Source organism: Coregonus clupeaformis, unplaced genomic scaffold (genome assembly GCF_020615455.1).
Source record: "Coregonus clupeaformis isolate EN_2021a unplaced genomic scaffold, ASM2061545v1 scaf0203, whole genome shotgun sequence".
NCBI classification, from domain to species: domain Eukaryota; kingdom Metazoa; phylum Chordata; class Actinopteri; order Salmoniformes; family Salmonidae; genus Coregonus; species Coregonus clupeaformis.
The window spans coordinates 36,642-108,730 of NW_025533658.1; the positions used below are offsets into that span (position 1 = coordinate 36,642).

The window sequence follows — 72,089 nt, forward strand, 5'->3', positions numbered from 1 at the left end:
CAGGTGGTAAGGGTAGGTAACAACACATCTGCCACGCTGATCCTCAACATGTGGGCCCCTCAGGGGCGCGTGCTTAGTCCCCTCCTGTACTCCCTGTTCACCCATGACTCCATGGCCAAGCACGACTCCAACACCATCATTAAGTTTGCCGATGACAAAACAGTGGTAGGCCTGATCACCGACAACGATGAGACAGCCTGTAGGGAGGAGGTCAGAGACCTGGCCATGTGGTGCCAGGATAACAACCTCTCCCTCACATTTTACATTTACATTTTAGTCATTTAGCAGACGCTCTTATCCAGAGCGACTTACAGGAGCAATTAGGGTTAAGTGCCTTGCTCAAGGGCACATTTACGTCATTTAGCAGACGCTCTTATCCAGAGCGACTCACAAATTGGTGCATTCACCCTATAGCCAGTGGGATAACCACTTTACAATTTTTTTTGGGGGGGGGGTATGTGATCAAGACATGTGATCAAGACAAAGGAGATGATTGTGGACTACAGGAAAAAGAGGACCGAGCACTCCCCCATTCTCATCGACGGGACTGTAGTGGAACAGGTTGAGAGCTTCAAGTTCCTTGGTGTCCACATCACCAACAAACTTTCATCGTCCAAACACACCAAGACAGCTGTGAAGAGGGCACGACAAAGCCTATTCCCCCTCAGGAGACTGAAAAGATTTAGCATGGGTCCTCAGATCCTCAAAAAGTTCTACAGCTGCACCGAGAGCATCCTGACTGGTTGCATCACCGCCTGGTATGGCAACTGCTCGGCCTCTGACCGCAAGGCACTAGAGAGGGTAGTGCGTACGGCCCAGTACATCACTGGGGCCAAGCTTCCTGCCATCCAGGACCTCTACAGCAGGCGGTGTCAGAGGAAGGCCCTAAAAATTGCCAAAGACTCCAGCCACCCTAGACTGTTCTCTCTGCTACCGCACGGCAAGCGGTACCGGAGCGCCAAGTCTAGGTCCAAAAGGCTTTTTAACAGCTTCTACCCCCAAGCCATAAGACTCCTGAACAGCTAATCAAATGGCTACCCGGACTATTTGCATTGTCCCCCCCACCTACATGTACATATTACCTCAATTACCTCAACTAACCTGTGCCCCCGCACATTGACTCTGTACCGGTACCCTTGTATATAGCCTCCCTACTGTTATTTTACTGCTGCTCTTTAATTATTTTTTATTTTTATTTTTATTTTTATTTTTCTTCTTTTTATTTTTATTTTTACTTAGCTCTTTTTTACTTAACACTTATTTTTCTTAAAACTGCATTGTTGGTTAAGGGCTTGTAAGTAAGTGGTTAAGGGCTTGTAAGTAAAAAAAAGTGGTTGTCCCACTGGCTATCATAAGTTGAATGCACCAATTTGTAAGTCGCTCTGGATAAGAGCATCTGTTAAATTATGTAAATGTAAATGTCGAATGTTAATTCAAATTATGCTAACTGATGTGGCTCATGGAAAGGAATGTAGGCCTATTTGTTGTAATGTCAGTTGCGTTAACTCAAAACATTACAGCACAGATTGAAGAGGACACTTCTAGATTCTATTTCTATGTGAAAACGTATATGAACTTTGGATTTTGTCGTGAACTGCCCCTTTAAGACGTGGGCATTGGGTGGGACCTCCAACGAACCAAATATTCGGACGCCTGACGCCCAGGAAGCCCGGACCAAACCTCCCAAATTCCCGCAGACCCGAGACAGCTGAGGTCCCCATGTTCTAAGCGTTGTTGTTTTTTTACTTTGTAACAATGTGTGTGATTTTATTAACGGGTATTTGAGTCGATAATGCTGGATGGTCGGTGTCATGCGGTTCACATGGGATATTTACAGGCTATTGGGGCTTGGGAGCGGTAAGAAATCTCCACTTTTTTCAACTATTTTCTAACTTTCCTCTCAACTCGTTAGTCGGCAAAAAAAAGTGTCCTTGGTCTTTGAACTAGGATTGCAACCGTTTTAAGGGAGTGTTTGTAACATTTGACCAGTTAAACTGGTAGAATAACTACTCTGTAATAACACACTACGGCGCTTTTGTTGCTTTTTGATGATTAAAGTTAAAATACATTCAAAGAAGGGGCTACGCTTAACACTCCCGCTACCCTTCTCGACGCTACATTGGTCTGTAGTGGTCGACCGAGTAAATATCAAATGTAATGATTGCTACACGCATTTACTTCGGAGTTCTCACGATGTGGATTGTTGAATGGACCACAAAAAGAGTTGTAACGTGTCAACTATATTTCAATAAAGTATGTCGGTCTATACTGAGAACAGCACAGGGTTTTTTACATTTCCATATCTTACTGAATGCAGGAATCTGAAAGCATATCCATAAAGGCTTTGTTATTACAGTGACACTCTAAAATCGCTGAGTCCAAACACAAAAACACTTTAATGAAGCGCTACTGATAAGAATTGCCCAATAGATAACATGGCATAGCTTTGCTCTCCAGAACCCACGCCATTAAAGCTGCAATGTGTAACTTTTTGGACAACCAGACCAAATTCACATAGAAAAGTGTGTTATAGACATGTCGTTCTCATTGAAAGCAAGTTTAAGAAGCGGTAGATGTGTTCTATTACATTTACATTTACGTCATTTAGCAGACGCTCTTATCCAGAGCGACTTACAAATTGGTGCATTCACCTTATAGCCAGTGGGATAACCACTTTACACATTTTTTTGGGGGGGGGGGGGTTAGAATGATTACTTTATCCTATCCCAGGTGTTCCTTAAAGAGGTGGGGTTTCAAATGTCTCCGGAAGGTGGTGAGTGACTCCGCTGTCCTGGCGTCGTGAGGGAGCTTGTTCCACCATTGGGGTGCCAGAGCAGCGAACAGTTTTGACTGGGCTGAGCGGGAACTGTGCTTCAGCAGAGGTAGGGGAGCCAGCAGGCCAGAGGTGGATGAACGCAATGCCCTCGTTTTGGGTGTAGGGACTGATCAGAGCCTGAAGGTACGGAGGTGCCGTTCCCCTCACAGCTCTGTAGGCAAGCACCATGGTCTTGTAGCAGATGCGAGCTTCAACTGGAAGCCAGTGTAGTGTGCGGAGGAGCGGGGTGACATGAGAGAACTTGGGAAGGTTGAACACCAGACGGGCTGCGGCATTCTGGATGAGTTGTAGGGGTTTAATGGCACAGGCAGGGAGCCCAGCCAACAGCGAGTTGCAGTAATCCAGATGGGAGATGACAAGTGCCTGGATTAGGACCTGTGCCGCGCCCTGTGTAAGGCAGGGTCGTACTCTCCGAATGTTGTAGAGAATGAACCTACAGGATCGGGTCACCGCCTTGATGTTAGTTGAACGACAGGGTGTTGTCCAGGGTCACGCCAAGGCTCTTCGCACTCTGGGAGGAGGACACAACGGAGTTGTCAACTGTGATGGCAAGATCATGGAATGGGCAGTCCTTCCCCGGGAGGAAGAGCAGCTTCGTCTTGCCAAGGTTCAGCTTGAGGTGGTGATCCGTCATCCATACTGATATGTCTGCCAGACATGCAGAGAAGCGATTCGCCACCTGGTTATCAGAAGGGGGAAAGGAGAAGATTAGTTGTGTGTCGTCTGCGTAGCAATGATAGGAGAGGCCATGTGAGGATATGACAGAGCCAAGTGACTTGGTGTATAGCGAGAATAGGAGAGGGCCTAGAACTGAGCCCTGGGGGACACCAGTGGTGAGAGCACGTGGTGCGGAGACAGCTTCTCGCCACGCCACTTGGTAGGAGCGACCGGTCAGGTAGGACGCAATCCAAGAGTGAGCCGCGCCGGAGATGCCCAGCTCGGAGAGGGTGGAGAGGAGGATCTGATGGTTCACAGTATCAAAGGCAGCAGACAGGTCTAGAAGGACAAGAGCAGAGGAGAGAGAGTTAGCTTTAGCAGTGCGGGAGAGCCTCCGTGACACAGAGAAGAGCAGTCTCAGTTGAATGACCAGTCTTGAAACCTGACTGGTTTGGATCAAGAAGGTCATTCTGAGAGAGATAGCAAGAGAGTTGGCTAAAGACGGCACGCTCAATAGTTTTGGAGAGAAAAGAAAGAAGGGATACTGGTCTGTAGTTGTTGACATCAGAGGGATTGAGTGTTGGTTTTTTGAGAAGGGGTGCAACTCTCGCACTACAAAGTAGTGATCGGAGACATGGAGGGGAGTTGCAGTGAGATTAGTAGAAGAACAGCATCTAGTAAAGATGAGGTCAAGCGTATTGCCTGCCTTGTGAGTAGGGGGGGATGGTGAGAGGGTGAGGTCAAAAGAGGAGAGGAGTGGCAAGGAGGCAGAGAGAAATGAGTCAAAGGTAGACGTAGGGAGGTTGAAGTCTGTGAGGGGTGAGCCATCCTCAGGAAAGGAACTTATCAAGGCGTCAAGCTCATTGATGAACTCTCCAAGGGAACCTGGAGGGCGATAGATGACAAGGATATTAAGCTTAAATGGGCTAGTGACTGTGACAGCATGGAATTCAAATGAGGAGATAGACAGATGGGTCAGGGGAAAAATAGAGAATGTCCATTTGGGAGAGATGAGAATTCCTGTGCCACCACCCCGCTGACCAGATGCTCTCGGGGTATGCGAGAACACATGGTCAGACGAGGAGAGAGCAGTAGGAGTAGCAGTGTTTTCAGTGGTAATCCATGTTTCCGTCAGCGCCAAGAAGTCGAGGGACTGGAGGGTAGCATAGGCTGAGATGAACTCTGCCTTGTTGGCAGCAGAACAGCAGTTCCAGAGGCTGCCTGAGACCTGGAACTCCACGTGGGTGGTGCGTGCAGGGACCACCATGTTAGAGAGGCAGCAGCCACGCGGTGTGAGGCATTTGTATAGCCTGTGCGGAGAGGAGAGAACAGGGATAGACAGAGGCATAGTTGACAGGCTGCAGAAAATGGCTACAATAATGCAAAGGAGATCGGAATGAAATGAACTAAACATCTGGGAAAGGAGAGAGCGGGGCCTCCCTCACCACAACACCCAAATATAACTCTCCCAACTTCCACCTCAGAAACTATAATTGTTATAAACTACAGCGGTTCAATGTTTTCTAGGAATAGACTAACTTAGTTTATTCAGCTAGCTAACTAGGTACAGTATTCTTCCGTGAAAATCGTCCAGGGCACCTAGTCATAAGACGCCACAGCCAGCTAGCATGCTGGACTCCAACAACACGGTTTAGCACCAATACTCGGCCACAACAAACCACCAGTGTGTCAACACGCCAAGCAGATCGTTCGTGTCCGTGTCTAACGTTGTGGGTTAGTCCCGACAGCTTGAGCGAGTCCGTCGTCAACTTATTCAGCCAGTTAGTTAGCTAGAATAGTTAGCATACTAGCTAGCCATTGCTTTCAGACAAAGAAGAAACCCCTCCTTTCACGGCACGAACACACAGAGAGAGCAAAACTAACGTTAACTAGTCACCCATGTCCCGAATTCCTTGAATGACTCTAGCTACCAATATGTAAAAATAAAACACAAATGTAGGTTATGACTTACCCCTAGTAGCTACTGTTAGCTAGCCAAGTGCAAAGCTAGCCACTGAATTGACTCAGCCAGTTCGCGTCTGTTCGCTAGGTCGTTCCAGCTATTGTTTACTAGTTGCTATCCAGGTAGCAACAAGCTAGCTAAATTTCAAGCACAGTAGCCACTTACTACCTAACGTTAACGGTTCAGACAATGAGGTTAGAAAACAGCTGAATGGTAGGCAATTATTGTATGTAATTATTGTAGGCAGCCAGCTGGCGTAATTACAGGCACTCTCAGGCGTGAAACAACTATACCGTTGCTAATAGTTGCCAGTAGCTACCCGCTAGCTAGTCCAGGTAGTGGGTTAGCCAGCTATCTTCGTGCTTCACCGAGCTCAGCCGAATACAATACTAACCTACAATAATTACATACAACAACCCACGATAACTACCTACAATACCTAACTACAATCTAAATACATAGTTTAAGCCTTACTCGACAAAGCCCAAACTATGTATAAAGCCAAGCTTACCCGACGTATGTGCACTATTTCTATGCTTCCCGTTCTGAAGTTTCATTTTTGCATCTTATTTTCAAGTTTGTAGACCAGCCTCAAACAACTGAAAATACAATATGTTTGGTTATGACAAATATATTTCACAGCGGTTTAGATGGTACAATGATTCTCTACACTATACTTGCTTGTTTTGTCACATAAACTGAAATTAGGCGAACTATTAGAATTTTAGCAGTGTGTGTGCATTTTGTGATTTCTGCATTTTGCATCTTTAAAGGGCTACTGCACTTAATGATTTGGCCTCGTTTTCATCAATGCTCATAAAAGAAAATGCTGGTGGCCATGGCTGAAGGCAAACAAGAGTTGCCTTGGGGATGTGGGTGTTTCTTGGGTGTGTCTTTGACTGATTTCATGTTAATTATAATATGGCTAAAATTCGCTAGCTAGCTAACCAACGACTCTAACAATGTATTTGAGAGACAGCAAGTGCTCATTGTGGACACATCACGACAAGAGCAACACCACAACACTACATAAAGAGAGACCTAAGACAACAACATAGGATGGCAACACCACATGACAACAACATGGTAGCAACACAACATGGCAGCAGCACAACATGGTAGCAGCACAAAACATGGTACACACATTATTGGGCACAGACAACAGCAAGAAGGTAGAGACACCAATACATCACGCGAAGCAGCCACAACTGTCAGTAAGAGTGTTGTATGTGGAGGATGAGGGCTGCAGTAGGTATCTCAGATAGGGGGAAGTGCGGCCTAAGAGGGTCTTTATAAATAAGCATCAACCAGTGGGTCTTGCGACAGGTTTATAAAGGAGTATAGAGTGCAGTGATGTGTCCTATAAGGAACATTGGTGACAAATCTGATGGCCAAATGGTAAAGAACATCTAGCCGCTCGAGAGCACCCCTTACCTGCCGATCTATAAATTACGTCTCCGTAATCTAGCATGGGTAGGATGGTCATCTGAATCAGGGTTAGTTTGGCAGCTGGGGTAAAAGAAGAGCGGTTACGATAGAGGAAACCAAGTCTAGATTTAACCTTAGCCAGCAGGTTTGATATGTGCTGAGAGAAGGACAGTGTACTGTCTAGCCATACTCCCAAGTACTTGTATGAGGTGACTACCTCAAGCTCTAAACCCTCAGAGGTAGTAATCACACCGGTGGGGAGAGGGGCATTCTTCTTACCAAACCACATTACCTTTGTTTTGGAGGTGTTCAGAACAAGGTTAAGGGCAGAGAAAGTTTGTTGGACACTAAGAAAGCTTTGTTGTAGAGCGTTTAACACAAAATCCGGGGAGCGGCCAGCTGAGTATGACTGTAACATCTGCATATAAATGGATGAGAGAGCTTCCTACTGCCTGAGCTATGTTGTTGATGTAAATTGAGATGAGCTTGGGGCCTAGGATCGAGCCTTGGGGTACTCCCTTGGTGACAGGCAGTGGCTGAGACAGCAGATGTTCTGACTTTATACTCTGCACTCTTTGAGAGAGGTAGTTAGCAAACCAGGCCAAAGAACCCTCAGAGACACCAATACTCCTTAGCCGGCCCCCAAGAATGGAATGGTCCACCGTATCAAAAGCTTTGGCCAAGTCAATAAAAATAGCAGCACAACATTGCTTAGAATCAAGGGCAATGGTGACATCATTTAGGACCTTGTTTCATAAGACACTCTTAATACAACACCTTGCTACAAAAGTAGCTTGCAACTTAGTTTAAACATTTTATTACATCATATAAATACATATTACCATGGAAACTATCAACTACTGCGAGTTGAATGCCCATGGTCTTCAGTCAGCTCAGCTACACAATATTCTATAACTGGCTAGTTTTGTCTCGTCTCTCCTTATGTCCGCTTTTAGATCTTTCCCAGGAGACAAATCCCAGAAATAATATCCCTACATGTGTAGGCTACATGTGGAAACATCACCCAACTTGAGTGTAGATGCATCAACAAAAAATCAAAGGATGTGTTCGACAAAGATAAAACATTTTCTGCTGTAAATATCATATTGATGTGCTTATAAAGACCAGAACTGGAATGGCATTTCTATGGTCTATTTGCCCAAATCTAAGGATTATTGAACTATCTAACACACTGACATGCATACCTTTCTGGGTGAGGTTCTGTCTTCAAGCTGCCAGTGGGTGATAAGTCCCATCTATGTAATGTATTACAGGTTACGGACATGTGCAGTCAGGTGGCAGAAGGGGTGGAGTGCATGACCCTCCATCCTGGATATGACAGAGTTTGCCTCATGTGTGTAGCAGGCAGAGTTCAATAACTCCAGGCAGATGTAAGATGTAGGAGGATGGCCCTCTTCTCATACTGAGTAACCTACAGCGTAATATGAGAATAATTAACTTATGTAGATATTCTAAAGTGTTTTGATAACAAAAATGAAAACACGAAGTAGACCGAACTCTTTGGTCCTTTAAAAACCTGCTCTATGTAAACTATTGTGTACCAATAGCTTGGAAAATAAATAAATGTGACTCTGGATGACAACATAATGATGTTTGTTTCCAACATTAGGGCTGTTTTCCTAAAGAAGTTAAATCCACTTTGTGTTTTGTTTCCTTGCCATGATACTCACGAGTATCGCAGTACTGGTATCGTCCCGGCCCTGGTGGTTATGTCCTCCATTACTCTAAAACAGACTGGTGTCGGGTCACTGCCTCCTTATCTGGTGATCTGTCATTCTTTTTTGCCCTAGAAAATACACAATGTTGTTGCTTGTTGGCATCTTTTTTGCAGGTAGCTGAAGCCCTCAAATGCTTGCTAACTAGTTTGCTTGATTATTCAGCAGGAATCTTACAGTAACTAGCCAGTTCTAGTTTAAACATTATTAAAAGCAAGCTGGCAACATGCATCAAACATGCCATCAGGTTTGCTTGCAAATCTTCCTCTCACGTTACACATTAGGGAGATGCTATGTCAAAAGTATGTGGACACCTGCTCGTCGAACATCTCATTCCAAAATCATGGGCATTAATATGGAGTTCTTCCTCCCTTTGCTGCTATAATAGCCTCCACTCTTCTGGGAAGGCTTTCCACTAGATGTTGGAACATCGCTTCGGGGACTTGCTTCCATTGAGCCACGAGCATTAGTGAGGTCGGGCACTGATGTTGGGCGATTAGGCCTGGCTTGCAGTTGGTGTTCCAATTCATCCCAAAGGTGTTCGATGGTGTTGAAGTCAGGGCTCTGTGCAGGCAAGTCATGTTCTTCCACACTGATCTCGACAAACCATTTCTGTATGGACCTCGCTTTGTGCATGGGGCATTGTCATGCTGAAACAGGAAAGGGCTTTCCTCAAACTGTTTCCACACAGTTGGAAGCACAGAATCGTCTAGAATGGGGCCTAGCCCGAACCATGAAAAACAGCCCCAGACCATTATTCCTCCTCCACCAAACTTTACAGTTGGTACTATGCATTGGGGCAGGTAGCATTCTCCTGGCATCCGCCAAACCCAGATTCATCCGTCGGACTGCCAGATGGTGAAGAGTGATTAATCACTCCAGAGAACGCGTTTCCCCTGCTCCAGAGTCCAATGGCGGTGATCTTTACACCACTCCAGCCAATGCTTGGCATTGCACATGGTGAATTTAGGCTTGTGTGCGGCTGCTCGGCCGTGGAAACCCATTTCATGAAGTTCCAGACGAACAGTTCTTGTGCTGACGTTGCTTCCAGAGGCAGTTTGGAACTCGGTAGTGAGTGTTGCAACTGAGGACAGGCGATTTTTATGTACTACACGCTTCAGCACTCGGCGGTCCCATTGCGGCTGAGCCGTTGTTGCTCCTAGACGTTTCCACTTCACAGCACTTAAAGTTGACCTAACGGACTTGTGCCACGTTGAAAGTCACTGAGCTCTTCAGTAAGGCCACTCTACTGCCAATGTTTGTCTATGGAGATTGCATGGCTGTGTGCTCGATTTTATACACCTGTCAGCAACGGGTGAGGCTGAAATGGCGGAATCCACTATTTCTAAGGGGTGTCCACATAGTGTATCACGGTATCATAGCCTAGGGCAGTGATTCCCAACCATGGGTACTAGGACCCCTGGGGGTACCTGCCCTATTCACACGGGGTACTTGAAGACTCATGAGACCATAAGCCTACTGATAAAATACACTTGAGGGGATACTTCAGGGGTACACCGGGTAGAGCAAAATTCAGTTTGTGGTATAGTAACAGAAACATTTTGGGAATCACTGGCCTAGTATCATAGCAGCATAGCCTATCAAATAATATGTAGCTAGCTATAAACAAAATGTAGCTACTTACCAACAACACACCAGTCTCAGGTTTGACGGTTGACAGCCCAAGTAGAAGCTAGTCAGATATCATTCATATACTGGCCATCTGCCCAAGATTGTTGAACTTTATGGAAGCCCATTTTAACTAGAGTAGCTATTTCCCGAGCAATGGCAAGTACTAACCACGTCTTGTCTGGCTAAAGCGAAAAACTCACCAGAATCAGATGTTCCAGTGGGTGAGTTCGTTTTGCGTGACCTGGTGGGCGGGGTTTGCTCATTTTCGACCATTCATATCAACGAGAGAGAATCGTTCAAATAAAAAAGTTACAGTTAGGGGGCTTTCACACCAAATTGGTTTGGTGCGGTTTTTCCGAACTTCGGTTCGTTTGGACTGCTGTGAACACTCTATCCGCACTTGTGCGCACACTAAACAACACACCGTGGTTCGCTCAAAAAGGGTGGTCTCTGTCCAATTCGTACCGTGGTGCGGTTCGCTGCAGGTGAGAACACAGTCCAGACCAAACACAGGAAAAGAACCAGAGTCACGCATTATTATTGGTTGTTTGACTGCGAGCATTTTAACATAGTCGAACTCTGATTCGAACTATAGCTCAAAACTATGTGTGAAAGACGTTACTGTAGCAGGTTTGTACAGATCCATATGGCCGTGTGCCTCCAGCCGACGAACTACACTTCCTCCCCAGTTACGTTTACACACAGGTGTTCGACCACAGTAGATAGCTAATTAGCACAGGTGGTCGCCTCTGTCTATCGTAAACAAGCGCTGTAACATGGCGATATGGCCGTGTGGGAACACTTGCCCTAACCCAATAAAATGCACTAGAGTCTCAAATAGCTGCTTGCCCTTTTAATAGCTGGGCAACGGCACACATTTCAGCAAATAAACGCCTGTTTCAAATAAATACCACTTCTAAATGAATTGTTTACGAGGTTACCATGAATTGTTTGCTAGGTTTGTTTGATTTGTTATATTAAGAAATTCAGTAATGACTCAATGATGTCAATCAGTTTTTATCGCCAGTAAGAAACTGCTAGCCATTGGCTGCTAACAGCTGAGATTTGCTATCTAACTGGCAAGCACAAACAGTCAACAACTTCCGGAGTACAGACCCCCAGGAGTTGGCCGATCGCACTCTAGTGGCGAAAGTAAGAACTGACAAATGCACAGTCAGAGGAGAATAATTATTCTGTCAATTAAGTAATTTTTTCCGAAATAGAGGCATACTAAGATAAAAGAAATGTGACACAAACCAGGTTTCCATCCCACCTTTTGATGTGAGTAAAGTACACGTTGGAGATGAAATAAGTTATTATGAACTTCACAGGGTGGGGAAAGTGCACGGTGATGAGCTTGATGCTCCTTTCCAATAAATATTGAGGGTTTTATTCTGGTGACATGATGGTCGACGCTTGGCTGCCGTTTTGACAAATCAAAAATGATCTCACTTTTATCCATAATAATCTAATAATGTAGGTAGCCTACCCGCACTCTATCTGTGAGCTGTTGGCTAAATCACACATGCCAAGACCAGAGTGGCTATATAACACAACATCTTTTGTGACAAAACCATCAGTAGAATTGAAATTGCGATGGATACCCATTTAACTATGTCATCACGCACAGCCTTTTATCCGCAACAAGTCAGTTTGATGGAAACGCATCTCTGGTGTGAGCATATAGTTTTTATGCAGATTTTAGAGTATTCGCATGAAAATCTGTCGACAATTGGATGGAAACTGTTTAAATAACGCATTTGTGCAGAAAATGAAGTAATTTATTTAAAATGCTGGAATAAACAATTTAACCATGCAAAAGGTTGTGTGAATTAAGGAAATAGATGCTAGATGCCTGGCTCAAATAGAAGCCTGTCTCTAATAAGTGCCTGTTGTGTTCAGCGATTTAAGCAAATAAACACCCAGGCTATTAATTGAAGTTTTACGGTATTCCGTTTGTGGCCCATGTGGGGAATCAAACCCACAACTGCCCCAACTAACCAACCAAGCTGCGGGAACCACATAAAATGTTCTAACAGTTTAAACATTCTACAAAGTTTCCCTAAAAAATTTGACAATTTTTCTTGCAAATATCAGAGATTAGTTATATAACATGATGCACAGGAGGTTGGTGGCACCTTAATTGGGGAGGACAAGCTCGTGGTAATGGCTGGAGCAGCGTAAGTGGAATGGTATCAAACACATGGTTTCCATGATGCCATTTCATTCACCCCTTTTGCAGCCATTATTATGAGCCGTCCTACCCTTAGCAGCCTCCACTGGCAGAGAGAGACTAAATACTTTTCCCCTTCTCATTTGTGGCAAATACTGACGTGCTGTACCTCTTTCTTTTTGATCACTGACTTTACTCTCTCTCTAAATTCGCCACGACATGTTGGGTAGCTGTGATTACAAGGTAGCTCTTTGAATCCCCTGGTTTCTGATCCCTTTGTCTAGGCCAGATTCCAGGCGCAGAAAGTGTAGCTTGCAGCCCTGTTCCCATTTTTTTGATGCGTAAACTTGATGACATGTGGTAATTATGTAGGTAGGTACAGTACATTGTTTTTTTAATTTGGTTTTATTAGGATCCCCATTAGCCGATGCCAATGGCGACAGCTAGTCGTTCTGGGGTCTGACACAAAACCGAAAAGACATTACAAAATACTTTACAATTTACATAGGATGAAGAAATAATACTCCAAGTGCTAGGCTGGAACGAAAGCCTGCACACACAGTAGGCATAGCTCTCCAGGACAGGGGAGAGTCGGAGAGCTCTGATTTGGGTAGTGAGTGAATAGCGATGACGAGGGAGGCTGAGTACCGTATTTAGCTAGACGATATAGCTAGCCTCCCACAGTTTGGGATGATATACTGTATATTTTACATTCTTGTGTCAGCAAAATCCCCTTTCAGCATCACTAATCCAGCCTGTTTCCTTCAAGATGTGAACACAGGCTCTTTTGTTGCTATTGGCATCAGATCTGGATCATTTGTTTAATAGAGAACATTCCTTTATGATGGGGATTGAAGGAACTGTATGATTTAGCAGGTAATGGATACTCAGACGGTGCATTAAGAACATGCGTGTCATGCCATTTAAGTAGCAGGCTGGACACTGACATGTTTGTTGGCTGGGTGGAGTTTTTGCCATATTGCCTAGTGTTTAGGCTACGTCTATCCTGTCCTCTCAGATCTCAGGGTTTCTGGATGGGACCAAATGCTGAGATTTACTCCATCCCTATATGGTCTGGTGGCGAGTCACAGACAGATGGTTAGTCACCGCTGGTGTTTGTGTGCGTGTGAACTACTGCAGGAAACGCCACAGATCTTCTACACTGAGGAGATGGACATTTCAACAGTGTACAGGTGTATGTATGGATGTCAATCCAGTGTTTATCTAAACTTCCCCTCTGCACTTGTTGACACTCCCTGTTCACTTTCCGTTTTGGAAAACATTTTGCTACATTGTGCCCTACTGAACATGCCACTGTATCTGTATCCCATTACATGTATATTTGTCCTGGTGTGTTCCATGGTGAATGAACTGACACGGTGGCCCTGACCTGACCCCCAGCAGCCCAATAGGAAATCAGCATACCCTCATGTGAGGGGAACTTATGACATCAACCACTCTAGTATTATATTAATCAATGGACTTGTACCCCACTGACATCATGGCCATTCAGATTAAAGGAGCAGCTTTCTGAAAAATATGTATATAACCTTTCAAAAGGTGTATTCATGTGACTACTTTTCACAGAGCTCCTTTCGAGGTAAGAACACTATAAAGGCCTTTAAATGTCTTCCCTTCTCCCCTAAGAAGTTTGCACTCAGACCAGGGAAGGGACTGTGGGCCCTAGTATGCGATGTGATGTGACAGGTCAACCAGCTCCCCAGACCTTCCCTGCCCTCCCAGAACATATTGTTGGTTGACTTTGTCCATGTTCAGCCATTTGAAGTCATAGAAAATAGATGGCTGTTCTGATAAAGCCATAGCCCAGGCAGGTATCATCGACTAGATTCAGCCCGCTGGTCATTTATTTATTTTTTCTTGAGCGGATGGTCAGGGGGCCAGAACATAATTACAAATAATTTGTAGACTGCAAATTGACCGCAAGAAGCACAAACAGATATAGCATTTGACTAAAACATAATCTTTTCAAACCTTGTTTACATTTGTATACGATCAAATATCTCTTATGCGTGGGAATACATTCTAACAGATTTCCTAAATTAAATAATAAATTGCTCAGAAATTGGGGATTACATAAAATCACCCACTGGCCAGCAGTTGGGGAAACCTGACCCAGAGGAAGGCTTCATGAAAGGACATGACGCAGTGGGGGAAAACAGCCCTGTTTTAGCCTCTAGGACAGAGACAGATACACATGGTTTTGATGTGTGTTGGTTTGATCTTAGCATATGTTCTATATATGGATACTAACCATCCCCACCTGCCCCCTTCTTCTCTCTGTGTCACACTCAGAGATCTCATGATCTGCATAGTCATTCAATTCATAGTCGCCCTGTCCCAGCCTTTACTAGGCTCACACAAACTCTGTTTGGGGTTTTAGGCCGGGTTTCTTTATAAGCACTTTGTGACATCTGCTGATGTAAAAAGGGCTTTATAAATACATTTGATTTGTTTTTACGGTACTCAAATCCGTTTATCTTCCCCCAAATCCTAGCCTTAACCATTTAGAAGGGAAAACGTATAACTGATCTTAGATCGGTTTAGGGGCAACATCCTCCTACTCAGTCATAGCCCCAACACGTACCTCCTTCGGAGCTCATTTCCTTCTGTTATTTTAGGTTCCCTATTCTCGCCCCTCAGACAAACTGTAGGCAAAGGTCACTAGACTAGACACATGACACATGATTCCAGAACAATCAGTTTCACTCCTTAACCACGGAACTTACTGTTTCACCACTGAACTCTCAGTTCTGTGTCAAGTGAATCACTGTCTGTTGTTGCCCAGTGAATTACCATGGTTTTTGTTGCCCAGTGAATTAACATGTTTTTTGTTGCCCAGTGAATTAACATGGTTTTTGTTGCCCAGTGAATTAACATGGTTTTTGTTGACCAGTGAATTACTTGGATTTTTCACTTAGAATGTATACCAAACAAAAACCATTGATTTCAAAGTTTAACAAACCATACAACTCTATGCACAAGGACTCCTTTTTAACAATTTACACTGACATTTTTACAAAAACATATTTACTGGAAGAACTGTTCAGATGCAAAGTTTGGTAACAGAATTTCTGTAAAATCTCCCTCAGTTTTCTGTGTCCACTTTTTACAAAACTATGTTAAATATCTGCTCCGAATTAAGATTCAGCAATGTCTGCAGAAAGAAGGGGGTGTCATCTATGACATAACACATTGACTTTGAAAACATATATTTTTTTTATTGAACTACTGTAAGTGAAGTGGATTTATACCCGGTAACGGAATTTCATCATGGGTCCCTCTGTACTGCATAGAAATGCATAATGATGGATATGAATGCCATTCTCTTCATGGTGATGTATCCTGAATAGATACACAAAGGTAGAAATATGCAATATCCTTCTTTGCATATTTGGGTATTATTCTACACACTGGCTATTATTCCAAACAAGACCAAATTTGGTTGGTCCGGACCAAATCTGAACCAATCATAGACGTCTATGTTTCACAAGTTTGGACATCAAAGTACAGCACTGTAGAGATCAGTACAGTTGAGCACAGAACAGTATAGTACAATACAGTACATTATAGTGTACTCTACTCTAATGTGTACTGTACTGTGCTGAACTCTACTGTACTGAACTCTACTCTACTCTGCTGTACTGTGCTGTCCAAACTTGTGAACCCAACTGTTGTTTTTTTAATTTCTATTATTTCCCGTTGTAGCCAATTCCATTGCATAAATTCCGTTACAGATTAATTTTTTCTTCTGAAATTCAGCTTGTGACAAATACAATTGTATTTTATTTGACTTAATAATTTAAATCAGTAAAAACTAACTATTTGATAGGTCTACCTTTACTTATTACTTCTGTTAACTTTAGTTATCCTCCCGCCTCATGAGGGAGAGAAATTAGAAAATATCTTAAAGATATGTGAGTTTTTGGTAACGGAATTTCTTAAACTTACGGAAGGCAGACATTTTTTTAAACGAAATATACAGTGCCTATAGAAGGTCTATATTCACCATGTGTTGCCTTTTATAGCCTGGAATTAAAATGCATAAAAAATGAAGTACCTTGGTTGCATATTGTAAGCATCCACCCACCTTGTAATAGCAATCCTAAATTAGCTCAGGTCTAACCAATCACCTTCAAAATCACACACCAAGTTAATTGAACTCCACCTGTGTTAAATTGTAGTTATTCACATGATTTCAGGATTCATTCAGCAGTTACTGTAGATTCCATCTGCTGGGTAGTGACTTGCAAAGGAAACACTCAACCATGAGGACCAAGGAGCATTCAAAAGAACTCCGGGACAAAGTTGTGGAAAGGCACAGGTTTGTGTCACAGCCAGGCTTTCACTGAAAACATAACTGCAAGCCCTGCAAGGTTTATCCCTGTGTAAGGACATACAGTGCATTCAGAAAGTATTCCCTTTTTCCACAGTTAGGGACGTTACAGCGTTATTGTAAAAATGTTCCTGATCAATCTACACACAGTACCCCATAATGACAAAGCGAAAACAGGTAACATAAGTATTCAGACTTTTTGCTATGAGGCTTGAAATTGTGCTCAGGTGCATCGTGTTTCCATTGATCATCCTTGAGATGTTTCTACAACTTCATTGGAGTCCACCTGTGGTAAACTCAATTGATTGGACATGATTTGGAAAGCCACACACCTGTCTATATAAAGTCCCACAGTTGACAGTGCATGTCAGAGCAAAAACCAAGCCATGAGGTCGAAGGAATTGTCCGTAGAGCTCAGAGACAGGATTGTGTCGAGGCACAGATCTGGGGAAGGGTACCAAAGAATGTCTGCAGCATTGAAGGTCCCCAAGAACACAGTGGCCTCCATCATTCTTAAATTGAAGAAGTTTGGAACCACCAAGACTCTTCCTAGAGCTGGCCACCCGGCCAAACTGAGCAGTCGGGGGACAATGGCCTTGGTCAGGGAGGTGACCAAAAACCTGATGGTCACTCTGACAGATCTCCAGAGTTCCTCTTTGGAGATGGGAGAACCTTCCAGAAGGACAACAATCTCTGCAGCGCTCCACCAATCAGGCCTTTATGGTAGAGTGGCCAGACGGAAACCACTCCTCAGTAAAAGGCACATGACCGCCTGCTTGGAGTTTGCCAAAAGGCACCTAAAGGACTCTCAGACCATGAGAAACAAGATTCTTTGGTCTGATGAAACCAAGATTTAACTATTTGGCCTGAATGGCTAGCGTCACATCTGGAGGAAACCTGGCACCATCCCTACGGTGAAGCATGGTGGTTGCAGAGTCATGCTGTTGGGATGTTTTTCAGCGGCAGGGACTGGGAGACTAGTCTGGATCGAGGGAAAGATGAACGGAGCAAAGGACAGAGAGATCCTTGATGAAAATCTGCTCCAGAACGCTCAGGACCTCAGACTGGGGCTAAGGTTCACCTTCCAACAGGACAAGGACCCTAAGCACACAGCCAAGACAACGCAGGAGTGGCTTCGGGACAAGTCTCTGAATGTCCTTGAGTGGCCCAGCCAGAACCTGGACTTAAACCCGATCTAACATCTCTGGAGACCTGACAATAGCTGTGCAGCAACGCTCCCCATCCAACCTGACCGAGCTTGAGGATCTGCAGAGAAGAATGGGAGAAACTCATGTGCCAAGCTTGTAGTGTCATACCCAAGAAGACTTGAGGCTATAATCGCTTCCAAAGGTCCTTCAACAAAGTACTGAGTAAATGGTTTGAATACTTATGTAAATGTCTTATTTCTGTTTTTTATTTGTAATACATTTTGCCAAGAAAAATGTGCTTTGTCATTATGGAGTATTGTGTGTAGATTGATGAGGGGGGAAAAAACAATTCAATCCATTTTAGAATAAGGCTGTAACGTAACAAAATGTGGGAAAAGTCGAGGTGTGAATACTTTCCGAATGCACTGTATTTCTAGAGAAGTCACATGTACACCTCTTGACCTCTTTCACTTCTTCATTTCTTCAGCCCTCGTTTTGGTCCATTGCTCTCCATCAGAATTCATTGAAATATAAAAACACAGAAGTCTGAGTCCTGTTTGTGTAAGCCATTCCATGGAGGGCCGAGTGTCTGCGGGTTTTCGCTCCTCCCTTGGACTTGATTTGATACATTTTAAGGTCACTGATTAGTAAGGAACTCCCCTCATCTGATTGTCTTGGTCTTAATTGAAAGGGAAAAACCAAAAAACAGCAGACACTAGGCCCTCCATGGAATGAGTTTGACACCCCTGGTTTAAGGCATGCTTTGACAGTAAACAATATAAAAATATATGTTCTCAGTTCTCCTTTTGCAGAAGGAACCGTTCAGTTGTTAGACTTCTGTGCGCGGCTGACTGTGACTTGAATCAGATGGCAGCGAAGCCGTGACCAGGTACAAGCCTGTATCTGACTGCACAGTTCTGTTGTTGTTAGCTAGGTTTCAACCCGTTCTCTATATCAGACAATGATTGGCTTATCTCTTTGAGTAACGTATGAATAGAACCCTGATGTACACAGAGTGTACAAAACATTAGGAACACTTGCTCTTTCCATGACATAGCTTTCACCTGGTCAGTCTATGATCTGTTATTGATGTTAAATCCACTTCAATCAGAGTAGATGAAGGGGGGAGGCAGGTTAAAGAAGGATTTTTAAGCCTTGAGACAATTGAGACATGGATTGTGTATGTGTGCCATTCAGAGGGTGAATGGGCAAGACAAAATATTTAAGTGCCTTTGAACAGGGTATGGTGGTAGGTGTCAGGCGCACCAGTTTGAGTGTGTCAAGAACTGCAACGCTGCTGAGTTTTTCACGCTCAACAGTTTCCCGTGTGTATCAAGAATGGTCCACCACCCAAAGGATATCCAGCCAATTTGAGACAACTGTGGGAAGCATTGGAGTCAACATGGGCCAGCATCCCTGTTGAACGATTTCGACACTTTGTAGTCCATGCCCCGATTAATTGAGGCTGTTCTGAGGGCAAATAGGGGTTCAACTCAATATTAGGAAGGTGTTCCTAATGTTTTGTACACTAGTGTATGTTATTTTTATTTTTTTTGCCCAGAAGCCCCCAATGCCCAGCGCCAGGAGGAGATGGAGTGTGGAGCAGCGACCCCTGACCCCACCAATGATGTCACACTGTCCCAGGTAAGGTAATCATCTTCAAATCATATTTTTTGCAGTCCGAGGTAAAGACATTACTCTGAAGGACAGTGTTCGGAGAATTGTGGTCTTAAAGTTTTTAAAGTCATGCTCCGGAACTTTGGTGACGATTGAGTATTTTTGAAACCTCCCGCTTTAGGCTAGATGTGTCAATCTGTAGTTCATATATGCATAATCTATGAGCAGAATTACTGTTTTACCTCAATTAGCCATGAAATCCCTCGTTTGAAAGCGACTGTTTTTCTGGGAGCTGTGCTGTGCAATTTTCCCTACATTTTCCCCCACGTGAGCCAGCAGCCTAGCAATACGACTTCTAGCCAATGAGCTTCAGCTCCTCGACATTTGAGTGACAGCTAGCAAGACGCGCGCACACACAGCAGATCGAGAGGGAGAGCATGACGTGGTGCACATATCTGCACATATGTGACGTAGTATGCAATCTTTGGAGACCACTTATGGTTTGTGAGCGCTACTTTCAGAACTACTGGCTAGAAAGTATACGGTAGTACCAGATAATGTCTTTAAGTGGGTGTGTGTGCGTGCTAGGAACAGGACATCAGTGGAGAGGACAGTCTGAGTGAGGAGGAGAAAGCCAAACGCAGAGCGGAGCGACGCAGAGCCAAGAGAAAGGTTAGCAACACACAGCCATACACACGCGTACTCCACCATAGCCATAGTGTTTCGTTAAAAATCATGAGACCAGTGAAGAACATAGTCAGCACATAATCTGTATTCCTGATGCGTGATGCTGTTCCTATGTTTTGCTCAGCGTCGACGGGAGCGCAAGAAGCTGGAGCAGGTGAAGAAGCCTGAGAGCACTGAGCAGGTAAACTACAAACCAGTATTACATGTCTTCAGAATTAATCTGAATCATGCGACACTTAGCAGCCTCATTTGCAGTAATCGAAAAAAGGAATGTTATGTATAAAAAGGAATGGACAGTTTGCATTCCAACTAGGTTATTATATGCCCTCTCTGTTTGTGTTTACCAGGACGCTGAAGATGATGATGATGATGATGATGGTGAATCGGAGGAGGAGGAAGCAGAGGAGAGCGATTCTGAGGAGGTAGAAGAAAAAGAGGATGGTGCAGCTCTTCCTCTTCCTCCCCCCATCCATCGCTCCAAGGAGCCCCCCGCCCCATCTCCAGCCCCCTCAGGGACTAAAGGACCCCAGAAGACCGCTGCACGACCCTCTGAAGAGGTAGGGGCAGACGGACTCCTTCATCTTGGCAAGGCAATGGCGTAAGAGCCTGGTCCCAGGTCTGTTTGTGCTGTCTGTGTGACAATGGCTATAGGAATTGGAAAGGCAGCACAAACTGATATGGAACCAGGCCGATGATGCAGTGTTGTTGAGTTCAGAAACCGTCTGGGAAACTACCCAGGCTAGTTTTTAGGTCTCTACTTGAGGAGTCTTAATACACACTGATGGCTACCTTTGTAAACCAGTCTCTCTTTTTTTCTTTCTTTCTTTCTTTCTTTCTTTCTTTCTTTCTTTCTTTCTTTCTTTCTTTCTTTCTTTCTTTCTTTCTTTCCTTCTCCCCTTCTCCTGTAGGAACCGGAGTGGGATGTGAGCAGTGCGTTCTTTGCCAACGCTGCTAGCCACATCAGGCCAAAAGGCTGGACCAAACCTGGGCGCAAGTCCAAAGAGAACAAGGAGAACGAGGGCAGAACCACAGAGGTAAGTGGACCCTGAGCTTTGGGATATCTACCTTGCTGGCTAGTTGCTGTGGTAAGAGTGTTGCTAGCCAGGATATCTAGCTAGATACAGTGAGGGAAAAACGTATTTGATCCCCTGCTGATTTTGTACGTTTGCCCACTGACAAAGACATGATCACCCAATTGCACAAGGTGGGGTTGAGACCCAGGGCCTCAAGCTTAATGATGAGCTTGCAGGGTACTATGATGTTGAATGCTGAGCTATAGTCAATGAACAGCATTCTTACATACAGTGAGGGAAAAAAGTATTTGATCCCCTGCTGATTTTGTACGTTTGCCCACTGACAAAGACATGATCAGTCTATAATTTTAATGGTAGGTTTATTTGAACAGTGCGATACAGAATAACAACAACAAAATCCAGAAAAACGCATGTCAAAAATGTTATGAATTGATTTGCATTGTAATGAGGGAAATAAGTATTTGACCCCTCTGCAAAACATGGCCACCAGGTTTGCACACATCTCAGGAGGGATTTTGTCCCACTCCTCTTTGCAGATCTTCTCCAAGTCATTAAGGTTTTGAGGCTGACGTTTGGCAACTCGAACCTTCAGCTCCCTCCACAGATTTTCTATGGGATTAAAGTCTGGAGACTGGCTAGGCCACTCCAGGACCTTAATGTGCTTCTTCTTGAGCCACTCATTTGTTGCCTTGGCCGTGTGTTTTGGGTCATTGTCATGCTGGAATACCCATCCACGACCCATTTTCAATGCCCTGGCTGAGGGAAGGAGGTTCTCACCTAAGATTTGACGGTACATGGCCCCATCCATCGTCCCTTTGATGCGGTGAAGTTGTCCTGTCCCCTTTGCAGAAAAACACCCCCAAAGCATAATGTTTCCACCTCCATGTTTGACAGTGGGGATGGTGTTCTTGGGGTCATAGGCAGCATTCCTCCTCCTCCAAACACGGCGAGTTGAGTTGATGCCAAAGAGCTCGATTTTGGTCTCATCTGACCACAACACTTTAATATATATAATATAATAATACTTTCACCCAGTTCTCCTCTGACTCATTCAGATGTTCATTGGCAAATTTCAGACGGGCCTGTATATGTGCTTTCTTGAGCAGGGGGACCTTGCGGGCGCTGCAGGATTTCAGTCCTTCACGGCATAGTGTGTTACCAATTGTTTTCTTGGTGACTATGGTCCCAGTTGCCTTGAGATCATTGACAAGATCCTCCCGTGTAGTTCTGGGCTGATTCCTCACCGTTCTCATGATCATTGCAACTCCACGAGGTGAGATCTTGCATGGAGCCCCAGGCCGAGGGAGATTGACAGGTCTTTTGTGTTTCTTCCATTTGCGAATAATCACACCAACTGTTGTCACCTTCTCACCAAGCTGCTTGGCGATGGTCTTGTAGCCCATTCCAGCCTTGTGTAGGTCTACAATCTTGTCCCTGACATCCTTGGAGAGCTCTTTGGACTTGGCCATGGTGGAGAGTTTGGAATCTGATTGATTGATTGCTTCTGTGGACAGGTGTCTTTTATACAGGTAACAAGCTGAGATTAGGAGCACTCCCTTTTAAGAGTGTGCTCCTAATCTCAGCTCGTTACCTGTATAAAAGACACCTGGGAGCCAGAAATCTTTCTGATTTGAGAGGGGGTCAAATACTTATTTCCCTCATTTAAAATGGAAATCAATTTATAACATTTTTGACATGCGTTTTTCTGGATTTTTTGTTGTTATTCTGTCTCTCACTGTTAAAATAAACCTACCATTAAATTATAGACTGATCATTTCTTTGTCAGTGGGCAAACGTACAAAATCAGCAGGGGATCAAATACTTTTATCCCTCACTGTAGTTGCTGTGGTGGGTGTTTTGTTGATGTCTGTCTGTAAGAGGTGTTGGGGCTAACGCTAGCTAGCTACTTAGAAGTTGTGGCGGTAGCAGTGTTGTTGGGGCTAATGATGCTAGCTAGTTTCTGTGGTAGGAGTGTTGATGATAGCTAGCTACCTGTCTGCTGTGAGGCATAGGATATCTTGCTAGCTAGAAGTCGCTGCGTTGTGGAAGTGTTATTGGGGCTAAGGATAGCGAGGTAGCTAGCTAGTTGGTGAAAGCTTGCTGTTTGATAGCTGTTATAGCAGTGTTGGTGATTACTTGCTGTCTGTACTGGGAGTGTTGATGGCTAACTGTCTGCTCTGGTAGTAGTGACGGGGATAAGGGTAGCTAGGTACAGTAGCTATTTACTGTGGTAGGAGTGTGGGGGCTAAAGATAGCTAACTGTCTACTGTAGTAGGGGAGACCAGGGGTAAAAGTAGGCACATCAAATGTTCAGCCTGCTGCACAGACCCTATGGATGCTCTAGTCTAGAGTGCCGGGTTAAATTGTGCTCAGGATAATCTTACATCTCTAAATGTTTAAAGTAGGAAGACATAGATGTGATTATTGAAATAATCTGAGTTTGCTTCATTTACTATAATCCTAAATTGCCACCTCTTTTTTTTATTTACCTGTGGAACATTCCCCATGTGTCTAATAATATATAGTTTTTCAGTAAGAAGATGTCTTTTTGATTGGTGTAGTTGATGAAAATATACTGAAACAAAAATATAAACGCAACAATTTCAACGATTTTACTGATTTACAGTTCATATAAGGAAATCAATCAATTGAACTAAATGCATTAGGCCCTAATCTATGGATTTCACATGACTGGGCAGGGGCATAGGCCCACCTGGGAGTGGCATAGGCCCTCCCACTTGGGTGCCAGGCCCAGCCAATCAGAATTAGTTTTTCCTCACAAAAGGGCTGTATTACAGACAGAAATACTCCTCAGTTTCATCAGCTGTCCAGGTGGCTGGTCTCAAACAATCCCGCAGGTGAAAAAGCAGGATGTGGAGGTCCTGGGCTAGCGTGGTTACACGTGGTCTGCGGTTGTGAGGCCGGTTGGATATACTGCCAAATTCTCTAAAACGACGTTGGAGGTGGCTTATGGTAGAGAAATGAACATTCAATTATCTGGCAACAGCTCTGGTGGACATTCCTGTAGTCAGCATGCCAATTGCACGCTCCCTCAACTTGACAGCTGTGGCATTGTGTTGTGTGACAAAACTGCACATTTTAAAGTGGCCTTTTATTGTCCCCAGTACAAGGTGCACCTGTGTAATGATCATGCTGTTTAATCAGCTTCTTGATATGACACAACTGTCAGGTAGATGGATTATCTTGGTAAAGGAGAAATGCTCACTAACAGGGATGTAAACAAATGTGTGCACAGAATTGGAGAGAAATAAGCTTTTTGTGCATATGGAACATTTCTGGGATCTTTTATTTCAGTTCATGAAACATGGGACCAACACACTTCACATGTTGTGTTTACATTTTTGTTCAGTATAATTGTTGTTGCCTCTCAAGACTCAGATTAGACTGAAATGTGTATTTGGGGGTCAAATGTAACGCATGTTACAATTTACCCCTTACCTAAAGTCTATGGTATTTTTTATGGTATTTAGACACATTCACATAATGATATGAAATGTCACTTCTTTACATCAAGTTTACCAGTAGAACTAAGATAATACCTTTTAGAAATATGCAAAAAGCCAAATTCATACTTTTGAACGCTATAAGTATCTTATATAAAATATGTACATTTTGGCTACTCCGTTTTTGGTCAATATGACATGCCTAAAAGATCAAATGGGAAATATTGTATAGATTTTGTTGATTTTCATACAAATATCATTTTCAATTACCCCTAATTTTTACAGTTGAAGACAGTGTGAAATTTAACCCTGCAGCAGCTATTTTAGATGTAGATTTCTTAGTTTTAATACTAAAATAACTGTTAGTAAATTGTCATTTCATCCTTCGTTAGGTTTAGTTATTATCAGTTGACTAAAACTCTGGACAATTTATCTAGTTTTAGTCAGTAATTTTAGTCACATAATAGTTTTTTCCCCCATTAAATAATACAAATGTACCTCTAACTTCCATAATGTGCACATTAACATAGCTTTCTCCAACTAGGTCTACTATCCCCTCATATACAGTGCATTCTGAAAATATTCAGACCCCTTGACTTATTCCACATTTTGTTACGTTACAGCCTTATTCTAAAATGGATTTTAATAAATATCCTCATCAATCTACACACAATACCCCATAATGACAAAGCGAAAACAAACAGGTTTTTAGAAATGTTTGCAAATTTAATAAAAATAAAAAACAGATACTTTATTTACATAAATATTCAGACACTTTGCTATGAGACTCGACATTGAGCTCAGGTGCATCCTGTTTCCGATGTTTCTACAACTTGATTGGAGTCCACCTGTGGTATATTCTATAATTGGACATGATTTGGAAAGGTGCACACCTGTCTATATAAGGTCCCACAGTTGACAGTGCATGTCAGAGCAAAAACCAAGCCATGAGGTCGAAGTAATTGTCCTTAGAGCTCCAAGACAGGATTATGTCGAGGCACAGATCTGGGGAAGGGTAGCAAAATATTTCTCCAGCTTTGAAGGTCCCCAAGAACACAGTGGCCTCCATCATTCTTAAATTGAAGAAGTTTGGAACCTCAAACTCTTCCTATAGCTGGCCGCCCGTCCAAACTGAGCAATCAGGGGAGAAGGGCCTTGGTCATGGAGGTGACCAAGTACCCGATGGTCACTCTGACAGATCTCCAGAGTTCCTCTGTGGAGATGGGAGAACCTTCCAGAGCGACAACCATCTCTCCAGTACCCCACCAATCAGGCCTTTTATGATAGTGGCCAGAAGTAAGCCACTCCTCAGTAAAAGGCACATGACAGCCCACTTGCAGTTTGCCAAAGGGCACCTAAAGGACTCTCAGACCATGAGAAACAAGATTCTCTGGTTTGATGAAACCAAGATTGAACTATTTGGCCTGAATGCCAAGTGTCACGTCTGGAGGAAACCTGGCACCATCCCTACGGTGAAGCATGGTGGTTGCAGAGTCATGCTGTTGGGATGTTTTTCAGCTGCAGGGACTGGGAGACTAGTCAGGATCGAGGGAAAGATGAACGGAGCAAAGTACAGAGAGATCATTGATGAAAACCTGCTCCAGAGCTCTCAGGACCTCAGACTGGGGCGAAGGTTCACCTTCATACAGGACAACGACCCTAAGCACACAGGCAAGACAACGCATGAGTGGCTTCGGGACAAGTCTCTGAATGTCCTTGAGTGGCCCAGCCAGAGCCCGGACTTGAACCCGATCTAATATCTTTGGAGAGACCTGAAAATAACTGTGCAGCGATGCTCCCCATCCAACCTAACAGAGCTTGAAAGGATCTGCAGAGAAGAATGGGAGAAACTCCCCAAATACAGGTGTGCCAAGCTTGTAGCGTCATACCCAAGAAGACTCGAGGCTGTAATCGCTGCCAAAGGCGCTTCAACAAAGTACTGAGTAAAGGGTCTGGATACTTATGTAAATGTCATATTTCAGTTTTTGTTTTGTTATACATACATTTGCAAAAATTTCTTAACCTGTTTTTGCTTTGTCATTATGGGGTATTGTGTGTAGATTGATTTAGGGGGGGGGGATTTTTGTTTAATCCATTTTAGAATAAGGCTGTTAAGTAATGTGGAAAAAGTCAATGGGTCTGAATAATTTCTGAATGCACTGTACCTTAGCTGGCAACATTGCTATTGTGGCAGATTGTAACCAATGCCAGCCATAATTAACCATATGGCTATAAAGCCTTGGCTACAGGTTAAACAATTTACAATTCAGATTTTCTCCCCATCATAACCGTTGAAGTCATTTCCTTCAAAAGGGGAGAATCTCAACTTTACAACAGTGCCAGAAATAATACTGTACTCCTAATAATACTGTACTCCTAATAATACTGTACTCCTAATAATGCTGTACTCCTAATATTCAGCAAATAGCATTTGTTTTTCCCTGCAGCGCAGCCTGTTACATTTAACCCCACATACGGGGCCAATTGTAACATTTCACTTCCGCCACTCTCGGTTAAATAGTAAACGACTGGTATGTCCTAGAAACGTAGTTATTGTGTAATGGTAGCTGAGACATACCGTACCAGTCAAAATTTTGGACACACCTACTCATTCAAGGGTCTTTCTTTATTTTTACTAATTTATACGTTGTAGAATAATAGTGAAGACATCAAAACTATAATATAACACATATGGAATCCTATATTAACCAGAAAAGTGTTAAACAAATCTAAATATGTTTTATATTTGAGATTCTTCAAAGTAGACACCCTTTGCCTTGATGACAGCTTTGCACACTCTTGGCATTTTCTCAACCAGCTTCACCTGGAATGCTTTCCCAACAGTCTTGAAGGAGTTCCCACATATGCGGAGCACTTGTTGGCTTCCTTTCCTTCACTCTGCGGTCCAACTCATCCCAAACCATCTCAATTGGGTTGAGTTTGGGTGATTGTGGAGGCCAGGTCATCTGATGCAGCACTCCATCACTCTCCTTCTTGGTCAATAGCCCTTACACTGCCTGGAGGTGTGTTGGGTCATTGTCCTGTTGAAAAATAAAGGATAGTCCCCCTAAGCGCAAACCAGGATGGCGTATCGCTGCAGAATGCTGTGGTAGCCATGCGCTTTGAATTCTAAATAAATCACCGACATTGTCACCGGCAAAGCACCATCACACCACCTCCTCCATGCTTCACAGTGGGAACCACACATGCAGAGATCATCCGTTCACCTACTCTGCGTCTCACAAAGACATGGCGGTTGGAACCAAAAATCTCTAATTTGGACTCATCAGACCAAAGGATAGATTTCCTCCGGTCTAATGTCCATTGCTCGTGTTTCTTGGCCCAAGCAAGTCTCTTCTTCTTATTGGTGTCCTTTTAGTAGTGGTTTCTTTGCAGCAATTCGACCATGAAGGCCTGATTCACGCAGTTTCCTCTGAACAGTTGATGTTGAGATGTGTTTGTTACTTGAACTCTGTGAAGCATTTATTTGGGCTGCAATTTCTGAGGCTGGTAACTCTAATGAACTTATCCTCTGCAGCAGATGTAACTCTGGGTCTTCCTTTACTTTGGCGGTCCTCATGAGAGCCAGTTTCATCATAGCGCTTGATGGTTTTTGCGACTGCACTTGAAGAAACTTTCAAAGTTCTTGAAATGTTCCGGATTGACTGACATTCATGTCTTAAAGTAACAATGGTAATTTCTCTTTGCTTATTTGAGCTGTTCTTGCCATAATATGGACTTGGTCTGTTACCAAATAGGGCTATCTTCTGTATACCAACCCTACCTTGTCATAACACAACTGATTGGCTCGATGCATTAAGAAGGAAAGAAATTCCACAAATTAACTTTTAACTTCATGAAGCTGGTTGAGAGAATGCCAAGAGTGTGCAAAGCTGTCATCAAGGCAAAGGGTGGCTACTTTGAAGAATCTCAAATATAAAATATATTTTGATTTGTTTAACACTTTTTTCTTACTACATGATTCCATATGTGTTATTTCATAGTGTTGATGTCTTCACCTATTATTCTACAATGTAGAAAATAGTTAAAATAAAGAAAAACCCTTGAATGAGTAGGTGTGTCCAAACTTTTGACTGGTACTGTATGTTTGTTTGAGTTAGATTGTATATAAATAGTATTAATCTTTTCATAAATAAGCAAAAGGCAAAAAGTGTTACATTTATATCGTCTCCCCTCGTGTTGATAGCTTTAGGCTGTGGCAGGTTCAATGTCCTCCCTAAGGCAAGGTGAACTCTGGATCTGGAAGTTCTTAAACCGTAAACAGTTCTTGGAATGTTTCTGTGTTTTGACCTTTCATAGTCTTAGACACACACACACACACACACACACACACTGCTGCCTCAGTGCACATGCTAGAGCACGGTCACTCGTGTCACTGGGTCGGAGGTGACCAACAATTTAATCTATATAAATTCATAGAAAGTGTCACATTTTACTGATATAGCCTAGGCCTAAGTGCTTTTTTAAAACACATTTCCACCAAGTCCTTATTAGCATAACAGCAACCTAGGCCTAAAGCTGTAGGTGACAGTGACAATAAACAGGTTCCTAGGTTGGAAAAACTCTAGGGAGTGAATATGCAAACAAATGAACGTTTTGCCCTACATTTTCGGAACATGTTCTGGTTTCTTCAGGTGAATGGAACAGATGCTGTGACTAAGAGAAGCGCCTCGTTGACAGGTGAGTGTGCACGTTTATCCATCCATCCAGGTGTGGCAGCGTTAGGCAGTGATCAATTACACACACTACTCTCTGTACACACCCTCACACGGGCACGCACACACGTGCGCACACATTGCTGTGCAAACATGCTCAGATGTTGTTTGTACATTTGAGCCTCTGGCTGTGTGTGTCCGTCCTGTAGAAAAAGGGATCAAGCTGGTGCAGGAGGGCCAGTATTCTCAGGCCATCATTATGTTTACAGAAGCCATCAGATACGACCCAAAGGATTACAGGTAATATCACACCATTACATGTTATATATCTGCATTATATGACTTACTACCGCATGACCTCTGACCTCAATACGCTAGTTACAGTGAGCTCCAAAAGTATTGGGACAGTGACACAATTTTTGTTGTAACAGGGGAGGTTAGCATTTTTGGGGGTGTATGATATTTATGCCTCTAACTTTCTCACTCACTTATTCACGATTCATTCAGGATTATCCGTAATCATGGTAGCATCCATATTAATGTAGAAGTGTTGAGAAACATTCTATTCTTATTTACAATAAAAGTGACTCCAAAATGACACTACATTGTTTATCATTCATTTATCTTGGGCACAAAATAATCTGAAACACAACCAAAACAAACAGCAAATGCATCCAGCAAGTTTGTAGTCACTAGCTTGATGTAATCATTGTGTTCTAGGAATATCGGACCAAATATTAAACTTTTTACTTCTTTAATACACATATAAGTGAATTTGTCCCAATACTTTTGGTCCCCTAAAATGGGGGCACTATGTACAAAAAGTGCTGTAATTCCTAAACGGTTCACCCGATATGGATGAATACTCTCAAATTAATGCTGACAGTCTACAATTTAATTTCAAAGCCAAAAAAAGTAATACATGTCACTGTCCCAATACTCTTGGAGCTCACTGTATCGAGCCGACATCAATACATTGATACAGTATGACATAGACTATAAACAACAATTTACCCTCTGTGTGTCTGTATGCATGTGTGTTTTTATATGTGCACGTCTCCATCTGTCCGTGTGTGTTTATCTGTCCGTCCTTCCAGGTTCTTTGGGAACCGGTCGTACTGCTATAGCTGTTTGGAGCAGTACCCCCAGGCGTTGTCTGATGCTGAGAGGTCCATCCAGCTTGCACCTGACTGGCCTAAAGGATACTTCCGCAAGGGCAGCGCACTCATTGGGATGAAGGTGGACCACAGACTGCATAACTGTCCTCTCCTGTTCTATTGTAATCTATTCTATAGGATGCAAATTCTCCATTTAGTGATTATTCATAAATTATGTAATATAGGTTTATGCAGGCATTTTGTGTCTTGACCTCTAAGCGTGTGTGTTTGTAGCGGTACAGTGAGGCGGAGAAAGCCATGGAACAGGTGCTGAAGCTGGATAAAGACTGTGAGGAGGCTGTCAACGATCTCTTCAACTGCAAAGTCTTACAGCTAATGGTAAACAAACACATCTCTGAATACACAAATGTGGCTATGTGCTACCAACGTGCTCACGATACGTATGGGAAATAGCAAAGTATAGCTATGTTACAGATCCCCTAAACTGTTTCCTTGTCTCCTTTCTTTGAGGAAAAGCAGTAGAGGACAGGAGGAGTTTAGGCTAGTGCTTTTCAAACCTCTACTTTGAGACCACCAACCGTTCCATGTACAGGGCTGTGTAAAAGTACTTGCCCCCTTTCTGATTTTCTCTATTTTTTCATATTTCTGATACTGAATGTTATCAGATCTTCAACCAAAACCTAATATTAGTTCAAGGGAACCTGAGTTTAAAAATAACAGAAAAAATGGATACTTATTTTATTTTTTTAATTAACGAAGTTATGCAACACCCAATTCCCCTGTGTGAAAAAGTAATTGCCCACTTACACTGAATAACTGGTTGTGCCACGTTTAGCTGCAATGACTGCAACCAAATGCTTCCTGTAGTTGTTGATCAGTCTCTCACATCTCTTTGGAGGAATTTGGGCCCACTCTTGCATGCAGAACTGCTTTAACTCAGCGACATTTGTGGGTTTCTAAGCATGAACTGCTCGTTTCAAGTCCTGCAACAACATTTCAATTGGGATTAGGTCTGGACTTTGACTAGGCCATTCCAAAACTTCAAATTTGTTGCTTTTTAACCATTTTCATGTAGACTTGATTTTGTGTTTTGGATCATTGTCTTGCTGCATGCCCAGCTGGCCTGACAGTCTCCTGTAGAATTATCTGATACAGAGCAGAATTCATGGTTCCTTCTATTAAGGAAAGTTGTCCATGACCTGAGGCAGCAAACCATCACACTACCACCACAATGCTTGACCGTTGGTATGAGGTTCTTACTGTGGAATGCAGTGTTTGGTTTTCGCCAGGCATAACGGGACCAATTATTAAAAAGCTCCAACAAAAAGGTGAAACGTCTAGGGGTCACTGAGGAGAGGTTTGAAAACCACTGAGCTAGTGTACACACAAGTAATCATGCACTGTTTGTCCTTTTGAATAGTCCTACATCTGAAAACCCAGGACAGGGAAATCATTGTGTTGACTCTCCAGAAGAGGAGAGGACACCACTCTATAGACTGTTGGGATGGATCCTTAGTCTTGCTTCCTAACAGTCTCTCTCTCTCGCTGTCGCTCGCTGTCTCGCTCTGTCTTTCTCTCTCGCTGTCTCTCGCTCTCTCGCTGTCGCGTTCTCTCGCTCTCTCAAATCAAATCAAACCCTTACCACCTGGGGGCGGCCCGTCAGGAAGTCCAGGATCCAGTTACAGAGGGAGGTGTTTAGTCCCAGGATCCTTAGCTTAGTGATGAGCTTTGAGGGCACTATGGTGTTGAATGCTGAGCTGTAGTCAATGAATAGCATTCTCACGTAGGTGTTCCTCTTGTCCAGGTGGGAAAGGGCAGTGTGGAGTGCAATAGAGATTGCATCATCTGTGGATCTGTTGGGGCGGTATGCAAATTGGAGTGGGTCTAGGGTTTCTAGGATAATGGTGTTGATGTGAGCCATGACCAGCCTTTCAAAGCACTTCATGGCTACAGACGTCAGTGGTACGGGTCGGTAGTCATTTAGGCAGGTTATCTTAGTGTCCTTGGGCACGGGGACTATGGTGGTCTGCTTGAAACATATTGGTATTACAGACTCAGTCATGGACATGTTGAAAATGTCAGTGAAGACACTTGCCAGTTGGTCAGCACATGCTCGGAGTACAAGTCCTGGTAATCCGTCTGGCCCTGCGGCCTTGTGAATGTTGACCTGCTTAAAAGTCTTACTCACATCGGCTACGGAGAGCGTGATCACATAGTCATCCGGAACAGCTGGTGCTCTCATGCATGCTTCAGTGTTGCTTGCCTCGACGCGAGCATAGAAGTGGTTTAGCTCGTCTGGAAATCTTGTGTCACTGGGCAGCTCGCGGCTGTGCTTCCCTTTGTAGTCTGTAATAGTTTTCAGGCTCTGCCACATCCGACGAGCGTCAGAGCCGGTGTAGTACGATTCAATCTTAGTCCTGTATTGACTCTTTGCCTGTTTGATGGTTCGTCGGAGGGCATAGCGGGATTTCTTATAAGCGTCCGGGTTAGAGTCCCGCTCCTTGAAAGCGGCAGCTCTACCCTTTAGCTCAGTGCGGATGTTTCCTGTAATCCATGGCTTCTGGTTGGGGTATGTACGTACGGTCACTGGTTGGGGTATGTACGCGCTCTCTCGCGCTCCCTCTCTCTTGCGCTCCCTCTCTCTCGCGCTCTCTGTGTTTCTCGCGCTCTTTGTGTGTCTCGCTCTCTCTGTGTGTCTCGCTCTCTCTGTGTGTCTCGCTCTCTCTGTGTGTCTCGCTCTCACGTTCTCTCGCTTGCTCTCACTCGCTCTCACGTGCTCTCGCTCTCTCTCACGTGCTCTCGCTCTCTCTCACGTGCTCTCGCTCACGCTCTCTCTCACGTTCTCTCTCACGCTCTCTCTCACGCTCTCTCTCACGCTCTCGCTCACGCTCTCGCTTTCTCTCGCATTCTCTCACGCTCGCGCTCTCTCTCGCGCTCTCTCGCGCGCTCTCTCTCGCGCTCTCTCTCGCGCTCTCTCTCGCGCTCTCTCTCGCGCTCTCTCTCGCGCTCTCTCTCGCTCTCTCTCGCGCTCTCTCTCGCGCTCTCTCTCGCGCTCTCTCTCGCGCTCTCTCTCGCGCTCTCTCTCGCGCTCTCTCTCGCGCTCTCTCTCGCGCTCTCTCTCGCGCTCTCTCTCGCGCTCTCTCTCGCGCTCTCTCGCGCTCTCTCGCGCTCGCTCTCATTCTCTCGCGTTCTCTCTCGCGCTCCCTCTCTCGCGCTCTCTGTTTCTCGCTCTCACGTTCTCTCGCTCGCTCTCACGTTATCTCGCTCGCTCTCACGTGCTCTCGCTTGCTCTCACGCTCTCGCGTTCTCTCTCACGCTCTCGCTCTCTCTCACGCTCTCGCTCTCTCTCACGCTCTCGCTCTCTCTCACGCTCTCGCTCTCTCTCACGCTCTCGCTCTCTCTCACGCTCTCGCTCTCTCTCACGCTCTCGCTCTCGCACTCTCTCACGCTCTCGCTCTCGCACTCTCTCACGCTCTCGCTCTCTCTCGCGCTCTCTCTCGCATTCTCTCGCGCGCTCTCTCTCGCGCTTTCTCGCGCGCTCTCACGCTCTCTTGCTCTCGCGCTCTCTCTCTCGCTCTCTCTTGCGCTCTCTCTCTCACTCTCTCGCGCTCCCTCTCTCTCGCGCTCCCTCTCTCTTGCTCCCTCTCTCTTGCTCCCTCTCTCTCGCCTCCCTCTCTCTCGCGCTCCCTCTCTCGCGCTCTCTGTGTTTCTTGCGCTCTCTGTGTTTCTCGCTCACTCTGTGTGTCTCGCTCTCACGTTCTCTCGCTCGCTCTCACGTTCTCTCGCTCGCTCTCACGTTCTCTCGCTCGCTCTCACGTTCTCTCGCTCGCTCTCACGTTCTCTCGCTCGCTCTCACGTGCTCTCGCTCTCGCTCTCTCTCGCGCTCTCACATTCTCTCTCGCGCGCTCTCTCTCTGTGTCTCTCTCTCTGTGTCTCTCGCTCTCTCTGTGTCTCTCGCTCTCTCTGTGTGTCTCTCTCTCTCTGTGTCTCTCTCGCTGTGTGTCTCTCTCTCTGTGTGTCGCTCTCTCTGTGTGTGTCTCGCACGCTCTCTCTCTCTCTCTGTGTGTCTCTCGCGCTGTGTGTCTCGCTCTGTGTGTCTCTCTCGCGCTGTGTGTCTCTCTCTCGCGCTGTGTGTCTCTCTCTCGCTTTGTGTGTGTCTCTCGCTGTGTGTCTCTCTCTCGCTCTGTGTGTGTCTCTCTCTCGCTCTGTGTGTCTCTCTCTCGCTCTGTGTGTCTCTCTCTCGCTCTGTGTGTCTCTCTCTCGCTCTGTGTGTCTCTCTCTCGCTCTGTGTGTCTCTCTCTCGCTCTGTGTGTCTCTCTCTCGCTCTGTGTGTCTCTCTCTCGCTCTGTGTGTCTCTCTCTCGCTCTGTGTCTCTTGCTCTGTCTCTGTCTCGCTCTCTCTCTCTGTGTCTATCTCTCTCTCTCTCTGTGTCTCTCTCTCGCTCTGTGTCTCTCTCTCGCTCTGTGTCTCTCTCTTGCTCTGTCTCTCTGTGTCGCTCTCTCTCTGTGTCTCTGTGTGTCTCTCTCTCTCTCTGTGTCTCTGTGTGTCTCTCTCTGTGTCTCTGTGTGTCTCTCTCTCTCTCTGTCTCTCGCTCTGTGTCGCTCTCTCTCGCTCTGTGTCTCTCTCTCGCTCTGTGTCTCTTGCTCTGTGTGTCTCTCTCTCTCGCTCTGTGTGTCTCTCTCTCTCGCTCTGTGTGTCTCTCTCTCGCTCTGTGTGTCTCTCTCTCGCTCTGTGTGTCTCGCTCTGTGTGTCTCGCTCTGTGTGTCTCGCTCTGTGTGTCTCTCTCTCTCGCTCTGTGTCTCTCTCTCTCGCTCTGTGTCTCTCTCTCTCGCTCTGTGTCTCTCTCTCTCGCTCTGTGTCTCTCTCTCGCTCTGTGTGTCTCTCTCTCGCTCTGTGTGTGTCTCTCTCGCTCTGTGTGTGTCTCTCTCGCTCAGTGTGTGTCTCTCTCGCTCTGTGTGTCTCTCTCGCTCTGTCTCTCTCTGTGTCGATCTCTCTCGCTCTGTGTGTCGCTCTCTCTCGCTCTGTGTGTCGCTCTCTCTCGCTTTGTGTGTCTCTCTCGCTCTGTGTGTCGCTCTCTCTCGCTCTGTGTGTGTGTCTCTCTCACTCTAACTCTCACTCTCTCTGTCTCTAGGATCTGGGTTTTGAGGAGGTGCAGAGTGTGTTGCTGCTGGAGCGATTCACCACTCTACAGGCTGTGCTGACCTCACCTGAGGCTTCTAGTGGTGAGGACACACACACACACACACACACACACACACACACACCATTGTGCATGCCGTGCCAGTGGTATGGAAATACATGCAATTCCTCTTCTTAAGCCAAGAGGGCAGCAATGTCAGGAATTAGTCTAATTTAAATGGAATGGGAAGGAAAGAGAAGACATTTCTGTGAGTTATTGCTGAATTGTAGAAGGTTACAAATAAAGTCAGTTGTTGCCTTCTCTCTCCTCAGTGGTGAGCCAGGATTCCTCATTGGGCTTGCCAGGGTAGGTGGATATTATCCTATCTCATTGACCCAATAAGGGTCAGGGGTCATGGCCCCCAATAGAAAAACATACATTTTTGATTTCCTTATTTGGTGTGGACAAGTGTGTGTGTAACTTGACATCTGTGTGGACGTAAGTGATGTCTCTTCCCTATTCGGCCTCTCTCTTCCTCCTTCAGGTCCCCTTGTGCGTCTCTCTGGGTGGGGAACGTGACCTCTGAGCTGACTGAGAAACACCTATTGGACCTCTTTAAAACCTACGGGGAGATAGACAGCATACGAGTTCTCCACGAGCGGTTCTGTGCCTTCGTCAACTTCAAGAACGCCAACATGGCATCGCGGGCCATGGAGAAACTCCACGTGAGTGGCCTTCTGTGAGGTCATAATGTGGCTCTTTTCAGTGTTTTTTTTTTTGAATGTCTTGTTTTATTAAATATATATTTGAATGTTTTATATTTATTACAGAAATGCACAGTGAAGTTTTCTATTCTATTGACCGTAATGTATTTGTATTTTGTGGGTGTATGTGTTCCCCCACAGGGCTACAGTATAGAGAACACAAGGTTGGTGGTTCGCTACCCAGACCATCGCACCCAGAGGGCTCTACCCATCCCCCTCAAGACCAGCCCCCTCGCATTGCAACAGGCAGCTGCTGGGTAAGAAAACACCTTTTAAAGCTGAGATACGTGAAAGGTGAAACGGCGCCACTGTGCCACCTTGTTGACTGTCTGCACCACTGTGAAAAAACTTTATGATATAAGGAACTTTTTTGCTCTAGATTACAGGAAATGGCAATTACAGGTGTTCAAAACCGCAAAATTCTTGGCACTGCCCCCCTCCGGGCCTCCCAACCAGCCGTACTCAGCAGCACCACCTTGTTAAAAAATCCATATGAAAATCCTTCATCTGACTCTGGGGAAGTAGATTAAGGGCTTCATTGCCAAAATCCTGAAGAATCCCTTTAAAATAAAGTGCTTCATTGCCAAAATCCTGAAGTATCCCTTTATGATAAAGCAAGAGCAAATCCGTTGAGGATGAGCCACGTGGCCCACTTTAATATTTGTATAATTTCATCCCAAAATCACATTTACGTAACTTTCTAACCTTCTTGCCCCTTTTCCAGTCCCAGACGTTGTGGCCCAGTGAACGGAGATGAGTGCTACTTCTGGAGGACCACCGGTTGCCATTTTGGGGACAAGTGTCGCTACAAACACATTCTTGAACAGAGAGGCAAAGACCGGAAGCCCTGGCAGCCCTGAGCACAGTTTCAAATCAAATCAAATTTTATTTGTCACATGCACCCAATACAACTGGTGAAGACTTTACCGTGACACTTTTCCTCCTCAATTCTGGCCTTTTATTGAAACTGGGACCCCATTATGGACACTGACTGAGCCGATGGACTCGATATTAAATGGACCGTGTTCTCCCCCCAAAGGACAACAGTAGGACTGTTGTTGTGATGGAGGACAATATTCAGACTAATAAAATGGAGGACACCATAATGAGTGCTTTAACATAAGAGAGCATTAGGACTGTAATAATGGACCAGAAGACATCAACAGTCCCCCTTGACCACAGCTGGGCCTTTAGCCTCTGCATGGGAACGAACCTCAACACCTTGAAGCCTTAAAACCTTACTAGCCCTATGGCTGGCATCAGTTAGCCCTATGGCTAGCATCAGTTAGCCCTACAGCTGGCATCAGTTAGCCCTACGGCTGGCATCAGTTAGCCCTATGGCTGGCATCAGTACTACTGCTGTCTGGGGTTTGTGGCCTAGGTAACTGGGCTCTCCTCTCATCTCCCATCCATGTCTCTCTCTTCCCATGCCAATACCACCAGACCAGAACGGACCAGGCCCTCCACACCAAAGGAGAACCAATAACCACAAAGACCACCACTCCAAAGACCCAGCAGCCATCCAGCCTGCAGCAGATTCACCCTGACGTTTCAGTTCCTCCCTAAGAAAGAGGTGCCTCCTTTCCACTCTCCCTTGGTGCCAAGCAACCTGCCTCCTAAAATGGTAATGTTAGTTAGGCACCAAATGGAATAAAACAGACTGAAACAGATCGGGACTACCTGGATTTCTCCAATAAGAAACATTCATTTTCCTTTGGCAAAAATGTTCAAATGTTTTCCTTGTCATGCCCTAAAGAACATGTTCCAGGGCTTGCGCTACACTGGGCTATTGGCCTTAGCTATGTGGGCCATTGCAATGTGCCTTCGCCCATAGTGAAGATCTCAGTTAAAAGAGAGTGAGTGGAGCAGAAAGGTGTACCACCAACTTAACAGAACCTTGTTTTTCAATGTATTAATCCATGTTTCATTTTACCACTACCAGATGGCCAACAGCTTAAATGCACACTCCACATCTGTTTGGGCGATTTTGACACAGAACTGACTCCAACTTTTTTCTATATGTTTGTTTCAAGTTTAGTTCGCCAGCCCTTAAGATATCTGGGAAATAAGCACCTTGTTTGTCAAATGAACCAAGTATGTTACTTGTTCTCTGTTTCCATCTACCCTCTCTAGACCCTGCACCCTCTCTGTGTGTCCTATTACGGGACACTCACTGAATGTCTGTAGGCAAGACCAAAGCTTGAGGGTCCATCTCAGCAGTTTAAAGTGGCTAGTTGAAGCTATGTAAGACAAAGCTAGCTGCATCTTTTGTTTAAATCTTTCTGATTTTACTAATGGTAGTTATTGGAGGTTGGTTTCCAGGAATGGGTTCAACACTTTGCAGTAAAGCCCTCTTCTCACACTATCGTCTGTCCCTACAGCGTTAGGCTGTCATTCTCTTTCCCCGTGACACCCAACACTGTAGAGGAGATGCTTTGGACACGGAAGTGCCCAAACTACACCGTATTTCCCTTTTTTGTGTTCCATCTTCAGATTCTCACCGTTCTGTAGACATGAGGCTTCCATGTCAGTATTTAGTCTGAACCAAAGAATGGTTGTAGCCAACCAAATGCTGTCTGCACTGGTAATACGTGGAAGCGGTTTCTTTATTCTGCCACTTAAGGCTTGAAACGCAATGGGACAGTTTACTGGACCCAGATTAAGCGTAGTGATTAACTAAAAAGCACTTTTTAATGGAGAGTTTCAATTGAGCTTTTTAGTTCAGGATTTGCCTTAATCTGGATATGGGAAACTGCTCCAAGATCCAGTGAATCACAACAAGCCTCTCATGGTGGGGTGAGGAACTGTAGCTGCCACTAAAAATGAGAATTCTTCACCACAAAGTCCTTTTTCTTAGTCCACACTACTCTATATCTCAAACTGTGTACAGACAGGTGCTGGCTATTTATTTCCGTATTTATATGTATATTTTCTTTACCTGTGAGACCATTGTGGTTGGTTGGTTTACGATTAAAATTCAAATGATTACTCACCAGACGCTAAAACATTCTGGGACGTTTTCTTTATTGTATTTTTTTGTAGAGATTCTCCATTGAAAGTGATTTTTTAGTCCAGGACTTAGGTTAGTCTGGGAAACAGCCCTGTTTGTTTAGTAACTGTCTGAGATAAATAATTGTTATTAAATGTGGTGGGGAGGTTCTGCTTTTCTGTGGTTGCTGGTTTCCGGCCTCGTAGAGATTGGTCAAAAAATTCATATTGGGATAAAGTCCCATGAGAAACCACTATAATATTATCTTTAAACGACTCACATAAGTGTATTTTCTTAGTTCAATGACCCCAAGTACACAGTATTCCCTAATTTGGGCCAATGCATGTTTTATAAGTTTGATAGAAAGGAATAATAAAGTATTTCTGTGTGAAGCCCACTTTTTTCGTTTGGCACGTGTGATTTTTAGTACGAATCCATTTATCTCGTGTCACAATTTCAGGAGAAAGTGTTTTTGGGTCGTACATAGTCATAAAAAATGTGTAACTCAAGCACTGTAATCTCTGTTCATTCTAAATCTACCAAATATTTTAAATGTGTGAAAGTATTCTGCACTGCCAGAGTCCTTTTGTACATAATATATTCATTCAAATAATTTCAGCCTCTGTGTCTTTTTATTTTTCTGTTTTCTTCCTGCCGTTATGACATACAGTACATTCGGAAAGTATTCAGACCCCTTGACTTTTTCCACATTTTGTTACGTTACAGCCTTATTCTAAAATGGATTAAATAAATACAAATCTCATTCTACACACAATACCCCATAATGACGAAGCAAAAAACAGATTTTTAGAAATGTTTGCAAATCTATTAAAAATAAAAAACTGATACCTTATTTACATAAGTATTTGCTATGAGACTCGAAATTGAGCTCAGGGGTATCCTGTTTCCATTGATCATCCTTGATGTTTCTACAACTTGATTGGACTCTACGTGTGGTAAATTCAATTGATTGGACATGATTTGGAGAAGGGCCTTGGTCAGGGAGGTGACCAAGAACCCGATGGTCACTGACACATCTCCAGAGTTCCTCTGTGCAGATGGAGAAACTTCAAGAAGGACAACAATCTCTGCAGCACTCCACCAATCAAAATCAAATCAATTTATTGGTCACATACACATGGTTAGCAAATGTCATTGCAAGTGTAGCGAAATGCTTGTGCTTCTAGTTCTGACAGTGCAGCAATATCTAGCAAGTAATATCTAACAGTTCCACAACAAAAACCTAATACACACAAATCTAAGTAAAGGAATGTAATAAGATTATATAAATATATGGATGAGCAATGTCATTATCAGTGGCATAGGCTAAGATGTAATAGATATAATACAGTATATACATATGAGAAGGGTAATGCAAGATATGTAAACATTTTTAAAGTGGCATTATTAAAGTGGCCAGTGATTTTCAAGTCTGTATGTAGGCAGCAGCCTCTCTGTGCTAGTGATGGCTGTTTAACAGTCTGATGGCCTTGAGATAGAAGCTGTTTTTCAGTCTCTCTGTCCCAGCTTTGATACACCTGTACTGACCTCGCCTTCTGGATGATAGCGGGGTGAACAGGCAGTGGCTCGGGTGGTAATTGTCCTTGATTATCTTTTTTGGCTTCCTGTGACATCGGGTGCTGTAGGTGTCCTGGAGGGCAGGTAGTTTGCCCCCGGTGATGCGTTGTGCACACCGCACCACCCTCTGGAGAGCCTTGTGGTTGTGGGCGGTGCAATTGCCATACCAGGCGGTGATACAGCCCGACGGGATGCTCTCAATTGTGCTTCTGTAAAGGTTTGTGAGGGTTTTAGGTGACAGGCCAAATTTCTTCAGCCTCCTGAGGTTGAAGAGGCTCTGTTGCGCCTTCTTCACCACTGTCTGTGTGACGTTGAGTGAGAGGTTATTTTCCTGACACCACACTCCAAGAGCCCTCACCTCCTCCCTGTAGGCTGTCTCATCGTTTTCGTAATCAAGCCTACTACTGTTGTGTCGTCTGCAAACTTGATTGAGTTGGAGGTGTGCATGACTACGCAGTCATGGGTGAACAGGGAGTACAGGAGGGGGCTGAGCACACACCCTTGTGGGGCCCCAGTGTTGAGGATCAGCGAAGTGGAGATGTTGTTTCCTACCTTCACCACCTGGGGGTGGCCCGTCAGGAAGTCCAGGACCCAGTTGCACAAGGTGGGGTTGAGACCCAGGGCCTCAAGCTTAATGATGAGCTTGCAGGGTTCTATGATGTTGAATGCTGAGCTATAGTCAATGAACAGCATTCTTACATACAGTGAGGGAAAAAAGTATTTGATCCCCTGCTGATTTTGTATGTTTGCCCACTGACAAAGACATGATCAGTCTATGATTTTAATGGTATGTTTATTTGAACAGTGAGATACAGAATAACAACAAAAAAATCCAGAAAAACGCATGTCAAAAATGTTATAAATTGATTTGCATTTTAATGAGGGAGATAAGTATTTGACCCCTCTGCAAAACATGACTTAGTACTTCGTGGCAAAACCCTTGTTGGCAATCACAGAGGTCAGACGTTTCTTGTAGTTGGCCACCAGGTTTGCACACATCTCAGGAGGGATTTTGTCCCACTCCTCTTTGCAGATCTTCTCCAAGTCATTAAGGTTTTGAGGCTGACGTTTGGCAACTCGAACATTCAGCTCCCTCCACAGATTGTCTATGGGATTAAGGTCTGGAGACTGGCTAGGCCACTCCAGGACCTTAATGTGCTTCTTCTTGAGCCACTCCTTTGTTGCCTTGGCCGTGTGTTTTGGGTCATTGTCATGCTGGAATACCCATATACGACACATTTTCAATGCCCTAGCTGAGGGAAGGAGGTTCTCACCCAAGATTTGACGGTACATGGCCCCGTCCATCGTCCCTTTGATGCGGTGAAGCAGGAAAACACTCCCAAAGCATAATGTTTCCTTCTTGGGGTTGTACTCATCCTTCTTCTTCCTCCAAACACGGCAAGTGGAGTTTAGACCAAAAAGCTATATTTTTGTCTCATCAGACAACATTACCTTATCCCATTCCTCCTCTGGATCATCCAGATGGTCATTGGCAAACTTCAGACGGGCCTGGACATGCGCTGGCTTGAGCAGGGGGACCTTGCGTGCGCTGCAGGATTTTAATCCATGACGGCGTAGTGTGTTACTAATGGTTTTCTTTGAGACTGTGGTCCCAGCTCTCTTCAGGTCATTGACCAGGTCTTGTCGTGTAGTTCTGGGCTGATCCCTCACCTTCCTCATGATCATTGATGCCCCACGAGTTGAGATCTTGCATGGAGCCCCAGACCGAGGGTGATTGACCGTCATCTTGAACTTCTTCCATTTTCTAATAATTGCGCCAACAGTTGTTACCTTCTCACCAAGCTGCTTGCCTATTGTCCTGTAGCCCATCCCAGCCTTGTGGAGGTCTACAATGTTATCCCTGATGTCCTTACACAGCTCTCTGGTCTTGGCCATTGTGGAGAGGTTGGAGTCTGTTTGATTGAGTGTGTGGACAGGTGTCTTTTATACAGATAATGAGTTCAAACAGGTGCAGTTAATACAGGTAATGAGTGGAGAACAGGAGGGCTTCTTAAAGAAAAACTAACAGGTCTGTGAGAGCTGGAATTCTTACTGGTTGGTAGGTGATCAAATACTTATGTCATGCAATAAAATGCTAATTAATTACTTAAAAATCATACAATGTGATTTTCTGTATTTTTGTTTTAGATTCCGTCTCTCACAGTTGAAGTGTACCTATGATAAAAAATTACAGACCTCTACATGCTTTGTAAGTAGGAAAACCTGCAAAATCGGCAGTGTATGAAATACATGTTCTCCCCACTGTATATACACACACACATATATATATATATATACACATATATATATATATATATACACATATACATATCCTTTTTTAAAATATATTTCCCTTTATTACTTTCCAACCCCACCACCCCTTCCCTAATTGGAGTAAACTTGTGAACAACAATGCTTAGGCCTCTACTTCCAGCTTATACATACTATATAAATTTTATGGACACAGTCAATTTTACAAGAATTCTATTTTGTTTGTTTTTACTCCTGAACTTCCTCAACCTCTCTGATAATTTTCATGATGTCCATCCGGTTTGCTTCTATATGCCATATCTTTCTAACTGTGCTCTTTCACAAAAGCTCTCACCCTATAACCTATATACTTATTATGGACACAGTATTGTTACATTATTACTTATCTTGTTGTTATTAGTCCCATCCTTCAACTCCATTCAACACCTCCCATCTATCTCTTAACACCATCCATATTGGATTTCTATTTGCCATATATTTTAACTGTAATGTTTTACAAATGTTCTGAACCTTTCTATTCTCATTGTTTCTACATATTGTAAATTGAAAATATTTTTTGGTTGCTAAAAGTATTATTATATTATTGAGCGATTGACTTTTCAGATCACCCAGTAATGCTATCTGCAGGGTTAGCTCCAGGTCAATATTGCAATCCTTTAGTCATTCCTGGACCTGTGTCCAAAAACAAGCTACAAATGGACAGTACCAAAACAAATCTAATGATTCTGTCTCTTCGCAGCAAAATCTGCAGAGCTGGGAAGATTGTATCCCCCATATAAATAACATTCTATTGGTAGCAAGAATTGTATATAATCATTTAAATTCAAGTTTTGAATCTGGCATCGTTTTGCGTATCAGTTCATAAAAACTATGCCATGGAATCGGTACGTCAAAAATCTCTTCCCAACTATTTTGCAATCTATATGGGACGGCTGTCAATCCTTTGGTCCTTAAATTAAACTGGTATACTCTGTTTGTATTCTGCCATATTCCCCGTCACCTTGCCATGGTTTAATGCGGTGGTTCGTGCTTTCAGTTTTTCGCGAATGCTGCCATCTATCCACGGTTTCTGGTTAGGGTAGGTTTTAATAGTCACAGTGGGTACGACATCTCCTATGTACTTCCGTATAAACTTACTCACCGAATCAGCGTATACGTCTATATTATTCTCAGACGCTACCCGGAACATATCCCAGTCTGTTTTGATCACGCAATCTTGAAGCGTGGATTCCGATTGGTTAGACAACCGTTGAATAGTCCTAAGCACAGGTGATTCCTGATTGAGTTTCTGCCTATAGGAAGGAAGGAGCAAAATGGAGTCATGGTCAGATTTGCCGAAAGGAGGGCGGGGGAGGGCCTTATATGCATCGCGGAAATTAGTGTGACAATGGTCCAGTGTTTTTCCAGTGCGAGTGCTACAGTCAATATGCTGATAGAATTTAGGTAGCCTTTTTCTCAAATTTGCTTTGTTAAAATCCCCAGCTACAATAAATGCAGCCTCAGGATATATGGTTTCCAGTTTGCATGAAGTCCAGTGAAGTTCCATGAGGGCCATCGTGGTATCGGCTTGAGGGGGGATATACACGGCCGTGACTATAACCGAAGAGAATTCTCTTGGGAGATAATACGGTCGGCATTTGACTGTGAGGAATTCTAGGTCAGGTGAACAAAATGACTTGAGTTCCTGTATGTTGTTACACTTACACCATGAGTCGTTAGTCATGAAGCATACCCCCCCTCTTCTTCCCGGAGAGCTGTTTATTCCTGTCGGCGCGATGTACTGAGAACCCAGATGGCTGTATGGACAGGAACAGTTTATCCCGATAGAGCCATGTTTCCGTGAAACAGAGTATGTTACAATCCCTGATGTCTCTCTGGAAAGCAACCCTTGCCCTGATCTCGTCAACTTTGTTGTCTAGGGACTGGACATTAGTGAGTAATATACTCGGAAGTGATGGGTGGTGTGCACGCCTCCTAAGTCTGACTAGGAGACCGCTCCAACTCCCTCTCCTCCGGCGGCGTTGTTTTGGGTCGGCCTCTGGAATCAGTTCAAATGCCCTGGGTGGTGCGGACAAAGGATCCGCTTCGGGAAAATTGTATTCCTCGTCGTAGTGCTGGTAAGTTGACGCCGCTCTGATATCCAATAGTTCTTCCCAGCTGTATGTAATAACACTTAAGATTTTCTGGGCTAACAATGTAAGAAATAATACATAAAAAAAGAAAATACTGCAACGTTTCCTAAAGACTAGAAGCGAGGCAGCCCTCTCTGTCGGTGCCATCTTACTGTAATGATGATAGTGGGTTAGAAGTATATGACGTTCGCAGAGTGTGGTTTAGCTTGCTTAACACCAGGGGGCGTAGTATAATCTATTAATACTAAACTCAACACAAATTGAAAGGAGAGTGAGCGTTTACATATACCTTGTATATTTAGTTTTCCAGAAAAGGCATTGACAGCTTGGTTTAAGTCGCTCCTGTGACACGCGCTAGCCTAATTCAGAGCTGCTGCTGATCAGATGCGCTGTGTAGGGGCCCTACCATCACACACTGAATGAAGCTGAGTGGTAACTATGGTGGAGGATTGTGTATGTGAGCAAGATAAAAGCGGACGGTGGTTAGTATGCGTGATGGCGAATGGATTGTGTGTGTGTTTGTCACAGATAAAAGTTGATATAGTGGTTAGTATGTGTGGTGGAGGATGGATGCAGTGTAACCACTCTAACCAGGGGGAGAAGGATCGATGTACAGTAGATTACAGTACTGTTGAAAGCAGGGGGAAAATCAACTGCATGTCCTAATTCCAAAAATGTTTGAATGAATGTGTGCAAGTGTGTCGGCATGCTTTCGTGTGAGTGTGAGAGTGAGAGAGAGAGAGAGAGAGAGAGCATGTAATTCTTGCCTGCCTTGGCTGATTGTGGCTAAGGAGAGAGCAGGGCTGTGCTGCGTAATTAGAGAGGTGAAGATAGCGAGAGAGCTCAGCCACAGCAACTATACTCTTAAAGACTGTGTGTCTCTCGCTCTCTCTTTTTCTCACTCTTCACCCTCCTCTTCCAATCATTAGGTCAGGCGCATTAGGTACAAACACTGCTCACAGTCAATTCCTCTTTGTCTTCACAGATGTTTCTCTCTCTCTCTCTCTCTCTCTCTCTCTCTCTCTCTCTCTCTCTCTCTCTCTCTCTCTCTCTCTCAATTCAATTCAATTCAATTCAATTCAATTCAATTTCAATTCAATTTAAGTGCTTTATTGGCATGGGAAACGTATGTTAACATTACCAAAGCAAGTGAAGTAGATAGTAAACAAAAGTGAAATAAACTATAAATATTAACAGTAAACATTACACTCAGAAGTTCCAAAAGAATAAAGACATTTCAAATGTCATATTATTAATATATATATATATATATATATATATATATATATATATATATATATATATATATATATATATATAGTGTTGTAACAATGTGCAAATAGTTAAAGTACAAATGGGAAAATAAATAAACATAAATATGGGTTGTATTTACAATTGTGTTTGTTCTTCACTGGTTGCCCTTTTCTTGTGGCAACAGGTCACAAATCTTGCAGCTGTGATGGCACACTGTGGTTTTTCACCCAGTAGATAAGGGAGTTTATCAAAATTGGGTTTTGTTTTCTAATTCTTTGTGGATCGCTGTAATCTGAGGGAAATATGTGTCTCTAATATGGTCATACATTTGGCAGGAGGTTAGGAAGCGCAGCTCAGTTTCCACCTCATTTTGTGGGCAGTGTGCACATAGCCTGTCTTCTCTTGAGAGCCAGGTCTGCCTAAGGCGGCCTTTCTCAATAGCAACGCTATGCTCACTGAGTCTGTACATAGTCAAAGCTTTCCTTAAGTTTTGGTCAGTCACAGTGGTCAGGTATTCTGCCACTGTGAACTCTCTGTTTAAGGCCAAATAGCATTCTAGTTTGCTCTGTTTTTTTGTTTGTTCTTTCCAATGTGTCAAGTAATTCTCTTTTTGTTTTCTCATGTTGGGTTTAATTGTGTTGTTGTTGTTGTTGTCCTGGGGCTCTGTGGGGTCTGTTTGTGTTTGTGAACAGAGCCCCAGGACCAGCTTACTTAGGGGACTCTTCTCCAAGTTCATCTCTCTGTAGGTGATGGCTTTGTTATGGAAGGTTTGGGAATCGCTTCCTTTTAAGTGGTTATAGAATTTAACGGCTTTTTTCTGGATTTTGATAATTAGCGGGTATTGGCCTAATTCTGTTCCGCATGCATTATTTGATGTTTTACGTTGTACACGGAGGATGTTTTTGCAGAATTCTGCATGCAGAGTCTCAATTTGGTGTTTGTCACATTTTGTGAATTCTTGGTTGGTGAGCGGACCCCAGACCTCACAACCATAAAGGGCAATGGGTTCTATAACTGATTCAAGTATTTTTAAGCCAGATCCTAATTGGTATGTCAAATTGTATGTTCCTTTTGATGGCATAGAAGGCCCTTCTTGCCTTGTCTCTCAGATCGTTCACAGCTTTGTGGAAGTCACCTGTGGTGCTGATGTTTAGGCCGAGGTATGTATAGTTTTTTGTGTGCTCTAGGGCAAAGGTGTCTAGATGGAATTTGTATTTGTGGTCCTGACAACTGGACCTTTTTTGGAACACCATTATTTTTGTCTTACTGAGATTTACTGTCAGGGTCCATGTCTGACAGAATCTGTGCAGAAGATCTAGGTGCTGCTGTAGGACCTCCTTGGTTGCGGACAGAAGCACCAGATCATCAGCAAACAGTAGATATTTGACTTCAGATTCTAGTAGGGTGAGGCCAGGTGCTGCAGACTGTTCTAGTGCCCTTGCCAATTCGTTGATATATATGTTGAAGAGGGTGGGGCTTAAACTGCATCCCTGTCTCACCCCACGGCCCTGTGGAAAGAAATGTTTGTGTTTTTTGCCAATTTTAACCGCACACTTGTTGTTTGTGTACATGGATTTTATACTGTCGTATGTTTTTCCCCCAACCCCACTTTCCATCAATTTGTATAGCAGACCCTCATGCCAAATTGAGTCAAAAGCTTTTTTTGAAATCAACAAAGCATGAGAAGACTTTGCGTTTGTTTGTTTGTCAATTAGGGTGTGCAGGGTGAATGTGTGGTCTGTCGTACAGTAATTTGGTAAAAAACCAATTTGACATTTGCTCAGTACATTGTTTTCACTGAGGAAATGAACTAGTCTGCTGTTAATGATAATGCAGAGGATTTTCCCAAGGTTGCTGTTGACGCATATCCCACGGTAGTTATTGGGGTCAAATTTGTCTCCACTTTTGTGGATTGGGGTGATCAGTCCTTGGTTCCAAATATTGGGGAAGATGCCAGAGCTAAGGATGATGTGAAAGAGTTTAAGTATAGCTAATTGAAATTTGTGGTCTGTATATTTTATCATTTCATTGAGGATACCATCAACACCACAGGCCTTTTTGGGTTGGAGGGTTTGTATTTTGTCCTGTAGTTCATTCAATATAATTGGAGAATCCAGTGGGTTCTGGTAGTCTTTAATAGTTGATTCTAAGATTTGCATTTGATCATGTATATTTTTTTGCTGTTTGTTCTCTGTTATAGGGCCAAAAAGATTGGAGAAGTGGTTTACCCATACATCTCCGTTTTGGATAGATAGCTCTTCATGTTGTTGTTTGTTTAGTGTTTTCCAATTTTCCCAGAAGTGGTTAGAGTCTATGGATTCTTCAATTACATTGAGCTGAATTCTGACATGCTGTTCCTTATTTTTCCGTAGTGTATTTCTGTATTGTTTTAGTGATTCACCATAGTGAAGGCGTAGGCTCAGGTTTTCTGGGTCTCTATGTTTTTGGTTGGATAGGTTTCTCAATTTCTTTCTTAGGTTTTTGCATTTTTCATCAAACCATTTATCACTGTTGTTACTTTTTTTCAGTTTTCTGTTAGAGATTTTTAGATTTGATAGGGAAGCTGAGAGGTCCTCTGTAGCTCAGCTGGTAGAGCACGGCGCTTGTAACGCCAAGGTAGTGGGTTCGATCCCCGGGACCACCCATACACAAAAATGTATGCACACACGACTGTAAGTCGCTTTGGATAAAAGCGTCTGCTAAATGGCATATTATTATATTATTATAGGTCAAATATACTGTTTAGGTTTTCTATTGCCAAGTTTACACCTTCACTATTACAGTGGAACGTTTTGTCCAGGAAGTTGTCTAGAATGGATTGAATTTGTTGTTGCCTAATTGTTTTTTGGTAGGTTTCAACACTACTTTCCTTCCATCTATAGCATTTCTTAATATTATTCAGTTCCTTTGGCTTTGATGCCTCATGATTGAGTATTGCTCTGTTCAAGTAGACTGTGATTTTGCTGTGGTCTGATAGGGGTGTCAGTGGGCTGACTGTGAACGCTCTGAGAGACTCTGGGTTGAGGTCAGTGATAAAGTAGTCTACAGTACTACTACCAAGAGATGAGCTATAGGTATACAGTGGGGGAAAAAAGTATTTAGTCAGCCACCAATTGTGCAAGTTCTCCCACTTAAAAAGATGAGAGAGGCCTGTAATTTTCATCATAGGTACACGTCAACTATGACAGACAAATTGAGAAAAAAAAATCCAGAAAATCACATTGTAGGATTTTTAATGAATTTATTTGCAAATTATGGTGGAAAATAAGTTTCTGGCTCTCACAGACCTGTAACTTCTTCTTTAAGAGGCTCCTCTGTCCTCCACTCGTTACCTGTATTAATGGCACCTGTTTGAACTTGTTATCAGTATAAAAGACACCTGTCCACAACCTCAAACAGTCACACTCCAAACTCCACTATGGCCAAGACCAAAGAGCTGTCAAAGGACACCAGAAACAAAATTGTAGACCTGCACCAGGTTGGGAAGACTGAATCTGCAATAGGTAAGCAGCTTGGTTTGAAGAAATCAACTGTGGGAGCAATTATTAGGAAATGGAAGACATACAAGACCACTGATAATCTCCCTTGATCTGGGGCTCCACGCAAGATCTCACCCCGTGGGGTCAAAATGGTGAGCAAAAATCCCAGAACCACACGGGGGGACCTAGTGAATGACCTGCAGAGAGCTGGGACCAAAGTAACAAAGCCTACCATCAGTAACACACTACGCCTGTCAGTAGCTGAGTGTAGATGCGGTGAGGAAATCAAGCGCAGGAAACACGGGCGTTCGTCAACAGACTTTAGTTCACCAAAATGCAGCACCAAACAGGCGAACAGCCAACCCAACCGGGAGGCAAAATACAAATTACGCACAATACACACAGTGCGTAAAATGAAGAATGCGCACACAGTGCGGACTCTCGGAAAAATAACAAACACGAGAGTAATACAAAAAAGAGCGACAGCTTGACAATAAACAATACCACATAACACCTGCCCCCACACACGAAAACTAAATAGGCAACCAAATCAAACACTAACAAGGGACAGGTGTACAAACAGACAAAACCAAACAAACATGAAACATCGAATGGTGGCAGCTAGTACTCCGGGGACGACGACCGCCGAAGCCTGCCCGAACAAGGAGGAGGAGCAGCCTCGGCCGAAACCGTGACAGTACCCCCCCCTTGACGCGCGGCTCCAGCCGTGCGCCGATCCCGGCCTCGGGGACGACCAGGACGACGCGGAGCAGGGCGCGTAGGATGACCCCGATGGAACTCGGTCAGCAGGGACAGGTCTTAAATGTCCCTCCTCGGCACCCAGCACCGCTCCTCCGGGCCGTACCCCTCCCACTCCACGAGATATTGGAGACCCCCCATCCGGCGTCTCGAATCAAGGATGGACCTCACAGTGTACGCCGGAGCCCCCTCGATGTCCAACGGGGGCAGAGGAGTCTCTTCTATCTCATAGTCCTGGAGTGGACCAGCTACCACCGGCCTGAGGAGAGACACATGGAACGAGGGGTTAATATTCCTGTAATCAATAGGCAGTTCTAACCTGTAACACACCTCGTTCAATCTCCTCAGGACTTTGAATGGCCCCACAAACCGCCGACCCAGCTTCCGGCAGGGCAGGCGGAGGGGCAGGTTTCTGGTCGAGAGCCAGACTCGATCTCCAGGTGCGTACACAGGCCCCTCACTGCGGTGGAGATCGGCGCTCGTCTTATGCCGACGGATGGCCCGCTGCAGATGAACGTGGGCAGCGTTCCATGTCTCCTCCGAGCGCCGCACCCACTCATCCACCGCAGGGGCCTCGATCTGGCTCCCGTGCCAAGGTGCCAGAACCGGCTGGTACCCTAACACACACTGGAAAGGGGTTAGTTGGGTGGAGGAGTGGCGGAGAGAGTTCTGTGCCATCTCGGCCCACGGAACGTATCTCGCCCACTCCTCCGGCCGGCTCTGGCAATAAGACCTCCATCCTTTTTCTTCACAAAAAAGAAGCTAGAGGAAGCGGGTGAAGTGGAGGCCCGTAGGTATCCCTGTCTCAGAGACTCGGCGATGTAAGTTTCCATCGCCTTCCTCTCCTCTTGAGACAAGGGATACACATGGCTCCGCGGGAGGGCTGCTCCTAACTGGAGATCTATCGCACTATCCCCCTGTCTATGAGGCGGCAGCTGCGCCGCCCTAGTCTTACTAAACACCAGTGTCAAATCCTCATACTCGGGGGGAATATGCAGTGCAGGCATTAGATTCGGACTTTCCACCGAGGTCGCCCCTATGGAAACACCCAGACACAGCCCCTCACACTGAGCAGACCACCCTTTAAGAGCTTTCTCTCGCCACGAAATAGTAGGGTCATGGGTAATCAACCAGGGAAGCCCCAGCACCACCGGATACGCAGGAGAGTCAATCAGATAGAGCTGAATCGTCTCTTCATGACCCCCCTGCGCCTCCATCTTAAGGGGCGCTGTGACCTCCCTAATCAACCCAGATCCTAACGGACGGCTATCTAGGGCATGTACAGGGAAAGGCTTATCAACGGGAAGGAGAGGAATCCCTAACTCTACACAGAACTGGCGATCTACAAAGTTCCCAGCTGCGCCTGAATCGACTAGCGCCTTATGCTGGGAGCGAGGTGCTACCTGTGGAAAACAAACAGGCAAGGTTATGTGAACGACAGAAAGCTCTGGGTAAGTAGGGCGCCTACTCACCTGGGAGGACTCCCCAATGCGTGGCCTGCCTTCACCTCCACCGGGGGACCTTCCCCAACACCTAGCCGCGGTTTGCCCTCCACGGCCACAGTTGGTGCAGGGGACGGCCCCCCTCGGGTTCCTACTCCTCCTTTCTCTAGCGCCAGCACCTCCGAGCTCCATAGGGCTCGGCTCGGAGGTGCTGGAGGGTGAAATGGGCGACCCCCATCCGGGACGTCCACGGGTGGCGAGCAGGGTGTCCAACCGAATGGCCATGTCGACTAGTTGTTCAAACGTCAACATGGTATCCCTGCACGCCAACTCTCTTTGGACGTCCTCCCGGAGGCTACAACGGAAGTGGTCTATGAGGGCCCGCTCATTCCACCCTGCATCTGCCGCTAGAGTCCGGAACTCCAGGGCAAAATCCTGTGCGCTCCTCATCCCCTGTCGGAGGAAGAACAGACGCTCCCCCGCCGCCTTCCCTTCTGGTGGATGGTCGAACACGGCCCGGAAGCGGCGGGAGAACTCCGCATAGGTGATGGTAGCGGCGTCCATTCTCCTCCATTCGGCGTTGGCCCACTCCAACGCCTTGCCGGTGAGACAGGAGATGAGGGCGGAGACGCTCTCGTGTCCCGAGGGCGCCGGGTGTACGGTGGCGAGGTAGAGCTCAACCTGTAGCAAGAACCCTTGACACCCGGCAGCGGAGCCGTCGTACGCCCTCGGGAGCGAGAGCCGAATCCCACTGGGTTCCGGAATGTGGAAAGGAGGACTGACCGATGGGGATGGTCCGGTAGGTGGGGGCGTGGGTACCCCGCTGCTTTCCCATCGGTGGAGAGTGTTCATCACCCGATCCAAGGCGTGACCGATCTGGTTAATCCGGTCCTCCTGTCCACGAAGACGGTCCTCCAGGACCTCTGTCGGCGCGGGTGCTCCTGCTGACTCCATGATGGGTTGTGGTATTCTGTCAGTAGCTGAGTGTAGATGCGGTGAGGAAATCAAGCGCAGGAAACACGGGCGTTCGTCAACAGACTTTAGTTCACCAAAATGCAGCACCAAACAGGCGAACAGCCAACCCAACCGGGAGGCAAAATACAAATTACGCACAATACACACAGTGCGTAAAATGAAGAATGCGCACACAGTGCGGACTCTCGGAAAAATAACAAACACGAGAGTAATACAAAAAAGAGCGACAGCTTGACAATAAACAATACCACATAACACCTGCCCCCACACACGAAAACTAAATAGGCAACCAAATCAAACACTAACAAGGGACAGGTGTACAAACAGACAAAACCAAACAAACATGAAACATCGAACGGTGGCAGCTAGTACTCCGGGGACGACGACCGCCGAAGCCTGCCCGAACAAGGAGGAGGAGCAGCCTCGGCCGAAACCGTGACAACGCCGCCAGGGACTCAAATCCTGCAGTGCCAGACGTGTCCCCCTGCTTAAGCCAGTATATGTCCAGGCCCGTCTGAAGTTTGCTAGAGTGCATTTGGATGATCCAGAAGAGGATTGGGAGAATGTCATATGGTCAGATGAAACCAAAATAGAACTTTTTGGTAAAAACTCAACTCGTCGTGTTTGGAGGACAAAGAATGCTGAGTTGCATCCAAAAAACACCATACCTACTGTGAAACATGGGGGTAGAAAAATCATGCTTTGGGGCTGTTTTTCTGCAAAGGGACCAGGACAACTGATCCGTGTAAAGGAAAGAATTAATGGGGCCATGTATCGTGAGATTTTGAGTGAAAACCTCCTTCCATCAGCAAGGGCATTGAAGATCATTTACATTTACATTTTAGTCATTTAGCAGACGCTCTTATCCAGAGCGACTTACAGGAGCAATTAGGGTTAAGTGCCTTGCTCAAGGGCACATTTACGTCATTTAGCAGACGCTCTTATCCAGAGCGACTTACAAATTGGTGCATTCACCCTATAGCCAGTGGGATAACCACTTTCCAATTATTATTATTATTTTTTATTTTTTTTGGGGGGGTAGAAGGATTACTTTATCCTATCCCAGGTATTCCTTAAAGAGGTGGGGGTTTCAAATGTCTCCGGAAGGTGGTGAGTGACTCCGCTGTCCTGGCGTCGTGAGGGAGCTTGTTCCACCATTGGGGTGCCAGAGCAGCGAACAGTTTTGACTGGGCTGAGCGGGAATTATGCTTCCGCAGAGGAAGGGAGCCAGCAGGCCAGAGGTGGATGAACGCAATGCCCTCGTTTGGGTGTAGGGACTGATCAGAGCCTGAAGGTACAGAGGTGCCGTTCCCCTCACTGCTCCATAGGCAAGCACCATGGTCTTGTAACGGATGCGAGCTTCAACTGGAAGCCAGTGGAGTGTGCGGAGGAGGGGGGTGACGTGAGAGAACTTGGGAAGGTTGAACACCAGACGGGCTGCGGCATTCTGGATGAGTTGTAGGGGTTTAATGGCACAGGCAGGGAGCCCAGCCAACAGCGAGTTGCAGTAATCCAGACGGGAGATGACAAGTGCCTGGATTAGGACCTGTGCCGCTTCCTGTGTAAGGCAGGGTCGTACTCTCCGAATGTTGTAGAGCATGAACCTGCAGGATCGGGTCACCGCCTTGATGTTAGCGGAGAACGACAGGGTGTTGTCCAGGGAAGATGAAACGTGGCTGGGTCTTTCAGCATGACAATGATCCCAAACACACCGCCCGGGCAACGAAGGAGTGGCTTCGTAAGAAGCATTTCAAGGTCCTGGAGTGGCCTAGCCAGTCTCCAGATCTCAACCCCATAGAAAATCTTTGGAGGGAGTTGAAAGTCTGTGTTGCCCAGCAACAGCCCCAAAACATCACTGCTCTAGAGGAGATCTGCATGGAGGAATGGGCCAAAATACCAGCAACAGTGTGTGAAAACCTTGTGAAGACTTACAGAAAACGTTTGACCTGTGTCATTGCCAACAAAGGGTATATAACAAAGTATTGAGAAACTTTTGCTATTGACCAAATACTTATTTTCCACCATAATTTGCAAATAAATTCATAAAAAATCCTATAATGTGATTTTCTGGAAATTTTTTTCTCATTTTGTCTGTCATAGTTGACGTGTACCTATGATGAAAATTACAGGCCTCTCTCATCTTTTTAAGTGGGAGAACTTGCACAATTGGTGGCTGACTAAATACTTTTTTTTCCCCACTGTACCTACCATAGGAGTCCCCTCGAAGCCTACCATTGACTATGTAAATACCCAGTGTGCGACAGAGCTGCAGGAGTTGTGAGCCGTTTATGTTGGTTATGTTGTCGTAGTTGTGCCTAGGGGGGCATTTGGGGGAGGGAATGCTGTCACCTCCAGGTAGGTGTTTGTCCCCCTGTGTGCTGAGGGTGTCAGGTTCTTGTCCAGTTCTGGCATTTAGGTCGCCACAGACTAGTACATGTCCCTGGGTCTGGAAATGATTGATAGAGGGCAACCAGTGGGTCCGTCTCCTCTATACCATGTTTCTTGTAGGATGACAATGTCTGTATTTCCGATTTCTTTGGTGAAGTCCAGATTCCTGCTCTTTAGGCCAAAGGCTGATGACCTCAGGCCTTGGATATTCCAGGATGAAATAGTGAAGGCTTTGTGTTCCATAAAGTGTCTAATGTTGTTGGTTTTGTGGTTTGGCCTCAGGCCAGTAATTGTGAGCAGAGCCTGCTGAGCATCTGGTACATGCCATTGGCTTGGGCTAGTGTAAGAGTGGGTGTTGGGCCTGTTTGCCTGCTCACGGCCTGGGCGTATGTGTGACTTTCATGTTGAGGCCCTCTTTGTGGGAGTGGGGGGCTCTCTCTCTCTCTCTCTCTCTCTCTCTCTCTCTCTCTCTCTCTCTCTCTGTCTCTCTCTCTGTCTCTCTCTGTCTCTGTGCAGCCTGGTCTCAGAGCCATACGAAACATACTTTACGTATTTCTGAGCACCTCCAAGACGGATGATCCCTACTAATGGTCTAGTTACTTTAGACAGAGACAAAAGTAGGGAGGTTGGTCGGGGAGGATGGTTGGGCGTAATCTATGAACGTCTAGCAATCCAAAGGTTGCATGTTCGAGTCACGTCGGCGCCAACTGTAGCCTTTTATCTAACCTTTCCCCTAACTCTTATTCTAAACTTAACCCAATTCACCTAACCTGCTACCTAAATTACCTAACCTGCTATCTAAATTACCTAACCTGCTACCTAAATTACCTAACCTGCTATCTAAATTACCTAACCTGCTATCTAAATTACCTAACCTGCTACCTAAATTACCTAACCTGCTACCTAAATTACCTAACCTGCTACCTAAATCACTTAACATGCTACCTAAACCACCTAACCTGCTACCTAAATCACCTAACCTTTGTCATTGTAGTTATCCTAACCTTGTATGTAAATTATCCTAACCTTTTACCTTTGTTGTTAGTTCCTTTAACCTTTTTTAGGTCCCCTAACCTTTGTTGTTAGTTCCCCTAATCTTTAACCTTTGTCGTTAGTTCCTTTAACCTTTGTCGTTTGTTCCTTTAACCTTTGTCGTTAGGTCCTTTAACCTTTGTTGTTAGTTCCCCTAACCTTTAACATTTGTCGTTAGTTACCCTAACCTTTAACCTTTGTCGTTAGTTACCCTAACTTTTAACCTTTGTCGTTAGTTCCCCTAACCTTTAACCTTTGTTGTTCATTCCCCTAACCGCTAACGTAAATTATTCCCATCATTTTCCTTTGTTATTACAGCGCAACAAGCAACCTGGTCTCAGAGAAAGATGTATGATACTATACATCCTCCAAAATGTATGATATGTTACTCATCCAATTTGTACGCTAATGTACGACTAGGTAAGACGTATGACACTATACATCCTATAATCCGTATGACATTTTACGACCGCTATTCCATTCATAATGTAACCTAACGTAACATAATATATCATACTAAATGGAGTGTCGCAGATTTACGTACAGAATAATACGAATTGCCCTGAGTCCACGTTGCTCTGTGTCGTCCAGTGTGATCTCTAGCAGCCTTGCGTTGGGTGTCCCGGTCATGTATTTTTGGCTCCTTTCCCTTCTTTTGTCCTGTGTCGTCCGTCCAGTGTGATCTCTCTGATAGGGGCCTGTTGTTCCAGTGTGATCTCTCTGATTAACCTCTCTGATAGGAGCCTGTTCTTCCAGTGTGATCTCTCTGATTAACCTCTCTGATAGGGGCCTGTTGTTCCAGTGTGATCTCTCTGATAGGGGCCTGTTGTTCCAGTGTGATCTCTCTGATTAACCTCTCTGATAGGAGCCTGTTCTTCCAGTGTCACCTTTAGCGGAGTTGGCAAAAAACAGATCTTTCTGGTTTTCAGGGATACAATGTTTTCAACCTAACTTCCGTTTCCCCTGCTACATTAGGTTATTCCGGTGTTGGTTTATCAGCCATGCAGGGAGGGACCGCCACTCAAGCATCCAGTCACACACACCCTGTCCCGGCCTGCCTGGCTGGCACACAAATAACTAAATTGCTGGTTCTAGATTCACACAGTCACAGGGACATGCAGGCAGGCAGGCATGTGCGCGCACACACACACACACACACACACACACTCTACGCTAGGCGACATGAGGTCTTAGAATGAGGGCTTGTAGTTGATTTTTCCCACACATTCAATAGTACTGAAATCTACGTTTATCCTTCTCCCCCTGGTTAGTGGTTACACATTCTCTCTACTGCATCCATCACACATCCTAACCACTGAGTTTTATCTTTGACACACACACACACAATCATCAACTGAAACGGAATCAAAAATATACTCAACAAAAATAAAAACGCAATGCAATAAAAAAAACATGCAATAATTTCATTGATTTTTACTGAGTTACAGTTCATATGAGGAAATCAGTCAATTGAAATACATTCATTAGGCCCTAATCTATGGATTTCACATGACTGGGAATACAGATATGTATCTGTTGGTCACAGATACCTTAAAAAAAATGGGGCTCACAATGGGCCTCAGGATCTCGTCACGGTATTTTTGTACATTCAAATGCAATTGTGTTCGTTGTCCGTAGCTTATGCTTGCCCATACCATAACCCTACCGCCACCATGGGGCACTCTGTTCACAACGTTGACATCAGCAAACCGCTCACCCACACAATGCCATACATGTGGTTTGTGGTTGTGAGGCCGGTTTGACGTACTGCCAAATTCTCTTCAATTACGTTGGAGGCGGCTTATGGTCGAGAAATGAACATTAAATTATCTGGCAACAGCTCTGGTGGACATTCCTGCAGTCAGCATGCCAATTGCACGCTCCCTCAAAATTGAGACATCTGTGGCATTGTGTTGTGTGACAAAACTGCACATTTTAGAGGGTCCTTTTATTGCCCCAGCACAAGGTGCACCTGTGTAATGATCATGCTGTTTAATAATCTTCTTTATATGCCACACCTGTCAGGTGGATGGATTATCTTGGCAAAGGAAAAATGCACATTTGTGCACAAAATTTGAGAGAAATAAGCTTTTTGTGCGTATGGAACATTTCTGGGATCTTTTATTTCAGCTCATGAAACATGGGACCAACAACCATCTGTGTCTACCTGTGAATTTACGGTCATCGCTGATGAGAATATGAATCCTATGAATACACCCTGTCCTTCTCAAAATGGAGCCCTGAGGTTTGTGTTTGCACCGAAATACCCTTTATCAACACAGCACCCAGGGGCAGAATATTTCAGGCGTCTAATTCTGTCGCTAAATTAGTTGTTAAAATAAATAAACACCTTTCCATCAAGCAGACTAACAAACCTGGACACATGGAGGAGGGAACCCAGAGGCCTGGGCTGTGTTAGGCACCAAATAGAATAACATTTACTGAAACAGGTAGGGACTGTGGGACTTCTTATTGGATTTGCCCAATAAGAAACACAGAATTTTAGTTTCCATTGCAAAACGTTTTAAAACATTTTCCGTTGCATGTCCTAATGAACACAGCCCTGATCTACTGAGCACTGAACTGACCCCAGAATAGACTAACTTGCTGTTTATTATTAGATATAGAAGCCATACAGACATACTGTATAAGGGAGAAAGCTAATATACAAATTAGAAAACTAGAAAATATATAATTCATGGGGGAAGAATAGAAGAATCCCTAACGTATAAAGACACATGATGATTGACTGAACAATCCCATGGAGATGTCTCCCTTGGAAATGACATGTCTTAGATAAAGCAGATAAAGGCTTACTACACCGTGTAAAAGACAACAGCTGTGATTCCAATAGTCTATCAAAACCTTGCAAATTGAAGTCAAAGGGTCAAACAACATAATTTGTTTATTCTTCCTGCTTTATCAGGAAGTTGAGGACACATTTAGGTAGTCCAACAGTGAAGTGAGGGCAAGTGACCTTACAAATCCACCTCTCACGTATCACACGTTCCTCACTGGTGCTATACCATCCCACCAATACTCCCATCTCTGACTACCACCCTTACACTAGGAGAGAGAGAGACAAGGAGGCTGGGCCTATTTTAAAATGCTGGTTTGCGGTTGGGCTCAACAAGGAAATATATACCCTGTGGTTTACGCAGCTTCTTTGGGATACTTGGAACTTGACATTTTGGAACTATTCCTGACATAGCAACTTCCTGTTGGTAGCATTTACACAACACACACACACACACACAGACTTACATAATGCTGGCCTCCTCGAAGACTCGTTGTGTAAAACATTCTGGACCGAGGTTGTGTAAAGGCAACCATCAGCCTATCAGAGAAGAGAATTTGATGGTGTCACTCTAGCAGAAACATGTGACTCTAAATGTGAATGATTTGATGATTAGGTTAATTTATTTATTTATTCATTAATTCATTCAGGACACATAATACATCTTGAATGTACAGGACATATACACTCTCATTTTTTTATTATTTGAATGGTTAAATTGATTAACAAATTCAAAGGACAGACACATATTCTTCTTTCACGTGAAAGATATTACCCCAGTATTTCCTTTTGTTTCTGTGATAAAAGGTTTGGATATACCTGTTTTTGATATTAAGATGGATTCCTATCTCTCCTCCCTGTAGAGACAACAGTACCATGCTGTCAATACAGAATATGGATGATGGAATACTTTTTTAATAGTTGAACCCATTAAGAATGTGTAGGACATAATTTACAGTTATTCAACCTGGATGTTTTTGTTTGAAAGATTACTCAGATCCACCCACTGTTGACTGTTCTCCCATATTGTACATAATGTACTTTTATTCATGTGATCTATTGTGAAAAATGAAGGATACAAACTGAACTGTTTCATCACTTTACAGTTTTATCAAGTGAGATTTGTCTCCCTGTGAGTTTATAGGAGATACAGTGGGTTGTGAGAAGAGACTGTCTTTGTTACATGTGACTACATTTCAGCTCTATTGGTACAAGAGATTTGTGGGATTATGTACAACAGTGAAATTATAGAGAAATTATACACAGACAGTATCTGAAAACAGATCATTATTTCCCAACAACACCATTTAAAATACATGCACACCCCAAACTATGTTTATAGTTAAATCAAAATGCAATCAAACAATTGTGCGCGTGCGTCAGCATTTCTGAGTGAGCAGGAAAATTCTTAAAACATGAACGAGAGAGAGAGAGAGAAGAAATGTGGGAGGGAAGGAGGGAAGGAGGGAGGCAGGACAAGAAAGCGAGAGATTGAGCAGGGACCTCATCTAGCAGGTACACTTACTTGTTCACTCAGTCACTCTCTCCTCTCCCGGTCTGGGACGTCTAGGACTGCTGTGTCTGTAGCTTTCTAACAGGTGAGAAGCTCTCATTCTCCTTTTATTCCCTTTTTATTGACCTTGCAGTGCTTTTGATTTATAATTCAAATACAAATTGTAATTGAAATATATTAGTTTAGGTAATTTATGTTAATTTTACATGTTGGCTCTTATCTGATTGTGTCTTCTCATTCAGGGATTATCTCAGGTCGTTAAACATCAGCTTCTTTCTGGATTAGTTGGTCAAGGAATAAAACGTGATTTGATGAACATCAACCATGTCTGTGACTCAACTTTTTAAAATGATGTTTCATTCAAATGCAGAATTTTGTTCCTAACGTACTTATCCTAATTTATGATAAAGCTGTATTCTGTATTCTGACATGTAATTACACTAAGAAAGTTATGGCTTCTGTGCAACTCAATGTAAAATGTGATCTAGTGTATTCTCATGTGTTTCAGTGGATACAGTGAATGTCTCAAATATTTGTGGAGTTATTTAGTAAAGTTATAGTGCAATGCTGTCTGTCTGTCTGTCTGTCTATCTGTGTCTGTGTTGGGGTGAAATGTGTTTCAGTAGCCCCAGGGTGATACTTGTACATATCTGAGGTTAGATTTTGAGAACTGAAATATTTATAGACTAATTATACGTGTATGTGAAATGCAATCATAGTTCTGTGGTTGAACTCCAGATTTTAATGTCTGGAACTACAAAGAGAAGATGTATAGAATGTTGGAAATCGAATAGTTTCTTCGTATCCTGCCCATATCAGACTGGTTTCTATCAGGTCCTCTTCATTGTATCTGTAAACTTTGGATTCAACTTATTTTGATATTGTTCAAGTGTATTTTGAGAGAGAGCGAAAGAGAGAAATGAACCTGTCCACTTACCTGTAGCCTACCTGTGTCTCCCAGCTCTGAATAGGACAGAATAGCCCAACTCTGTCCAGATGATGCCAGAGTATTGGCCTGTTTGAAGATAGAAAGATAGAAAGATAGATAGAGAGATGGCTATCTATCTATCTATCTATCTATCTATCTATCTATCTCTCTCTCTCTCTCTCTCTCTCTCTCTCTCTCTCTCTCTCTCTCTCTCTCTCTCTCTCTCTCTCTCTCTCTCTCTCTCTCTCTCTCTCGCTCTCTCTCTCGCTCTCGCTCTCGCTCTCGCTCTCGCTCTCGCTCTCTCTGTGTCTCTGTCTTCTCCCTTACAATTCCACTATGCTGGTTTCTTTCAGGGCAGCAAAATATTGAATTGGAATTAATCATCTCTCAATAAAATACTATTGATCACACTATAAAATCCACTCAACTAATAAACAACTGATTACTTTGTCAATTATGTTGATGACTCTACTAACCCAACTCTCTCTCTCTCTCTCTCTCTCTCCTAGACGACCCTCCATACACAGACATGATGCCTCGCATCTTCTTCATCTTGAGTTCTCTGCTCCTCCTCCTCCCCTTTTTCTCCTCCTCCTCCGAACCCCGCCGACAGTCGTCATCCTCACCACGCAGCAGGACCGCGCGTGCTCCGGCTTCCTCCGCCAAGGTGCGCCTGGCGGGAAACTTTGCCCAGGGACTGAACGAGGGTCGCGTGGAAGTGCTTCACAACAGCACGTGGGGGACGGTGTGTGATGACGAAGTGGACATCAAACTAGCCAAAGTGGTCTGCCGCGAGCTGGGCTTCCAGACCGGCATCACGTGGGCGCACAGTGCCAAATATGGCGAGGGTGATGGTACGTGTTCCAGAACAGTTGTTGCATTTTTGCAATGATCAAAATGTATCTTTATTTCTGTAATATAATACAGATAATATACTCTTTAAAATTGAAAGGTACATTAAAAGAAGACAGTCAGCTGTTGATTTCTATTCTTTTCCATATGGCTGTCAGATGTTAAAGGTCAGATGTTAAAGGGATAGTTCACCAACATTACAAAATGACACATTGGTTTTCTTACCCTGTAAGCAGTCTATGGACAATGTATGACAGGAATACATGCTTTAGTTTCCCTGGCACTGTTTCCACATGCTCACGTTTTAGCATTTGTGGCACAAATCCCATTCAAGTCATTGGACCGATATGAGCATTTTTCACACATCATGTTCAAATCATCTGAAAGTATCTCAAATGTATTGTGAAGCTTAACAAAGTCACTTATAAATGATATGAACATGATGTGCAAAAAAAACGAATATCAATCCATGGGATGTGTGCCACAAATTCTAAAACGTTAGCATATGGAAACAGTGCCAGGTAAACTAAACCAAAGCATGGATTGCTGCCATACCTTGTCCATAGACTACTTACAGGGTAAGAAAACCAATATATTATTTTGTAATGTGGGTGAACTATCTCTTTAATGCATAGGCCTATCTTTCCAATTCTGTGAAGAGGGTGCCTGCTTTCTAACTAAAATAACATTCTTTCAGTTTCTAAACCTTTCAGTTTCTAAAGCACTTTACTTTTACTGGTAGGCATGATTTAACATTGGCGGTTGGTTTAGTAAATATATATTTGACAACAGCAGTAGTGCTAGACAGCCTATCCTGACTACTGCTCCGTCGGTTCACTCACCCTTCCCTTTAATTGTAATTTAAAGGGGGCAATAAAGCATGTCTATAAACCAAAGCAAGTGTAGCACATCGCTGCCAGGGCAAGGCTGTCATTACTCTAAAACAAATGCTCCTCTCAGGCCATATATTGCCATGCCAGCCTGCTAGCCTGCCAGGCAGCGACTGTATTGAGGAGTGCAGTGAAATCCCATAAGTTATCTTTGTATCTTTATGACGACGGCAGGCTCAGCTCAGTCACTGCAGGGTTATTTTGGTGATGTTAATAGGTGATGTATACTTGGGTGTTAGAGGCCTACAGAAGCTGGTGAGACAGGCTCCCTTAGTCCCACAGTTGCATCGTATTACTGTATATGGCACATAAATGGCACATATATGGCACATTTTATCAAATTAAGCTATCAATTATTATATCAGTGAAGGAATTAATAAAGGAATGGATGGATGATTCAATCAGTCAATCAATCATTCATCCATCCATCCATCCATCCATCCATCCATCCATCCATCCATCCATCCATCCATCCATCCATCCATCAATGACAAATTCATGTCCATATCCGATAATAACCCTGTTTCCCCTGTCCCCAGGTCCTATCTGGATGGACAACGTGCGTTGTGACGGCACAGAGAAGACTGTGAAAGACTGTAAACATAACGGCTGGGGTGTCAATGATTGCAAGCACTCTGAGGACCTTGGTGTGGTCTGCAGTCCGGAGCGACGACTGGACCAGGTTACGGGGTCACGTAATGGTCAGTCGGTGGCCCTGCGTCCGGATGTCAGCGTCTCGCCTCAGTGGCTGAGCATCCTGGCCAGCCGCAGTAACCCCCGACAGGCCCATCAGGGGAACGGACACCCTCCAGAGAGGCCCAGCCTGAGACAGCACCTCTACAACCCGGTAGGTAGCATAACACCTTATACTCTCTATCCCTGCTACCTCTAGTAGTAAAGTAGGTGCTGTAGCCTGAGACAACATCTATACAACCTGGTAAGCAGCTACGGTGGACACCACCAACTCTATAACTCTGGTACTTGCTAATGTCTGGTATTTGTTGATCAACCACCGATACTGCCAATGCCAATCAATTAACCAATCAATCTATATATTTACTGTCCCAGTTGGGAAATTCCTTGCTTAAGTCATTTGAATTTTGAAAGTGTCATGGATCAAACTTTTTTACAGCAAAGTTTGAAGAAATCCCCTCCCCCCTTCTCTCTCAGTATTCCAGCAAGGTGCATATTCAGGAGGTGCGTCTGCGGCCCATCCTGATGCACACTAAGAAGCGGGCCCTGATCACTGAGGGCGTGGTGGAAGTGAAGCATGCTGGGAGATGGAGGCAGGTGTGTGACCTGGGCTGGAACCTCAACAGCAGCAAAGTGGTGTGTGGAATGCTGGGGTTCCCTGAGGCAGAACGACACAACGAAAGAACATACAAGTAAGTAAGCCCCTCCATTCAGCCCTCAGATCTGCAGATTCAGATTCAGAGTGTTTAATAGTCACATGTACAGGGTTGCAGGTGTGATTGCAGGGTACAGTGAAAATATTAGGCTATGAGCTCCAACATGCAGGACTAAGTGAAATAAAAGAATGCAAATGGAAATAAAACAATAGAAATAGAAATAGCACTACATACATCATAACAACTGTAGCAGTGATGAATAAATACATGTCCATTGGGGTGGAAGCAAATTAAAGACTGTTGAGGGTGTGGGGGAATGACCATAGCAAATAGTTGGAATGTGTACGGCAGGGTTGCCCAACCCTGTTCCTGGAGAGCTACCCTCCTGTAGGTTTTCGCTCCAACCCCAGGTGTTACTAACCTGATTCATCTTAGCAACCTGCTAATTATTAGAATCAGGTGTGCTAGATTAGGGTTGGAGCAAAAACCTACAGGACGGTAGCTCTCCAGGAACAGGGTTGGGCAGTCCTGGTGTACGGGGTGGTTTTCGGACAGGGCTGAGGTTTTGTCCGGATGTCCTCATGTGTATGGTATCCCTATTTGGAAGTCCTTCAGTTGTCACACAAGACGTCCTCAATTGTCAGAGGCTAGGTCTGTAAGGAAAGTGGCATAGAGAGACAGAGAGCTGAGAGTGATGACTCAAGTAGCGAAGTAAACTATAAAAATGGACGTTACACACGGCGTATCACATTTAACATACCAAACATTCAAAGAACGTTATAGAAAGTAAAGTAAAAACCCAAACCGGTTCGTTCATCAATACCTGTATATCATAAAATACGGTATACCGCCCAGCCCTACCTCCACTCACTCCTCTGACCCTGTGGAAAACAGTGGTATTAGGACGGTTTAGGACGGTTTAGGGAGGATAACCGAGGGAGGATCACACATTAGCACGACTATTTCTGTCCCATCATGAATGAAAGTACTCTGTCCAGACCTTCATGGACATCCTACTTTAATTATTTCCTACAGGTTTTGTCCCGTGTGACTCAAAGTTAAGTTCTCCTGAGTGGCGCAGTGGTCTAAGGCACTGCATCGCAGTGCTAGCTGTGCCACTAGAGATCCTGGTTTGAATCCAGGCTCTGTCGCAGCCGGCCGCGACCGGGAGACTCATGGGCAGCGCACAATTGGCCTAGCGTTGTCCAGGGTAGGGGAGGGAATGGCCGGCAGGGATGTAGCTCAGTTGATAGAGCATGGCGTTTGCAACGCCAGGGTTGCGGGTTCGATTCCCACGGGGGACCAGTATGAAAAAAAAAGAAGGTATTCACTAACTGTAAGTCGCTCTGGATAAGAGCGTCTGCTAAATGACTTAAATGTAAATGTTAAGACATTCATTCTCCATTTGGGCTGCAGCTACTATAGCTAGCCCTGTGTGTGTGTGTGTGTGTGTGTGTGTGTGCGTACTTGTGCGTGTGACTGAACTGACCACAACATCTGTTCTATACTCCAAGTGTTAGATTCCTGTATCTGTTTAAAGAGAGAGCTACTGTTTTAGCCAGTTAATTTCCTCACTAGACCTTTTCCTGTCGTGCTACATTAAAGTGAGGGGAGTTTCAAGTCCGGATTGGTACATTTTCAGAGGTGATTCATTCCAATTAGATATTTAGCTCCATAATGCCACCCTAAAAGACAGAGGCCCCTGGGCTCATAGCCAGCACAGTGGAATTGTAAGGGAGAAGAAAGAGGACAAGGTTGGTGTAGCCTGAAGAACTTGGCCTGAAGAATTCACAGGCAGCTGACTTCTGTTGGCATCTTGTTTTAAAACCTGTGAGGTCAAGGGAACAGAAACAATGTTCAAAGAAAGAAGAATGAAAGAAAGGAAGAAAGAAAGATGGCAATAGAAGAAGAAGAAAAATCAAGTATGGAATAAATACATTTTTAAAAAGACTGAGAGGTGGATATATTCAGGAGCATTTGTTTGTTTGTTTTGACGAGTGCATGTGGTCCAATGGCCATGTCCGAAATCTGTCTTGCCTATAGGCTTATTACTAAAACTGTATACTGTGTACTTATTATTATACAGGACATTTACATTATAGACATTTAGCAGATGCTCTTATCCAGAGAGACTTACAGGAGCAATTAGGGATGAGTGCCTTGTTCAACAGATGTTTTCACCTAGTCAGCTCAGGAATTCGAACCAGTGACCTTTCGGTTACTGGCCCAAAACTCTTAGCCGCTAGGCAACCTGCAGCCCATAATACACCCATCATACTACATACTATTTAGAACATACTGTTTAGTGAAAACGTATGCAGTAAGCAACAAATATCAACTCACTAGACTCACCCATACTGAGAATGCGTAATTTAATGCACATTTGTGTTGTTTCCCACCATTCGTTCATTTGGGTACAGCTTGTCCCCATCAGCTGATTTTATAGGCTGTTGTCAAACACACATGGATCTGAAAAGACGACTCTCTTCCTCAATAGTGTTCAGAGAATTCTACTAGATTAAAAGTCTAAATAAGTATGACATCCTGACATTTAAAGCATATTACATTTTAGAGATTTCACACACTATAAAACATTCTATTTTTGAATACCCAAAATGCCTACTTTTTAGAACGCAAGTACAGGTATTTGGAAATGGCCATTGTCTTTTCAAAGTTCAAACCTCCAGTTTGTTTTTCTGTCAGCATGTTTCAGTTTAGTAAATAACAAGGCATTTGGTGGCTTTCTATTTTAATTCAGTTGGGTCTCTGTGACCTAGGGTTGACCTGATGTTGTGTTCCGAAGGGACAAACGGGAGAACACATCTGGAAACAGACAACAAAAAGGGACATTCTCATTGGCCAATCTCCATCTGTTTCAAAGCGTTTTCTTTCATTTCGTGCCTACTGAACGGTACCCCAGTGTTTGTGTGCCTGCTCATCCAGCTGGTGAAAGCTTTAGCCCTGGCACCACATCGCTCTGATATGACCCAGAAAGGCCAGAACGTTTTCACCTCAGATTAGACATAATTAGACAGTTAGACATGTTTAAAGTCTGTATAGTTTATTAAGGCCAGTTTTGCTCTTTTATAGTTTTTTTCTCATGCATTTTATTGGTATTTTAGTTCTGGTTGGTTGATAATTTAAGACACCACAGTTTTTATGTACAGCCCAATATCCCACATCCTAAAATAGATTGAGTGATTGACTTACTGATGGTTGGTTGATGGATTAATTTTAACATGGCTTAAAGGTGCAGTCTGTAACTTTCCTTATTATCACATTCGTCCAAGAAGCTAAATCAAAATATAATTTATTTCACTGAAAATTAAAGTTACATATTGCACCTTTAATGTAGTCTTAACCCAGTAGAGCCCAATTTGGACTGGCATGACCTGGCATGGATTGACCTAGCTTGTTCAGACAGTCTCTGGTCCATTCTTAGAAAGCCCAGACAAGACCAGAGCATGTGGCTCCTGTCCCCTCCTGGCTCTTGTCCGTGTCGACTGGTCTGGATGAGATCCTGGAGATGTTGTAATTACAGGTTGGGCAGGCCACCAGAGAAAAAACACCCCAATTATAGCTGTGTGTGTGTCTGTTGATGATTGTAAGTGTGTGTGTGTGTGTGTATGCATGCATCCTTTGTGTGTGTGAATGGGTGCATCGTTCATGTGTGTGTGTCTGTGTGTGTGAAGCACAGTGTGTAGGGCTGAGCCACTAAGACTACCCAGTGTTTTCTGCTGTCTCCAATTATAGCCTGGGCCCTGCTGTGGTCCCGCTGTGTCAGCAACTGTCTGTCTCTCTCTGTCCCCGTGGAAATTGGAGGTCCTACAATTGATTAATTGCACCTCAGCCCAGATGCGGGGGGGGTCATTTTCCTTAGGGTGACATTTTTTTGTGACTGATTCAGTCTTGGTTGGTGTCTCAGATTTGAGTAATCTGAGTCATCCAAAGTGAGCTTGTCTCTAATTTATATGGTGTCTTTTAATTTATGTAGGCCTATGTATGGCAGGTGGCTGTGCTTTATATGGTTGTGGTGAAGCCTTTAACCGTGGTTGTCAGCCCAAGCTGTAATTCATTCCGTTTTGTTTTGATGGACATGTTATATTGCATTTACTTGTGTAAGAGATCGTCCTAGCCAAGGAGGATCTCACAGGCTATCATCTCTGAGCCCATAGAAAGCGTATCATCCATGATAGGAGGACACAGACTATGCAACTCTGTAACTTCATCTGGACAACTCAAAACTGTGAATTTAAGATTGATGGTTCCCAGCAACAACTATCCTGACAAGATCCTTTGGTGGTTAAAGGGGTTGCTATTCATATCCGGGGTTCAAACATTGCATGGGGTACTCCTCTTCTTCTGGCACTGCAGGGTAAGGGAGGAAGATACTGTACAGAGCTTCCTACTGGAGGGAGGGAGGGAGGGAGGGAGGCAGGGAGGGAGGGAGGGAGGGAGGGAGGGAGGGAGGGAGGGAGAGAGAGAGAGAGAGAGAGAGAGAGAGAGAGAGAGAGAGAGAGAGAGAGAGAGAGAGAGAGAGAGAGAGAGAGAGAGAGAGAGAGAGAGAGAGAGAGAGAGAGAGAGAGAGAGAGAGAGAGAGAGAGAGAGAGAGAGAGAGAGAGAGAGAGAGAGAGAGAGAGAGAGAGAGAGAGAGAGAGAGAGGAAGGGGGAGAGTGGGGGGCAAAGTAGGAAAGTGGTAAGGAAAGCGAGGGAGTGTGACGGTGCTGAAAACAGAAACAGCAGGGTGATTGTTGTCGTTTAGCAACAGCGGTGGGACCCCCTATCATTAGCCTCTTTCGCTCTCTCTCGCTCTCGCTCTCTTTCTGTCTCTCTTTTTGGGTTGGTGAACAAGGGGTGTGGCCTGTAACACACTGATTATACAGGCAGACTGGGGCTCTGGGAGGGAGAACCGTTAAACACATTTAAACACACACCATTATAGAGTCAGAGGTGTAGCGAACAGTAATTCTGTTTTTTCAACCCAATCCCACCTGCTCATAATGTGTGTTCATACAAGTGTTCATAATATACACTTGCTAGCTAGCTAACATCTGTACAATCATATTAGAGAAAGAGGGATCTGTGCAAACGTTATGTATAGAGAGCTTGCCCTAAGTACAGTGCCTTCAGAAAGTATTCACATCCCTTGACTTTTTCCAAACGTTGTTGTGTTACAGCCTGAATTTAAAATGGATTCAATTGAGATTTTGTGTTACTGGCCTACACACAACACCCAGTCACTACAAAGATACAGGCGTCCTTCCTAACTCAATTGCCAGAGAGGAAGGAAACCGCTCAGGGATTTCACCATGAGGCCAATGGTGATTTTAAAATGGTTACAGAGTTTAATGGCTGTGATAGGAGAAAACTGAGGATGGATCAACAACATTGTAGTTACTCCACAGTACTAACATAAATGACAGAGTGAAAAGAAGGAAGCCTGTACAGAAAATAAATATTCCAAAACATACATCCTTTTTGCAATAAGGCACTAAAGTAAAACTGTATCTACAAAGACAGGAGAAGTAGCATGAATAAAGTTAGAATGGTAGTAACAATACATGGGTTTTATATAGCGCTTTTCAATGTCTTAAAGATGCTTGAAGTTAGGTTGAAGTTAAGGGAACTTAGGTGAAGTTCCACCAAAGCTCAACCAAATATACCGTAATTGAATCAAATATAGAGTCTGGGATATGGTTGATAAGTGTTTTTCTTTCCTCTGTGCTCAATTTAGTCAGTGCCAGTGTGGTGAGGGAAAATAGTTGGTTTGATTGGTGTGTGGTGAGGTCACAATTATGTCACAGACATTCTCTCCCCTGGGTACGTGTGTGTGTGTGTGTGCGGGCGTGCCTTTGCGTATATGTGTGTGTGTGTGTCTATTCTCTGGGTTACGTGTTACTACAGAGACACATGCTAGACACATCCAAGTTATTTTACGAATGTAATTTAAGAATAAGAGTTCAATTCAATTAGCAGCGTGTCTGTCTCAATCAACCACAAGCCCTTTAGCATGACCTTACTGCTGCAGTATATGTCTGTCTGAACATTACTCATATATATAATTTAACTTTTGATGGCTTAAGGTGGGGGGGTATCTACTAAGCTAACCTCCACAAAGATGGTGGCCCATGTTGACTCCAATGCTTCCCACAGTTGTGTCAAGTTGGCTGGATGTCCTTTTGGTGGTGGACCATTCTTGATACACACGGGAAACTGTTGTGTGAAAAACCCAGCAGCATTGCAGTTCTTGACACAAACCGGTGCGCCTGGCACCTACTACCAAACCCTGTTCAAAGGCACTTAAATATTTTGTCTTGTCCTGAATGGCACACATACACAATCCATGTCTCAATTGTCTCAAGGCTTAAAAATCCTTCTTTAACCTGTCTCCTCCCCTTCATCTACACTGATTGAAGTGGATTTAACAAGTGACATCAATAAGGGATCAAAGCTTTCACCTTGTATCACCTGGTCAGTCTATGTCATGGAAAAAACAGGTGTTCTTAATGTTTTGTATACTCAGTGTATACCTCCATTCATTTATTTTACTGGTACCGGGCTACCTTCAGACGAGTCTTGTGAGGCTTGTGGGCTTCCTAAAGCAAATACAACTGACATGTATGTGTTTGTGAGAGTCTCATCTTTCCATAGAGTGGTCATATTCGTTTGTAGGCCAAACCATTTGGACGCTACAGACGTTTTCCTGAGAAGACCGATTTTTGGGATGTCTCATGGTTTGAAAAACACCGCTGTAGGTCGGCCAGCTTCCACCGCAGATGCGGCTACCAGCGCTCAGTCTCATGTCAGAATTAGACATTCATCCATGTTTCTCAAATGTCAAATTTCGAATTTGTTCCAAAAGTTGTTCCAAAGTTTAGGCATTAACTCTGAATTTTTAAGGTTAGGCATTAACTCCTAATGGCTAAGGTAAGGGTTAAAGTTTGGGATAGGCTTAAAACAAAACAAATAACTTTATATTGCTGGATTTAAATGTACAACCTTTGGATTTAGAGGCAGATGCTTACGCCCATCCACCATCCCCGTCCGCAACACCG

At 44.2% G+C, this 72,089-nt stretch overlaps 2 protein-coding genes across 3 annotated transcripts in view; both read left to right on the plus strand.

The window, feature by feature from the left end:
* Positions 1–1,629: 1,629 nt before the first annotated feature.
* LOC123484138 (hsp70-Hsp90 organizing protein 2-like) lies at positions 1,630–40,008 on the plus strand. 2 transcript variants are annotated; one of them, XM_045214159.1, is made up of 15 exons: positions 1,630–1,857; positions 19,492–19,571; positions 20,133–20,216; positions 20,356–20,412; positions 20,579–20,788; positions 21,140–21,265; positions 29,385–29,430; positions 29,615–29,705; positions 30,503–30,644; positions 30,797–30,901; positions 35,655–35,745; positions 35,975–36,008; positions 36,187–36,367; positions 36,548–36,663; positions 37,131–40,008. In XM_045214159.1, exons 1-15 carry the CDS (start codon positions 1,800–1,802, stop codon positions 37,264–37,266), a joined length of 1,557 nt encoding a protein of 518 aa, XP_045070094.1. In that variant the 5' UTR covers positions 1,630–1,799; the 3' UTR covers positions 37,267–40,008. The 2 variants fall into 2 exon arrangements, with proteins under 2 accessions (XP_045070094.1, XP_045070093.1); XM_045214158.1 differs by having other exon boundaries at positions 1,631–1,857; positions 19,489–19,571.
* Positions 40,009–61,037: 21,029 nt separating this feature from the next.
* Positions 61,038–72,089, plus strand: part of LOC123484134 (lysyl oxidase homolog 4-like) — a 57,858-nt gene continuing 46,806 nt past the window's right edge. Inside the window, exons 1-4 of the mRNA XM_045214155.1 lie at positions 61,038–61,100; positions 62,453–62,797; positions 64,225–64,532; positions 64,856–65,070. Coding sequence (XP_045070090.1) covers positions 62,473–62,797; positions 64,225–64,532; positions 64,856–65,070 — 848 coding nt within the window. The 5' untranslated portion in view covers positions 61,038–61,100; positions 62,453–62,472. The remainder of the gene's footprint in view (positions 61,101–62,452; positions 62,798–64,224; positions 64,533–64,855; positions 65,071–72,089) is intronic.

Bases quoted from the DNA above. Each gene is read 5' to 3' on its own strand.
- LOC123484138 (XM_045214158.1), top strand. From the start codon at position 1,800: ATGGTCGGTGTCATGCGGTTCACATGGGATATTTACAGGCTATTGGGG. The intron at 1,858-19,488 runs GTAAGAAATCTC...TTTTTTGCCCAG, and splicing joins GCTATTGGGGCTTGGGAGCG to AAGCCCCCAATGCCCAGCGC. The intron at 36,009-36,186 runs GTAGGTGGATAT...TTCCTCCTTCAG, and splicing joins TCCTCATTGGGCTTGCCAGG to GTCCCCTTGTGCGTCTCTCT.